Genomic DNA, 70,821 nt, shown 5'->3' with positions numbered 1-70,821 from the left:
GTACACAAGCCTTTGCAGAGTTTGTATTAAAATGGTGGCTCTAATAAACAATCTCCCTGCAAAACAAGCAAACAGAGGAACGGCACCATGGCAGCCTTTGTTTTTGAAAGAGGTTCTCCCAGGTGGCTACCACTGAGATGAATGTTTCTTCATCACAGATATTCCTTACATAAAATATATAGTTTATTAGCTTTGATCTCCCACATGCAGTACTTGAAGCTGTTTCCAAGTTTTATACAGTTAAATACTACCACATGCTTCAAGAGCTCGGTACAGCCTTCCCTATAAACTAGCATAAATCTGCTGAACTGTGAACTGCTTCTTGCCAAAAGAGAGGGTGTGCCTCTTGCCCAAACTAAACTCCTTTCTTCCTCTCTGCTCTGCTCAGTTAACCTGCTGTGTAGCAGCTTGGGTTTATACAATACCTATTACATCCCATACAGGAACACTACAGCTTTCCAGTGACTCTGGAAAGCGCAGAAAAAATATAACAGCCCAAATCAACAGCCATGAAAGTCTTTCTGACCCTGGCTAATCTGTCAGCATCCTGGTTACATTTGTTTGTCAAAATACTTGAAACTTTGGGAAAAAAACAGGAATGGGGGAAAAATAATCTGTAGGACATACAAGACATCTGGCCTCTGGAAACTCATCCAGCCCTTCTCCATTTCACCATCCACAAGGCCGTTTCAAGCACAGAAATATCATTCATCACTGTAACAGCACAGGTCAGCCCCAGAGCATCAAACACCCTTGTCTTTGTGGGGAACTGCACCCTTCAGTGTCTTTGGGAGGGCTGAAGGAGAGGGCTGGCCTGGGCGGCATGGCTTCATTCCTGCTAAACACAGTCTGCTAGAAATCAGACTGAAGAAGAGCCCAGCTTGGTCCTCGGTTACTTGAAGACAAGCTGCTGAAGGACATGTACTTGGCCTAAAATAAACAGCGCATTTCCCGTATGGCAAGGAGAGAGCAACTAAAAAATCCCACTGGAGGGGAAAGTCCTGGGCAAGCCAGGGGGTGATGAAAGCAGCCTGGGTAAGCTTGTGGACAGCAGGAGCCCAGCCTGTGGCTTGCTTTCTGATGAGGGCTTGTTCATTTGCCGAGGTCATGGTCGTCCATTACCAGTCACTTGCCGAGGGGAGCAGTCCCAGAGAGGAGCCTTCAGCACCGGAGCCAGGGGAAACCCCGCGCCCCGGAGCCTCAGTCCCGAGCGGAGGGAGCCACCGAGGGAGCCTCGAGCCCTCGCCAGGCCTTGCCCAGGAGCCAGCGGCTCCGCTGAGGCGAGCAGGGACTCACAGGGGGCGGTGCCAGGAGGGACGGCCCCGCCCTGAGCGGGGAAAACCCGCCCCGGGCAGCGCGGGAACGGCGGCAGGCAGGGCAGGGCAGGGCAGGGCAGGGCAGGGCAGGGCAGGGCAGGGCAGGGCAGGCAGGGCGGGGCGCGGCGCGGCGGTTGGCGCCGGCAGCGCGAGCGAGCAGCGGGCGGGATGGGGAGCGCTCGCCTCAGGGCCAGGGCCCGCTCTGGGAGCTCTGCTCTGGCTGCCCCGGCCGTGGCAGCGCCGGCACCAGGCAGAGCCGATGAGAGGGGAGGCTGCAGCGCAGAGCTCGGGGTGCAGAAAGTGCCTGCCCTGTGAGCTAGTAATGAAAAACGGCAACAAACAAATGAGGGAGAGGACAATTAAAAGCAAGGGTCTTCCTCCAAAATCCGATGTCATCACTCAGAACCGCTTTGCAGTTCTGCAGGGAGCTAGCGGTTGCACCATTTGGTAAAAAGCATCACTACTGGTGCCTGCAGGAAAAAGTGGGTGGTCATATCAATAGGTGACTCTACTTCAAAGAGCACACAGGTACCCATCTGTCGGCTTGACCCGATCTCAAGGGAGGTGTGTTGCCTACCAGGGGCTTGGATCAGGAATGTTGCAGAGAGGCTGCCTGCTCTAGAAAGTCCTGCTGACTATTACCCACTTCTAGTGATCCATGTGGGTGACACAGGCAGCAGTAGAATGGAAAACATTTAGAAGGACTACAGAGCCCTGTGAAAGGCGGTTAGTTCTGGGGCTCAGATAGGGTTTTCATTCATCCTCCAGGTCAAAGGGAAGGACTTTGAAAAGGCCAGGTGGATTTGGCAGGTTAATAAATGGTTAGAGCAGTGGTGCCATAGTCAGGGGTTTAGTTATTTGGAACATGGGACTCAGTTTGGGAGGCCAGGTCTACTGGAGGTTGGTGGAGCTGGTCTAACAAAGGGGAAGTTCTGCTTTGGTAGGAGACTTGCCAGGCCACTCAAGGCAGCTTTAAACTGGATGTGTTGGGGGAGGGGGGCATCGATCCATTCCAACACTCCCAGTCAGTTGCTGGCACCTGTAATAAATGCTTGGAGTGATGCAGAGCTATTTCAGCTGCTCCAGCCAATGAGTTGGCTTCATTTGGAGCTCAGTTCAGATGCCTCTATACAAACGCCTGTAGTATGGGGAATAAACAAGAGGAATTAGAGATGTGTGTACGACTACAGAGATAAGATATCACTGGCATCACAGAAACATGGTGGGATGGCTCTTATAACTGGAGTGTTGGAATGGAAGGTTGCAGGCTCTTCAGGAAGGACAGGCCCGGCAGACAGGGAGGGGGAGTTGCTATTTATGTCAGTGATACACTGGAGAGTATTGGGACAGGTGAGCAGTCAACAGACAGTTTGTGGGTCAGGGTTAAAGGGGGAATAGCGGCGGGAGACATTACTGTGAGGATCTGTTACAGGCCACCTGATCAGGAGGACTCTGTGGATGAAGTGCTCTATAGACAGATAGGAACAGCCTCACGCTTGCAGGCCCTTGTCCTCTTGGGGGACTTCAACCATCCTGATATCTGTTGGAGGGACAGTACAGCCCAGCATGAGCAATCCAGGAGGTTTATCAGTTGTGTGTAAGACAACTTTCTCTTGCAGGTAATAGAGAAGCCGACAAGGAGAGGTGCCATGCTTGACCTTGTGCTCAGCAGCAAGGAGGGGCTGGTTGGGATTGTAGCCTTGGCTGTAGTGACCATCAGATGGTCGAGTTCGAGATCCTCAGGACAGCGAGAAGGGTACGCAGCAAGCTCGCTGCCCTGGACTTCAAGAGAACAGACTTTGGCTTCTTTAGGAGCCTGTTTAGTAAGGCTCCATGGGATAAAGCCCTAGAGGGCAGGGGTCCCATGACCGTTGGTTGATATTCAAGGATCATCTGCTCCGAGCTCAGGAGTGTTGCATCCCAACTAGAAGAAAATGGGGCAAGAAGGCCAGGAGGCCTCCGTGGATGGATAAGGAGCTGCTGAGAAAACATAGAGGGGAAAAAAGCAGCTTATATAAGGTGGAATTGGGGACAGGAGCCTGGGAAGAATACAGGGATGTTGTCCGGGAAGCTAGGGACCAGAAAGCCAGCCGTATCCTGGGCCACATCAAAAAGAGTGTGACCAGCAGGTCAAGGGAGGTGATCCTGCCCCTCTACTCAGCTTTTGTGAAATCCCACTTGGAGCACTGTGTGCAGTTCTGGTGTCCTCAACATAAGAAGGACATGGAGCTGCTGGAACAAGTCCAGAGGAGGGGCTCAAGCACCTCCCATATGAAGACAGGCTGAGAAAGTTGGGGCTGTTCAGCCTGGAGAAGGCTGCATGGAGACCTCATAGCAGCCTTCCAGTATCTGAAGGGGGCCTACAAGAATGCTGGAGAAAGACTCTTCGTTAGGGACTGTAGTGATAAGACAAGGGGTAATGGGTCCAAACTTAAAAAGGGGAAGTTTATGTTAGATGTAAGAAAGAAGTTCTTTACTGTGAGGGTGGTGAGGCACTGGAATAGGTTGCCTAAGGAAGTTGTGAATGCTCCATCCCTGGCAGTGTTCAAAGGGCAGGTTGGACAGAGCCTTGTGCAACATGGTTTAGAGTGAGGCGTCCCTGCCCATGGCAGGGGGGTTGGAACTAGATGCTCTTAAGGTCCTTTCCAACCCTAACTATTCGATAATTCTGTTATGTGATTCTAAAATTGGTGATGCTTTCCATGGTGCTTAGCTGCTGCAGATGGTGAGAGCACTGGGCGGATGCTGGTGTGCAGTGCAAAACTGTGTTTTGCCTCCATCCAGACACAGCCACCCCTGTGGAGCCTGGCTCACATCAAGACCAGGGCGTATGGAGTATTGCTTATGCTGAAAATGGAGCAAAGCTGTTGGGAAGCCCTCTTTCTTTGGTTTGGCTGAAGCCCACCAGGTTTGGAAAGTATGGCATAGGAGATCACACTTTCCCAGAGCAATCACAATTCAGAAACTCATTGGAAATGAAGCATCAGCTGTCCTGTGTTCACCAAACGCTTGGTTTTGCATGAGCTTATTATCATCCTGCAGCCTCCAAGGCCTGACAGAGGGTCAGTGCCCTGTGCCACGATCCCTTGATGTTGCTGACAGTATGAAGGCAGCACTAGACTTCTGGACTGATCATGCAGTTGCATTGCCCTACTGCACTCAGAAGGTGGCCCAGCAGGATTTCCTGACATTTCTTCAGACCTGTCCCAGTTTGGGGCTGGACACCACCATTCTGATCCATTGGGAAACAGGTTTTTTGCAGTCTTCTCCTGCATAGAGGTCCAGAACATTGAAGGGGCTTGTCTTCATCCTGAACTGATGACAGGAAAAACAAGCACCTGAAGAGAGAAGGACAATGTGGATTGATTTTGTTTCAGTCTGGGCTGCTCAAACACACTGATAGCTCTTTGGAGCAGTGTGAAAACCCCACTTGATTAAAGAATTAAGAATTTAAATTTGATTAAAGAATACAGAAACAATGAAGCACTTACTGCTCTTTACTTTTGCAGTAGGAACAATTGATCCTTCTTCCTTCTGACTTCCACCTCTAACCCTAACTCCTTGCTCTGCACACAGCCAAACATAGTTCAGATGGGGGAAACAGGAGAGATTAAGATTCTGGACTTCAGTTAAAAACATAAAAACATAAATCAGCTTTGAAATAGTCACATTTTTTGGCCTAACTAAAGGAAGTCATCTGTACAGATCATGTACAGGCTATGGACACTTTTTTGTTATAACTAGAAATATGCCAGCGTCCTGGCTGCTGGAAATAACAAATTTTTTGTTTGGTGTTTTTTTGGGTTTTTTTCCATGACAGTAGGATCATGTAGCCAATAATGTTTGAAGAGAAGCTTAGAGCAGGGTCAAAAAATAGGAACAGAAAGGGACTGCTGTGACAGTGGCTGATGGCATGTTTGGGCACAGCATCCCTTGGTGACATCTGAGAAAGAAACACAGTGGAGGATATTGCACAGGGTCCAAGGCTGTAAATGGAGCATACTGGAAGGAGCCAGGGGGAAATGTGAGACTCTGTGATGCCACTGCTCCTTTGGGGCATTTATTTTCATTACTTTATTTTTTTATTAATTTTGCCACACTCTTGGTGACACATTTCACAGTACTTCATTGCTGGTGGGATTCCTGGTGCTGATGACCTCCAGACCCATCCCTCATTAGCTGGCATCTGCGTCCCAGCATGTCTTGGGACATCAACTCGTGTATGGAGCAAAGGAGCAACCTACCACGTCAGCACAACCAGTCCCCATCGTAAGAAGTTCCCGGGGGTCCTAGTAGCCTCCAGCATGGAGCCCCTGTTCCCAGGGACTGCACAGCTGCCGGCCACAGCTAGCCCAGCATCTTGCTTCGCTTGCCAGCAGACAGTTACTTCACTTGTGTAAAATGGGTAAGAAAAGTAAATCATTTGCTTTGCTTGAATGTATATTAAACAGACACAGCTTTCCCCCTTTGCCTTGCTGTTTCTTCACCCAAATCATTTCACTGACATAGTCTGTGCTACAGCCCAAAAAAGCAATTGTGTTGGCACAGCTGAAGTGGACAGGAGGAATGACCACAGTCTCGGCTGACAGAAAAAAATTCAGCACCAAGTTTTCATCTCACACATGACAAAGACCAACAGAAAGCCAAGAGCAGCCTTTGGGATAATAACTCCTTGTGAAAGGCAGATAGGAGAGAGAGTAGAGGGTTAAGGGAGACAAATAATCTATTTTCTTTTTCTACTTCTACAAAATGAAGTTTTAATTTAAATGTTTCAAGACTATAGCAATGGGACGGGAAGTATATTGGGGTATAAAACATACGAAACGTCTCATGGCAAAGAATGGCTGAGAAATGCCCAGCAATAACAGAACTTCAGCTTCACATCTGTTCTTAAATACATAAAACAGCTAAAACTCCACTGGGCAGTTTCCACTGCCAAATCTGAATGCACTTATACTAAAACTGTTTTCTCTCTAACCAGCCACTGAGGTTTCAAAGCAAAATGTCCTGTCTTTTACTTTGGTTTCACCACTGTCCTTTTGCTGCTCAGTGTCTCACATGGCACTGACGCTAGATGAGCAGCTATTTCACTAAAAGCTTTCCCTAAGAGCATCTCTTGCAAACACAATGCCTATACAGTTTGGTGTCTTTGAAGATGGGAAAATGGCTTCCTTTTTTTTGAAGCCTGGAATACAACCACCTTCCCACTGGCCATGTCAGCGTGGCTGCCACTGACTGAGACTAAGGCTTTTGTAAACAAAACCCAAAGACTTCTGGAAGCTGCCTTTCTGCCGCCAGCACTGACATTGCCTGCGGTGGATTACCTCAGCTCAAATGCCACTGCGCTGATGGCACTGCTTGGACACCTTCGTTCACCTTGCAGCAGCACGTGCCTGGTCTCCAGCCAGCTCTCTGGCAGCAGGCACATGCACAGGCACACCGGTGTGCCCACAGCATCTTAAACAGACCCTTCAGACATGCGCCTGATATTGCAACTGTTTGCAGGCTTCAATGCTTTAATTGCATTTCTGAATGGTTTGTTAATGGTGTATGATTATGGGTGTGGTAATGATTTGTGCTGTACTTAGATAGGGAAAGGGACTGCACAGATAGAAGATCTGGGAGGGCAGAGCTGGGGGAATGTGAGCTACCATGGGGCAGTTTGGCTGTGGTGACATTTGGAGGGTGATACGGGTCTGAAGAGAGAGCACATCGCAGAGCAAACGCATCATTAGTTGGCTCCTGGTGCAGCCAAGTAAGGTGTCTGCTCTGACCTTTACGCCACCTCCCCAAAGCAAGCAACCAGTCTGTAACATCTTCTTGGAGAAAGATGAATCAAAACACTGATACATGCATCTATGGATCCACAGAAATATTCTGCTTTTCCAGGCACCTTCCAATGCAATTCTTATTTTTCTTACATTGTAGCAAGGATGTTTCGGGCCAAAAGCCTCCCAGAACTGGGCTGCAAGAAGCAGTGAGTACTGCCACATCCCTGTCCTTACATCTCTGATATCCACCGTGGAAAAGGACAGCAGTTGTGTAACTGTCACTGCTCATCAGTGTCCCAACACCGAGGAGAGCCAAAAGAGCACCATTTACTGTAATTGTCTCTATCCATCGAGTGTGGTTGCAGAAAGTCAGATGTGATCAACCTCAGAGCACAAGTGATTGCTGCGGTGCTTATCTTCGTCATGTCAGGCAAAATGGAGGCTGTGTGTGGATCCGGCCCGTTCCTCTGAAAGCAGTGCCAGAGAGCATCCTGGCTCACCATGGTGGGGCTTTCCTGCCTACAGCTCTTCAAGGAGCAGTCACTTGCATAGTCAGTTTGGTTTCCGCCCCACCAGTGTCCTCCACAACATATTCTGGTGCCCCGCTGGGCAGTCTGCACAGCAGGGCAGGCCTTGGCAGTGAGATTAACCCACTGGGTTTTGTAGAAATGACTCTTTGATCATGATCGGATTAATAGAGAATGACACCAGGTAAGTAATTTTCTGTTACATGCAGAAAAAAACCCCAAACCTTATGGAATGCATCTCATTTTCTAGCCAAACCTATAGGTAGAACATTCTCTCTCTCCAAGCTAAAACTATATGCTCCAGAATATGGAATTGAATTGAAATCTTTTAAGAGGGATCTCAAACTGGCAGGGGCATGGGCTAGAAATGAGACAGGCACTTCTGCCTGTTTAGGGGATTCAGTATGCCTATCCTGCTGACTGTGTACTTGGCTTTAGACACCTGGTTTATGCCAAATGCAACCTGCTCTGTGCTTGCAAACATGGGCTGGGTGTGTAGGAACAAGGTGGAGATGAAGTCTGGCTCTCTATGCCCTCTGTTAATGGGCCTTCCGGTGGGGGGCTATAAGTAAGTTACTAAATTTTTCCTCTTTTTTGTTTTTGTCTGGAGCAGTGGGTAATGCTTTCTTGGACAGAAAATCTTTCCAGCTAGCAGTGTCCAAAATCCAACTGTCACATCGTGGCTGAAACTACAGAAGGATCTGGTTTCACTGAAAGAGCTGAGAAGGAAGAAAGTGTCAGCATGGGACAGAGAGACAGCTTTTGGCATCCAGACCAGACAGGAAGATGGGCAGCAGTCTGGGGCTGAGGCAGGTTGCTGGGGTGATGTGGGCACATGCAAAGAGAAATGGGGAAGGGGGCTCATCCCTTCCACCAGCCCAGCTCTGCAGAAGGACAGGCAAAGGCCAGGCCAATATTTCTGAAAAAGCTGCAGTGCTGTATTAATGCAGAGGCCTTTCTTCTGCTTGAGGAGGCAAACATAAAAGACAGACAAGCACTCTGGAAAAAGCCTGTCATTTCACAGTTTGCCTGCTCTGTGGAAGTGTGAGGGCCGGCACGCTTGACAGCAACGGCTGGGAACTCTTCCCCAAGCCTGCTTAAGTCTTGTCAGGAGCATGATCAATGCATGCCAGGCTCGTCGTGGTGGGGCAGGTGGGCTCCCGTGCCATGCTGTGCCACCCCAAGCATGGGGCTGCCAGGGCAAGGGTCCCCATTCCCAGCGGGGAGCAGCTTGGCAGCCTGCGCGACCTCTGACAGCCCTACGGCTAAAAGCTGCTCTCGCCTGCCATTAGCACTTTTTAACATCATTAATCTTTCAGGAAAATCCTGCAGGATTCCAAAGCACACCCTGGGTAGCAAGTTAAATTTGTCTGTTTAAGCAGAATCATTTCACCTTTCCAGTGCAAATGTACAGCAATGGAACCCCTTGCAGGGTATCTGCTGCTGGGATGATGTTAATGGAAAACCTTCACCAGAGCTCTGAAATGAATGAAATTAAGCTGGAATTTTCAAGTAAACACCGCAGGGACTTAAGCGTGCTACTCTTGTGCCCCTCAGAGCAGGAAATGTGAGTCCACAGACATGCTGCAGAGCCTGTCTCCTCCCGCAGGCACTGAGGAAGGAGGAGGATTTAGAAATAAGGTGCTGGAGGTGAGTGGGAGGAAAAGGGATGGAAAGAAGGTAGAGATATAGAAGTTATAATTACACTGAAACACTGTTGTTGAGCTAAGTTTTTTTCTGGAGAATACTGTAGAACTGAATGGGGAAAAAACCAAAATGTGCTGTGAGCACTTCAGAGAATTAACAGAACATTGCCTCTTTGCTAAACAATGCTCTAGACTCCCCTGGGATCAGGGCAAAAATCTGGAGCAAGACCTACCCTCAGTGGAAGTGGTCAGGTTAGGGAACATTTAAACAAATTGTACACGTGCAGGCCCATTGCAAGGCCACTCTCTATAATGTTTGAAAGGTCATAGTGACCAGGAGAGATTCCTGAAGGAAGAAAGCAAATGTTCCTTCTTCCTTAGGAAGGGCAATAAAAAAGTTGGGGAAACTTTGGCAAAGACCAATGGTGTCCTGGGCTGCATTAGACAAGGCGTTGCCAGCAGGTTGAAGGAGCTGATCCTTCTCCTCTACTCAGCACCTGGAGTGCTGTGTCTAGTTCTGGGCTCCCCAATACGAGAGAAACATGGACTTACCGGAGTGAGTCCAGTGGTGGCCCATGAAAATGATTAAGGGACTGGAGCATCTCTTAAAGAGGGGGAAGCTGAGAGTGCTGGGACTGTTCAGCTGGAAATGAGAAGACTCAGGGAGGATCTAACCACTATGTATAAATACCTGATAGGAGAGCTTAAGGGAGGTAGAGCCAGTGGTGCCCAGTGGCAGGACAAGAGGAAATGGGCAATGCAAGAAATTCTGTTTAAATAAGAAAAACCTGCTTTACTGAGAGGGTGGTCAAACACTGGAGCAGGTTGTCCAGAGAGGTAGTGAAGGCTCCATCCGTGGAGACATTCAACATAAACTGGCCACAGTCCTGGGCAACCAGGTCTCGCTGATCCTGTTTTGAACAGGAGGCTGGACTGCCTGATCTCCAGATGTTCCTGCCAACCTTATCCAGTCTGTGATTCCAATATTGCCCAACTTCAGATTGGTACGATTTTAGTCTCCTCATTCAATCGCCGATGGAAGGATTTTTTAGTAAATGACAGACAAGTTTTTTGTTTGTAAGAAGCATCTGACATACCAGACTTTATCAGCTCTCATCCCTAACAGAAAAATCTATAGATCTTCACAGGGATTAAGCAATGCAGCTACAACATGTACATAACAGAGCTTGAAAGAATTACTCTGGAATAATGAGAATTTTGCAGGGAAATGCCACGGAACAAATGCTATCATTATTCTGGTTCATGCTTGTAAGAGTATGGAAAACCTCCTGGGAAGACTCTTTTTCAAATACTATTTTAGAAAAATTGGTGCAGGGATGGGAATGTTTTCCCAGCTCACATGGGACTTGAGCAAGGCCCTTTCTAATCAATGGCCTCGTGCTCTAGCCTCGGGACAGAAGACCAGGCAGGTTGATTCAGAGCTTGGAAGGAGTATTTTGGTGCCTTTGACGTGTACCTCTGCAGAAGCAGCTATTCCATGTTAAAAATATGTGTTTTTTACACAGCAGCTTGCAGCCTCACACTGAGAGAAAGAAGCTGAGCCGAGGGAGGGAGAGCCGATGCCGCGAGGTCTGTGGCAGGCAGAACAGATGCATAATTTCATGCTGAAAGAAATCACCTCTTTATATAAGTTGCCTCTGTTATCCCTCCCACCACTTTTGGTGGCATTTGTCTTTCTGGAAAGTGAGCCTACCATGCAGAAAAAGTAATTTATCTTCTCCTTTTAGGAGATGTTTTTGCTGGCAGAGCCAGACACCTTTGTTTTTCAGACTTTTCCAAGCACTGTGGTGGAACGTTTCTAAACACCCTTCAGTAAAGCCCATCAGTGCAGTCGTTGCTTGGCTGGAAGCGCACACCACTCCGGGGAGATGTGCTTGGCTTCATCAGCAGCTTGCACTGGTGCACTGCCGTGTACTCTGACAGCAGGACAACCTGCACCCCGTGGCACCACATGTAACTTCGTGGAGCAGCGATGAGGAGGCTCGGCTGTGGTTCAGCTAAGCAGTAAATGTTTTTTGACAAGGAACAGCAGTGTGAAGTTTTAGTTCTCTGTGCTGCGCTGAAGTCATCCAAAATTATGATCTGCAGCGTCTCCCCACCCACTGAGTTGCTGCTCCTGGGAGCAGACCACCCAATCTGTCTTTCTCAGTGTATTACAGGCTGCCGCAAGGCCAAGTCCACATGTTGTCCCTACACACTACAGGATGGAGAGCTTTTCAGCCCATTACCTTTGCCATCATCAAGGACTGATTATGCTTAAACTCCATGCAGATAAAAGTTTTTTTCTATTAACGCTAGGGATAAACTCAAGGCCATGACAGGAAGTGGTGTTCTGCTGCCTTCTGGCTGTCAGGGTCTGCCCTTCTTTCAGCTGTTGAATGTGCAGAAGATAGAAAATATTTATCCAGGACATGAACATAATACCAGAAAGGTGTAAGTGATGTAGCAGTCCAACACAGAATAATCTGGCAGGTGAGAGAGAAAACAGACAGAGAGCAGGATTTATCTCTATCAATAAAGAACGTACCCAGGGCTTTTCCCAGCACAGGCAGATAGGACACTCAGGTTCAGAGGAAGGTGTGAGCAGGACAGAGAAGAGGGGAAGCATACACAGCCCAGACCCTGATTGTGAACTTGTGGCATCATGAAAAGTGTGAAGTAAAAAGCAGAGACATAGGGGTACCTGAGTTCCCAGGAGGCACCTTCTGCTGAGCGGCTCAGAGCAGGATGCTCTGCCCTTGTCTGCAGAGGAAGCCACAGCTGCATCCAACCATCCAGCACATTCTCACCTTCCTGCCAGGCTCCTGTAAAATGAGCACTGGTACATGCACATAGAGCAGAACAGTAACAGTGGAAAGGGAATCAAACTGCTGAGGACCCTGAGGACCTCACCCCAGAAGGGAGCTGGGCTCTAGCTCATAAAGCACTGGTGTTTCAGATGGATAATGGATAAATGGACTGTGTTTACCCAGTGTGAAGTTAGCAACTTACAAAGGTTAAGCTTTACATCTGCACTCTGCAGTCTCACAAACTGCCCCTTCAGGTTCCACTAGATCAAAAGAAGAGCCTCTCTGAAAGGCAGGGGGGGGTTCTCTTGCAGCCTGTCCCATGACACATCATGGAGCAACCATTTTCCATGCTGTAGAAATTTCTCCTGTTTGAATTGAAGTCGATGATGAGAAAGTTGAATCACAGCAGCCTGTTTCAAAATGTAGATGCTCGTAGCAAGTAGGTCCTCAACCCAGGTGCATCAGCCATACATGCTTTTAGGCATACAGCTCTGTTAGGCTTGCTGCAGTATGGAGTCACCCATGTACTGAAAGCAACCATCCTACTGCCTTTGCTCACTGGTTTTGAAATATAAATGAAATTTCTTCAAACTGCATAAATGCCTTAAAACTTGGGAACAGAATTGGCACACATTTCATGCTGCCCATGTAGGAAGGAATTTCTCCCTCCAGTATTACACCACGAGAATATGTGCTTTGCTTTGTATCTCTAACAGGGTTTAGCAGCACAGAACCACTCTCAGTGGGCTTTGCAGAGAAGATGGGCGAAGTAGGGAATCAGGCCCTTATTCACTTATTAGACTTACTCACTTTCCTGGGCCAGAATTTCCATTTGCAGGGAGAAACGGAGCACTTTGCCCAGGGTTTTGAAATTGGAGCAAAATGCAGGAGCATCACAGCAATCAGCATTTCCTCCCTCTCTTACTGGAAAGTTGGGGGTGATTTTCTCTGCCAACAGAAAGCAGAGCAGCCAGCTCCCCCATTCCTAGGGACCTGGATGATTAGGGGAATGCTGCTGCCCAGGGTGCCCCAGGGTAGGGGCAGTGGGGGAGGATGCGGAGGTCTCTGTGAGAAACAGCATGTACCCTAAAACTTCCCGATAGAGCACAAGACATTTTTAAAACTCCCCAAGCAGGGCTGCAGCTTGTTTGTGCATTGAAGCATAATTGCTCCCAGCCCCGAAGTCACACTGGATGAGGACAGAGCTTTCACATTTCCTCTTCTGCAGCTAGAAAAGCAAAAGCCACGAGGTCCGTGCTATTGCACAAGGGGGGACTGCCTTACGCGGGGGGATTTCCCAACAAGGAGTGCAGCTCTCTGCGTCACGGGATGCTGTGTGGGCACCAGGCATGGTGCAGCGGTAGTGGAGGCGGTTGCCTTGGGAATAAAGCCCACGTCAGGCTTTTTCCGATTAAAAAGTAAAGAGGACATAAGCTATTAGAAGCTGGTCTAGTATTTACTGCTGACAGGCTGCAAGAGAACATAAAAGCAAAAGAAAACCAAGCTTGTAGCTTCCTGTGCTCATTAAACTGATTAAAGAGCAGGGGGACCGCCGGTTTTGCCTGCGGCCCCTCTTCTAAGGGTGATCGCTGCCGGGCTGTGCAATGCCCGTGCCCGCACAAGAGGGCAATGCAGGAGCAAGAATAAGGGGAGGGCAGCCCCAACTGACAGGGTGTGCAAAACTTAACTAAAGGGCGTGCAAAGCTCAGCTAAAAGGCATGCAAAGTTGCTGCCTTTGAGCAGCTACAGCCAGAACTCGCTCCGGATGGCACTGCACCAGTTTCTCTCCGAGGGCACGGGGAACTCTTAACAGTCTCCAGGGTTTTCTTGTCTTAACCCGTGCTGAGCACATACGTATTTTGCTGTTGACAGTTTTCACTAGAGGATGAAGACAGTCACTCCCTGGTACCACTAGAATTGCAGGAGGTTAGACTACAGCAGGATTTAATCCAAATGTTTTTGCTTTTACTGATTATGGGTAAATTCCCCTACTCTACCTTCATTAATTATGTATGCCAAAGAAACTTACACATAGATATGCATAAAATAACTTAGAACTGTGAGGGAGGAACAAGAAAAATTCCATGGCCGACCAAGAAATACCGCCTTGAACTTTTTTTTGGGGGGGGGAAGTTGAGAATCTTCTCAGCTGAATCCTTAGTGTCAATGAGAAAATCAAGGTGAAAACACATTTCTCTTAATTTTCATAGGAATCAGACCAAATCCAATGCTTTTTTAAAGTAACTTTGTTTGAATTAGTACATTAAATAGATGCGTATAAAAATAGCCTAATATAACAGTAATTATTACACCATCCAAATATAAATACAGTCTTTAAGCCTGCAGTCAAAGTATGTATGCTAAGTCTTATCAAAAGATGTTTTTTCATCCTATCATGCTACTCCTTATTTTGGTATTACAGTTATTTACATGGGAGGATTACAGCGTAGCTCATGATTTCTACTACTTTTTTCCTACTTCTTTTAGCAATAAACAGTAATGGCTTAGTATTTTGTTTAATTAAATGTATTACCATTATTTGAACATTTGAAATAATCAGCTATACTTTTATTGCAGCATCGACTGAGCTATTTGTTGGATCAACTAGATCAAGTTTCCAGACAACTTCCCATTCTTCCAGATATACACTGGCTCATTTACAGAAACAAAGACTGGACTGGAACGGATGACTGGGTCACCAGACCTACTGGCCATTCATCTCAGTGTGATGCTTCCACAGAAGACACGCTTGATTCTTCTTCCCAACATAAGCTGCTGTGGAATTGATTTTTCAGTGATTTTTCAAAGATGCCGAAAGGATTTGGGATTCAACACTGAAGCCCTTTGAAAATTCAAGTTTTATTTACGTCAGATGCTTCTCTGTGTCAGAACATGATGTTCTGCTCTGTTTGCATGCATTTCACGTAAGAGTGCAGTAGCGGAAACCAAAGTCCCTTCCATTATTATTATTCATTATGCTTTTATTCATTATCGGGAACAATCAAAATCCTCAGCTTGTGACTTCTGTTGAAAACCATTAAACTACAGATATTTACACAAACACTGGCTAGGGCTTTAGCCTTACTAGAAGAGAAATCTGGCCTTTGGCCAAGTAGACAGAATTCTCCCTGTTGAGATTTTTTTTTTTAATTAAGCATCACCAGCAATAGATAAAAAAAAAAAAAATATTAAATAAAATTCCCATGATGAGGCTGAAATAAACATATCAGAGTTAGCACCCACTTCCCTTCTGAATTGTCCTGTAACTTAAAATCTTTGATTGCACATGTTGTTACTTCAGATTTATTATCACCTAACTTGGTAACTTTCCTGAATGAGACAGATTATCATAAGGTAATTAACTGAACCCTGGAGAAAAGAATTGCTATAAATGGTTAGGACTGATAGAGGGAGGAGAACAGTCTCATAAAAGTCCACAATGTGCTAATAAACATGCCAAGAAAAAGTATGATCATTAGACAACATTGTGTCCAGCCATCAGGATTTATCTCCTTCTTTCCAGAGGAAAGAGAAAAAAGGATACATGATCCGACCTTGGAACGCTGCCTCCAGCTGCTTCAAAAAACTTTTCAGCTCTCAAGATATGGGACAAATTTTTTTCTTGAATGTGTGTGGTGTGGCAGCTAAAACCAGTACAGTTTGGGCTGTAATGTTTGCTGTAACATTATGCTGTAAGGCATCACACATTTCTCCCACTGGTACTAGAAGAAACTGACATCAGTATCAAGGAAATGCATCATTTGGGAAAGAGTTATTCTCGCCAAAATAGGAAAGCACAATGTGTGCCTCAGCTTCTCCCAGCTATAGAGCAGTATTAGCTGTAGTGTTACTGTTTACGTGTATAATGGTAATGGAGGACCAGAGGGACAAACCTGGAAATTAGAGCCTGAGGTGCTTGCATGGGCACACGCAGAGCCACACCATGCTCTGAAGAGCACATAATACCTTCCAAACCTACCAAACAAAAGCAGTCCCCAGTCCCTCCATTGGAGTGCTCACCTAAGGAAAGAAAGAAACTTTGGTTCTTCATCTTCAATAAGCAGAGGTTTTCCTGGAAGGAAGACACATAAGGAGAGAGCTGGTAGACTCCCAGAAGAAGACATGTCGTCATGATGTGCACTGGGGTGTCCAAAAATACGTTGTAATGCATTAGACAAAATTGTGTCCTCAACAACTTCATCTTATGCCAGTCTGCAAAGCCCATGTTGACTGAATAGGCAAAATCCAAACTGACTGGTGAACAAGTTTCTAAAGCCCTACTACAGACATTAAAAGACAGCGCTGCAAGAGTAGTCCTGAGCTAACAAAGTTACCTGCCAATTTCCCCTAACTCTTTAAGTACATTAAATACCTACATGATCATAAACTGCTGTCAGGAACTCATGCCGGAAGAGCATGACTGAATATTTCTAAGGGACTGCTCCTTGACAAAGACCCAGCCTTTAATCGCAGAGCTTGACTAAAGAGTAAATGAGTTGTTTAATCTGAAAAATTAAACCTCATATTCAGACAGTGTCCAGCTATGACAGCTAGACAGCAAGTATTTGACAGCAAACTTGTTCATAGCCTACCTCTGCCAGCGGAACAATTTAAGCAGTATCAGGATAGGGTTTTTCCTGTCATGCTTTCCATTCCCAGACTTCTTTGTAAAGTCTGCAAACAGAGATGCCAACATACCCCATTCTGACCTACATAGCAAACAATTGGACTTGTGTTCCTGCTATGTTATCATTGAAATGGATCATTGTCATGCCTCTTTAATGGCTTGGCAAGACAGCTTTCTGCTGGGAAGCATCAGTTGAATCCCACACCTACTGCTGTCATGACACTAACTGTATATTTTGTGTTAAGTGCAGAAAAGAAAAACACCCAGCAGAAAAAGGCTTGGCTTTAAATTTTGTTCTTTGCCAGGACAAACATGGGAGCACGTGAAGCACAGCTCTGAGAGCTCTATCATATCAAACTCCAGGGGGGAAAAAAGACAAGAATTTCATCAGTCTTTTTGGAAAAAAGAAATAAAGATGCTAAATAAAAACGTACTCCACCCTCCCAACAACATAAATTGCACAAATCTGAGTAATAGAAATGACCATGCTATAACATCACTATCCACTCTTCTCATGTCAGAGAAGAATCTTAGAGTTGTGTCCTGCTGTTATTGGAGGAGAATAAAAACTTGACAGGAATGGGACATGTGGGTGACAAACAGCTCTTTGACTTCTCAGGCTTCAGAAGTCCCTGGGTCAGCTTGGCAATGAAAGGTCCCCACTGAAACAGAAAGATTAACTCCAGGGAGAGGGATCCCTACTGAGAGCGAGCAGCTGGCAGTAGTTAATATTTATAGACCTGTGCTGCAGTGGTGGGAGGGGTCTAAAAAAGTGGAGGAGATTTGGGCGAGGTGTCTTTGAATCAAACCTGCATTAACCTATGTGATCTGAAGCTTCTCTCTTATCAGCATTTGGAGCATAAAATCCTATCACTTATGCCTAACTGCCACATACCTGTAACCCTGTACGTGTGGGATAAAATTAAATCAAGACAAACTGAGATGACCATATTCCCCCTTTATAATTTACAAGGATAAAGGCAAGTTTTTGGCAAGGCAGGGTTCAGAAACTTTAGATATCCTGCTAGAAAATATTTCTTCTCTCCCCATAAAGGAATATCTGTCAGAGTTTGTCAGACATCCAGAATATTATTTCTGCTCTCTTCATTAGCAACCATGTTTTGTAAGTGAGAGAGACATACTCTTCAGAGACTACCACTGACTTAAACAAATTATTAATCATAAAGGGATGCTGGAATGCAAGAAATGCTACTTCTCCAGCCATGACTCAACAGCATTTGGTTTGACCTTTGTTTTGTTTGGAAAATCCCCAAAGTTACAAGCCTCTGCTGGGTGAATTGAAGCTGGCTGACATCAGGTTGGCTTTCTCAGGGTTTTGTTTTCCTTCTTTTTTTTTTTTTTGTGATCTCTTTGGACATAGTTCCCTGGACACTGAGAATTCAGAGAGCAACAGTTCAAAACCATTGCTCTCTGAAATCCGTCCCTGTTTCATTATGCTACAAACCTCTGCCCGCATCTGAGGAAGTAAAATGACAGGTATTCTGTTCTTTATCTCATCAACGACTTCAACAGCACTATGGAACAGTGACTTACTAAACAAATAGAGAAGAGGTTTTTTACTTCATTTATCTCCTAGAAGAAATACAAAATTAATTGCTGCAAAACATTTCAAAGATTGAAAATACTGTCTACAGTAAGAAGGGGAACAGAAATCATACAGCCTAAGTGGGAGCAGTGTGAAAGTCTGTTGCTATCTGTAAGCATTTGCATTTTTAGGATAACTGAAAATGATAATATTCCACATTCCTCAGCCAACTGCAATGCAAACCCTCTTAAACATGGATTTTAGTGCAGAACTGTAATAGCAGAGGTCTTTAGTGTGTGTCTCAGCAGCACAGATAATGGGCATTTCAAATGAGACATTACTTTGCAAGCTCTGATACCAAGGCATTATAGCAAACCCTCTTTTGATAGGTGTCCAAAGATGATTTTCAAAAGGAAGAAGTATGAACCACCTAAAGATCCACAGAGCAATTCTCTATATTGTATTTTTGGAGTCACAGAATCTCTGAATCTCATTTCATGACAGAGTCAGTAATGCTTCATTTTTATTTACTGCAGTGGCTAAATACTCACCCTCCCATGTACTGGATATTGTGATTTGCATTGAGTATGCTCTTCCAAATCCCATCATTTTACAGAAGTAGTGCACCATTGGGAGGACTACAGAAAATTAGGGGAGGAAAACCATTTCAAAGAGAGACAGTGCAGTGTTCCTTGTCATTGCTGCATTGTTAGATGTATTACTTTCCACTATATCATTATTTTTTATAAGTAATCTAACAGTAATTACTATTTATCTAATTACTTTAAATATGAAGCCTTTGTGTATGCTTCTAGTTCTTTCTTCTCATCTTGAGAAGCTCTAGCAATAGCTCCTAGAGAAGGATTTTAGAAAACCAGATTTCAGATGTAAATATTCAAGGAGAATTCAACTAATCCTGGTTTTCAACCTAACAGTCCAACTTCTAACATATGTACCTTTTCTCTGCAGGAAAGCAGATTTTTTCCTGTGTCCAACATGAGAAAAAGCAATACAGAATTACGGGAATTGTTCCATCCTGTGGAATCAGCAACTCAAATAGGAGGCTGTAACTTTGTAATTCATGGGGCTCTTACCTCCTCCGTCAGGCTATGAGGATAATACCTAGAAGACATATTCTGGGAGTTGTTCCATGCAAGATTCCTTGTCCTGGTTCAGCAGTAGCAGTCATTTTTTCTACTGGTGCAGTGCTGTGTTTTGACTTTCGGCCTGGGAATAATACTGATAAAGCCGATGTTTTCAGTTGCTGGTCAGAATGTTTACCCTGAGCAAGGACTTTGTGAGTCTCATGCTCTGCAAGGGAGGAGGAGAAGCCGGGAGGAAGCAGGGACAGGACACCTGACCCAAACTAGCCAAAGAGGTATTCCATACCACAGCACGTCATGCCCAGGATGTAGAACTGAGAGTTCCCGGAAGGGCTGGATCACTGCGGGGTGGGGGTGAGGTACCGGTTGGTGAGCGGTTGTATTCTCTTCCTTGTTATTTCCTTTATCATTATTACTATTGGTGGTAGCAGTAGTGATTTGTGTTATACTTTAGTTATTAAACTGTTCTTATCTCAACCCGTGGGAGCTGCATACTTTTGATTCTCCTCCCCGTCCCTCCAGGAGCGGAGGGAAGAAAGGTGGGGGGGGAAGTAGACTGCGTGGTTCTGATTTACGGCCTGGGCTTAAACCACGACATTCCTGTACAGGGCTGCACCGTTTACACTGACTACAAATCTGTATGCACAAGAGAGCTCAGCATGGGAACAAAACCCTGTCTATCTCTGAAGTCTCTCTGTGAAACAAATTGAACATAGTTTTCGCCATAACAACAGGAGAAACAAATTATTTTGAAGGGTAAAGCATCTCTCAAAAAATTTTCAGGGAACTGCTACTTTCTAGTGCTACAGACTGTGTTAAAGATGTCTCTGATGAACAGGCTTCCTAAAAATACATGCTCAGTATAGGTGAGGCCCATCAAGTCGAGCTAATTGATCCCTCTACAAGCCATGGAAAAGGCAGTATGGAGACTCAATCTACACAAGAAATGAAGCAGTTGAAAAAAGTTACATTGCAGTGCGACAGCCACATTTTTAAAGCTACCTGTTTCTTGAAGGCAGCTGTATTCACTGTTGCTCCACAAAATACTATGGGCCAAATTTTACAGAGCAGATGAGAGATGATTAAAAGACAATGGGGAGGGGGTAAAACCTTTTGCATGAAGGTCCTGCAAAAGAAAGCAAAACAACCCTCTACTTGAAGAAAGTATTAGAAACAGGTCTGCAAAAGCAGTAGATCAGGACTTTCAACTAAGAGGATTTATGGAGAAAGAGATTTTATCTCCAGGCACAGGTTGGCCTTGTATAAATCCTAACCCTTGTTTTAAACAAACTGACCCCAAATTATCTGTGACATGTAGAAGAATTTTCTACTAGAATAGAACCTTGGTGGTAATTTTCCAATAAGCAAGACAAAGCATGCATTTGGAAGAGAGGACTTTCCAGTGCACAGGATGATTTCACTTTGAAAAACTTCCTAATTGTTGTTTCATTAGATCTCCAAAGCAGCCAAGGCTGGAAATCCTAAACTTGCTTCAGCTGAACTTGGCATGGACCTTTAACTAGTTTGCTGGCAAAATTATTTAAATAAAGGTTCTACGTCTAACTTTCTTTTTTCCAAAGGTACAAATACAAAAAGCAGCCCATATCCCCCACAGAGTATAAACAAAATTGAACTTTGAAATAAATCTGCAAGAAGACAGACATGCTGTTGTAAGAACATGTTTCCTTGATGACTGCAGACTCAGCACAAGGATGGAGCACAACTACATTGCAGCTGAGAGCCCAGCAGCTCTGGACCCAGAAGTAACACAGTACCAGCAACGTGCCAGACCCAAGCTGACAAGCTCTGCTAGGCAGCAGAGTCCTGTTCCACACTAGTGCCCTTGGGGCGCTGTGCTGTGTCTCCAGGACTTTGTTCCTTCCACACCTGCACAAGTGTCTGTACATAGCTGTTGCTTCAGCTGAGACTAGCTCAGATGTTTCCGCTGTACTCCCCTGCAGTGGCACAAATGCGTTTTCTGCTGCTTTTCTGCAGTGCCAATCTGGAACTCACAACCTCGTATTTTCCTTCAGATCCTTTTAGAAATTTTTAGGCCAGATCTGAATGTCATGGGGAATTTGTCAGCTGGGTAAGTGCAGTGGCCATATCAAAGCTTTCAGTTAGGACCAATATGGGAGAACAGTTAAAACTCATGGTTAAGTGAGGCAGCAGCGAACACAGATTGAGACCAAAGGATACAGGTTGATGGAAACAAGAGGTACCTCAAGAACAGTAAAAAAGGACGAACAGGTACCCACCTCAAAGTTATAAACATGAATGTATGGCAGCCTGGAACAAACAGGAGGAACTAGAGCTCTTTCATGCTGTTACCGCAGCACTGATGGAACAACAAATGTGGTGGGATAGCTCATGTATGGTGGGAACACTGTGATGGATGGATTCAGGCTCCTTAGGAGAGACAGGGAAGGAAGACAGGAAGACTCAGAGGTCTCTTCACATTAAGAAGCAGCTTGAACGTTTGTGATGGATGGCAGTCTGACTGAGAGTGGATCAGAACTGGACTGAGTTAGGATCAGAAAAGAAGCCACTAAGAGTGAAAAGGATGTGGCAGTGTTATTACAGAGCAGCCCACTGGGGCGATGAGGACAGCCAAGCACTGGAACAGGTTGCCCAAAGAGGCTGTGCAGTCTCTATCCTTGGAGTTTTTCAAGTATTGGCTAGAGAAATCCCTGAAGAATCTGGTCTAATCTCACAGCTGATTCTCTAGAGGTGTCTGGACTAGGTGCAAAGGTCTCTCTGAACCTGAATTATCCAAAGTCTAAAGAACAGAATCTCACGCAGGATCTGTATATTTGAAATTGAGGCAGAGGAATAGAGCATCTGCTACCAACCAAGAAGTCTCAGTTTTATGACTGTGTCTTAGCCATGAGCATCACACACAGATGCTCACCCAGCAGCCAGGTGTAGACAAAGGCTGCAGATTCCCAGGAAGCCAGAGCAGAAAGATGGAGCGCTGGCAGTTGCAGCAGAATTCATTCCTGCAACTCTTACGAGTATCACACATGTGGGACAAAAAAAAAAAAACACAACAAAAAAAACAAAACCAAAACAACAAAACCACAAGAAAAACACACACAAAAAAAAACCATTGCTGGCAACAAATGTTAACTTGAAGTCATGGTCCCAAAGAGCATTTTCTCAGGGCAAGGAACTTCTAAATGTTTTCACTTTCCCTAACCACTTAAGAGCCAGGGAATGTGAGACTGCCCTAAAACACATTCCAAGCAAGGGGAAGGGGCAGAGGGACAAAAATGTGTTTGATTCACTGATGTTCCTTACATGCAGCCTCCCCAACAGCCTACCCTACACTATAGCATTTGGGAAGCAACTAAAACTGACTCTTGCTGAGACATTTTTAAGTGGTTTTGGACCATGTGAATGAGCTCTCAAATCCAGACCGTCAAACCACAGCCCTTTCTTGACAAATAGCCAAACCTTGTTTTCGTGGACAGAACCACATTGATTGTTTCTAACCATCTTCAGTATGATAAGGCTGCTGCCCTCAGGATATTATAATCACACCGTCTCTTTTGATTTGCTAAATACAACCCCTCAAATCTTGGTCCTCCTCTTCTCAGTCCGGTTCTCTTGCCATAAATGGCTTCAGTTCCACCAGTGTCACACAGCTCTTCTCCCAGACATAGCTCATGTTCTAGGGAAGCTTCGGATCGGCTCCCCACCCCTGGTAGCAGCCTCCTCTACGAAAACTGCCCACTGGGCTTATTTATATCAATGATACCTCCTCCTCAAAGTCTCTAGGTTTCACTCACCAGTTAGTCTGCAGCTCCCTGGACCTGCAGACATCTGAACCATTCACCCGTGCATTTCCATTGCTCCAACACTGCTTTTGGCTTCTTTTTTCATTTTCCTTTTCAGAAATTGGCCTGCAGCCATAACAAGGGTTCAGAACTATTCCCAAAAGGGACAGTCAGTCTAAACAGAAAAGTGATGCTGAAAGGCTCTGCACGTACAGTAACCATGTTCTGCCCTGCCTTTCAAGGAATACTAAGCAGCTTTAACACCTATACATATTTACAAATGAAGCGAGTGCTCCAGTGTAGCTCAGCTGTGTAACCAAAATACAAAGTTTAGTGGTATTTGACTACAAGCATCTTGTGCCTAGTTGTCAAATTTCTTACAGAATCTCAATTAGGGTGAACTACCACGAATATAATGCAAGTAGATGTACACTGCCACAGCTCTGCTGTATGCTTCTGTTCCACTGTCTTATTATTGCACTGCAGTATTACCCATTTTGTTTAGCTGGAAAAAAGAAAACTCACTAGTATTCAAGTACTGCCCTAACCTTTGAAAAACTTCAAAAAGCTTCAGAGCCCTTTGCTGAGGGAAATAGCAAAAAAGTCTATCTCTAGGTTCTGTAAAGATTAAGGTAGCAATAGGCCCTTTACAGCATCTGTGCCAAGCCTCCCATTAAAAGCTCTGGGTTAGCACCAGTAACAAGTTATCATGCCAGCCACCAAAAAGAAGTTCACACACTAGCACCAGGATTTAGGTAGAAAACTAAGTCTGAAATTCAAAGCTCAATCTTGAAGAAATTAATACAAGAATTAATTCCTGTGACCAAAATAATGACTATGTCAGTTGTCATTCAAGAAAACACTTCTGAATCAGAAATGGACACATGAATATTAGTTTAAACTCCAAATAAACTAATATGAAATTGATCTCCAAGTCTAACCCTTTAGTCTGCCAACTGCTGGGAAGTACTTTTCCTTGCCTAGTTTTTACAAGTACTTTTCCAGTACACATTACTGCCCACAGTATTTCCAACAAATAATACCTCAGGGAAAAGAGAAAACACACTTCTAAACTCTTTAGACTACACCATTAGAAAGAAAGTCTACACAATATCATATACTACTGCAACATAAAAGAATCTGAACACACTGAAAATGAAAGTGCTCATAAACATCAATGTTGCATTCTGTATGATAATCTGCAAGTTACAGCTATTTCTTGTACAGAATTTCTGTTAAGAATAAAGACAACCGTCTGTAGAGTTATCATTGCCATTTAATTTCAATGCATGAGTGGCTCTCAAACTGGACAGGTAGAATACTCACAAATGTACCTGGAAAATCTATGTGACATTTGCTTACCATCACATCTGCTCTCCACTTACCTGACTTTCTTCCCTCTCCTCTCCCCCTTCCTCCTAAAACCCTTCTGTGGCAGATGGACAGAGAACTCAATGCTTTAAGTCAATGAGAAGGATTGACTCTCACTGGACTAACTGATCTGGAAGGGGGACAATTGTCGTTTAGCTGAGTATCTGAAAAATACAGCAAGCCTGTGAACAAGACTCCAGCATGATACCTGACTCCCCATAAATCTCTGCAGGGAATAAATCCTTCTGCAAAGTACAGTGAGAGGAAGGCTTTGGTGTTGTCTACTAGGTAGCAACTTTTGAGGAGAGTGATGAGGCAAGAAGGACATGCAGAAGCCCCTGCCTGAACCTGAAAGACAGGTTTAAAGTGAAGTTGAAGGCAAGATGAGAAACATGAGTGTATATACAAGTGTGGGTGGGAACCAGTCCTATGGTACAGACAAGAAGAGAGTTGACTGAAGAAATTTGAAATCCAATGGTAAATACAAGAACAAAACCACTTTTCTACCATTGAACAGTTGCACTACCCTTGGAGAGCAATGTTTTATGAAATGGCAAACCCTACTATCTAATTCCATTCTCTTTATTTTGTTTTGGCACTATCTACATGAATGGAAAACAACTGCAAAAATAGATACATGCACTTCGGTTTTACTGGTTTCCGAAACATGACTGGATTGGAAGCAATGGTTCTAGCACATTAATCTTTCACACTGAGGTTTTACCAAAAGGTGGTTGTTTCTTGAGCTTTTATTTAGCCAACAGAATTCCCAAAAGCTTCTTCCCATGCTGTTCCTCTCAGTCTTTTTTTAAATAGGGCCCAGCTGAAGACTACTTCCAAAATCTATCTGTAAAACTTCCATTTGAATGCTCTTCATTCATAAACCAGATGGAAAAGTGAAGAGCAAGGAGAAAAATGTACAGAAAGCAAGCAGACCTGTACAAAAAGCATCACAATGGAAAACAGAGGTCATTTTACTCTCCATTTCACCATAATAGAAATATTAAAAGTAATGTTCTTCAGACTGTATTTCACCTTCAATTCCTAAAACAGAATATTAGCTGCTGTGTTTCTGTGCTGAAAGTCACTTTCCCACTGTTTTTTGTAGATTGTTTGGATTATTTAACTTTAAAGAGTCCAAGAGGTTTCTGATTGTTTCGCTTCCTATTCCTTTCATCCTATTCTTGCTGGAATTACTTTTTCCAAATGGTATCAGTAGGGCTGCCAGTCCCCAAGGCTCTTTATTGATTATTTGCTGAGCTTTCTCTTCCTTCCGTAAAATCCAGGCACTTTCTCTGGCCATAGCTACAAATTTCTCCAGCTGTGGCTGATTAACATTCTTGCTAATATTAAGGTCTTGTTCAAAGGGATTCCAGATATAAAGAGGAGACGATTCAGGTTTATTTACTTCCTTTCCCTGCAGACAGTGTAAAGAAAAAGCCAAAGTTGCATATGTGTATTATACGTTGAGCAAATAACAAATCACTTGAGTTATTACATTAGCATTTTGTATTCTTAGTACATTAGTATTTTGACCTACTAGAGAACTTTTTGCAAAAAAATCCCACTCATTATTAATCAAGTTAATTTTCCTGTCAACCTGACTGTATGACTCCTGTTCTCTGAATCCTCTTAGCGGTGGTTTTCCTTGCCGCATTCAGCTTAGATTTCCTTCAAGGTAAAGAACACACAACTACAGCTTAGCCTTTTTGGCCGTTCTCCCGTTTGCTTTTCCACAAACCTCAGACCTCACTCATTGCAGTTTCCTACTCTTATCTCCATTTGTGTATGGGCAGCATGAGTGTGTCATATTTAACCTGCACAGCCCAGTGTGATAAACTACTACAACCACTTAAACTGTTCAAACCACTCCTCTTTCAGTACTCATTAGGAGCTAGTATAACAAAACAGGATTATTACTTTGGGTGGAATTCCTCCCCATTCAGTTTGTCCTTTAAATAGAGAGGTATTCAGGTCATGGACACTTTTGGGCAAGTCGCTGACAACTATGTAGTTTGCTATTTAAACACACTTCCATCTCAGTGCTTATCACTGCTACTTGGCTGACCTGCTCCGTATTACGGAATCTCTTCAGGCCTTCTACCACAAGCTGTAGCGGGAATCTATGAGCTACTGCTAGTCCAGGAAGTGTCCACGTACATGCTACATACACTCGCCTAGGGCCACGAGGACTGACCAGTAAACAGAAAAACATCAGCAGCACAGACATTTGCCCTGACAAGCTCAGGCTTTAACATGTATATATTTTTTGCTTGCCTTTTTTAAGGCTTAATGGCAAACAAAAGTTCCCCAGCTTAATGAATCAGTTTCTAAAAATCAACCACCAGCAGCAAAAAGATCTCTTAGTGCCTGTAATCTATAGTGCCCACGTAGGAAACAGAACACAAATGTCCACACAGCAACACAGCACAGAAATCCTTGTAAGAAGACCAGCAGGAACAGGTGGAAGTTAAGGCAGCTAGTTATATATGTAGCAAAATAGCGTCTATTTTTAAAACTGCCAATTTTATTACAGGGTTTTCATGAAAAACCATACAGTCTTAGCATCAGATTTTGTGCTTTCCACCATACTCAAGTAATGACACTGCAAGTGTCCTTAATGGTGCTATAAGTGACAAGGCTTTGAGAAGAAAACCTTCTTCCTTGACATGAAGGACTCTGTTTTTGGATACAACCAATGTAAATGGACTTTGTACACGCAATTAAAAATGACAGAAACTCCTCCTTAGCATATGTAGTTTGTCAAATGGCAAGCAAAGAAATTCAGTTGATACTGATGAGAGATTAAAATTCATTCACCTTTCGAAGATTTATGGAATTCCTTCTGAAATCAAAGTTTCCATAATATTCAAAAAAGTCACCCAACAATACATCTAAGGGAAAGAAAAACAACAGCCATCAGTAACATGAAAAGTTTATTTTCAACATGCTCATAAAAAACAATTTTAAAATGTTGATGACAATTTACCTACCAAGTGTTTCTGTATTATTTGTACATTTAATCTTGCTTAAGTCACTAACAAATGAGCAATCGTATCCTCCAATTACAAGCTTGTCTTTTTGATCTGGAACAAAAATCATGGGCATAATTGTAAGTGATAAATAATAAAATACCATTGTGTTTAATAAAATTCAGGTAACAGACATGACTGAATTTGATGAATGCTATCGTATTAAATACATCAAATTAGGAGTTCACGAGGGAACTTTCAGGTTAAGATTCAACTTAAGTGGTTAAAGATTTAAAAGAAAAAAGTACATGGACAGGCAAAGGAAAAGAAGCATGAGTAAATGCTGTATTTTTAAAAGCCTACAGTAATAAGGTATAGGATATCTCTGTATTTCTTAAGTTACTTATTTTAAGTAACAAACCTGATATCTCTGCATACAGAGCTTTATCACACACTAAACAGCACAAATCTCTAAGGCTAACAACTGTGAGGGTTTCGAAAAATCAGACCTAAAGTGTCCATTGTCTTTTTTGAAAAACTTAAAAAAAGATTTAGGAATTTTCTTGTAAAATTTCAGTGCAGGTGTCTTGGCTTATGTATTAAAAAAAAACAAACAACAAAACTGTAGAATTCTGATGGAATGTTTAAACTGATTTTAAAGCAAATGGACACAGACCTTTTTTTCCACTCAGAGCACTCAAAGCTTCCAGAGAAGCATGTCAACAACCAGAAGGCATGAGTGAGGAATCAAGAACTTGGGATATTATTCCCTATGCTTTTCTAAGATTCACTGAACATAATATGCCCTGGAAGCTATGTATGAAACAGCCAGAAGAGCTTGGTTGGGAAGATAAAAGAATTCTTTGCAGATGACTTAGACAGTCTCAAGGATATTCTAAATGGTGAGGAAAAAATATAGACTTTCTTTAAACATTTGGCATCTATAAAGCAATACACATCAGTCTGCACAAAATTCTTAACAACTGCAGAGACATCAGAGACACTACAAGTCTTCTAAAACAGACAAAATAGGAAATAAACAAAAAAAAAGAGCTAGCGTGGGAGCACGGAGCAAATAAATGAGCTCTTAATTATCTGAGGCACAGAACAAGCCTAACCCCTCTAAACAGAATTTAGTATTGTATTGAAAATGGATTTTTTGCCTTTAAAATGTATTATTTTCACAAAAAAACCCATCTAAAACCTGTATATTCTCTTAAACATAAGGCATGCATAGTATGCACTAGTAATTTGAGGACATAAAGAAATTGGTTGAGTTTATTCGTCACTTTAGAGAAAATAAATGTGAAAGTCACTGTAATAAACACATAAATAGCTGTCTTACCTGCCAGTTCTTTAAGCTGATCTAGTGTTGGAATGATAGGTGGTGATCTCCTTTGCAGAAAAAACATGACCATCATGGTCAGAGAGAAGTTTGTAATCCAGGTGCCAGGAATACTATTTGTAAGTCCATGAACACGGGCCCAACATCGTACACTGAACACTAGTGCTCTTACACGGGAATCCAGACAGCCATAGATGTACAAGAGTTCTGAACTTTTTATAGCGATGCTGAAGAAGGAATGAAAAGTAAGAGACATGTAAATAATGAGAGAACTGTGAAGTACCAGTTCATTGTTCAGCCCTACAGCATCATTAGGGTATCTATAAAAAACCACATTTAACTTTTATGCATTTAAAAAATAGAGGAGAATGCCTGAAATTGTCCAGGATGAAATATTTGGTAATTTTCCATAGTAGTAAGTATACAGTTGTATACTTGTTGTATATTGTAAATAACAATACTGCATTTGCACTGTTTCCTTGTTCCACATCACAGTGTGAGTTAAACAAATAAACAAAAACCTAACCAAACAAGCAAAAAAGAAAGAAAGAAACAAGAAAGTTCCACCAAGTACTCAGGAGTGAAACTATACATAATGAAGGCAAAAACCACAATTTAGCCACAATTGCCTTTGAGGTACATTAGACAGTATCTCTATCCTAACAATGTATTGAAAAATACATGAAGTGCAGAGATACACTGAAATTTGCAAAAGAAGCCAATTTTCAAATTACTCATATTTAGTCCTGCTAGAAAATCTGGAAGAATAAAGGTCTTCAGATGGATCAGGTTTTTACGTGCTTCATCATATGGTCGTACAAACATTCATGTAGTGTACAAACGAGAGGGCATGAAAAGGTAGAAGAAAAATGGAAGCATGGTGTGAGAGCAAAACTTATTTTGGGTTCAGTTTAAAGTACTTGTTGAACTACAGCTGCAGGATTTTTGCTCCTAATCTTGCACTGAATTATTCTAAAAATCCACCATGGCATTTTGGGGAAATTTACCATGTCAAAGTTTTACAACACCTGGACTTCTAAAACTTCAACTCTGAAGCGCTTCCTTGTGTCCAGAGGTTTGGTATTACTCCAAATGATAAAAGGACAACCCATGCGGTCCCAACCAGCCAAACTGTCAGCAGAGAATTACAAGTAAATGCTGACTTTCACTCTGGCTGCCTATACAAAAGTAATTTTATTGCAAGACATTTGTTCCGTACTGTCTTAACAACTCCTGCATATTCTGAAATGGAGCTTTGGGTAATTCAGAAAATTCAGGCTAGGATCTGACTGTATCTCATGTAGACAAATCACAAAATCTGAACTAAAATTCTTATGAAAAGTATTCTGAAAGCGAATCACTCACATTCTACTATTCCCTAACAACAACAAAAAAAGTTAGTTACTCATTTTTTATTATGGTACCCTTAAACCAGTGTTATGGATGTATTCTGGGTTGTGGTGGGTATTTCTTAATAAATAAGTGACAGCAAACCAAATCATACATGTTACTATCAACCAAACGAGGGCATGCTGTCAGAGCTAAAACAGATGCAAAGAGAGATATTTCTAAGAAGCCTGCTCCCTCTATTGGGCATTGCAGTGAAAGGTCCAAAACGACAGTAAGACTTGAGATTCTGCTTTCAGACGTTCAGCAAGTTAATTTAGCATTCAAGATACCTTGCCAGCAAACAGCTGTATGCAGACCCTTAAGAAAAAAAGGACACCGATAACTAGAAGCCAAATAACTGAAAACTAACACAATGGAGCTGCTTAATCTGAAAACTAATCAAAAGAAGACAGTGCATATGCCCATATAAATGAAGGGAAGTAATAACTAACAAGCACTGCCTTCTTTCAATTCCTTATTAGTCAACCTTACTGTATAGAGTGGTTTTCAAGTCTTCAGTTTCAGCCAGCAAGTATTTCCTATGCTGGAGAAAGATATCTTAACTACTTCAAAACCTGAGCTCTATACAGTCAAATATATCCTTTTTACTTTCAGAGCCAACATTCACTTCTGTTAACAACACAGAAAGGAGTAGACAAAACAATTTTCATTACAGGTTTTCAGAACATAATTACATTAGTATTCTTTCTAAACTTTTTAAAACTGTCTCACCTGTTGCTCACTGACAGATCACACTGGAATCCTGTCGGTTGATGGGAAAATTTCACCAGCGGACAGCGAGCATTGAGTATCTTCTGTACACTCACACATCCAGGACCAAAATTATCAAGGCAATCACCAACCACAGAGAGAATTTTCTGGGTTGCTAATCTTTCAGACGGTAATCTTTTCATTTGATACTCCATGTCAAAGGGACCTTTTTTCTAACACAGAATTTTAAAAGTAAAGTGTTAGCCCTGGAACCAGAGACATTTAAGAATACTTGTGATAGACTACAACTGTTTGCAAAAGAGTTTCAATTAAAGATCGATAGACAAGAATTATTCAAGGCAACGTGCAGAACTTTGAAAAAGGTAAAACCATGTTGTATTATCTTTTATATTCTTTTTCAGGGATTCAATTTTTCCAGATTAATTGTAATCAATTTACCCTCATCTGAACAAGTAACTTTACAGTATAATACTACTACATATCACTATTGCCTACAACAAGTAATTCTGGAATTCCTGAGAGCATATGCGATCTGATTGAAAAGAGGAGCATACAGTGGAACTAGAGAGGCAAACAACAACCAGAACACCCTTAATTTCAAACCACCAGTAATTCCATTTCAAATCCTCAAAGAACAATGCATTATTAGTGAACCAAATATCAGTGTAAAGGACAATGCCTTTTTCATTTAAAAAAAAAAAATTAAAAAAAACCTTGTCCTGGTTTAGCCCCGAACATGCAAATAACTTAATCCCTCAAAAAGAAGACAAGCTTCTGTAAGACCTAAACCAATCACTTCACTACACATACAGTTTTTATGACAAACAAAAACACCTGTAAAGATGTATTCTGACAACATCAGAAATCTGTTTTCTTGTAGGCCTTTTTATTTTGAACTGTCATATTTGTAGTGTGTATCTCAATAAAATAACTTCATACCCATGAAATCTCTGTTCTCTTTATAGTCCCTCTATGTTTTTAAGAAGCCTCAGCTAATTTTGCTTGCTAATTCAATAGCTGACACTGATTTATTACCCGCCTTAAAACCCATCATGAGTGAAATGTACACTCCACAAACAGCATTACACAGTGACCTAAGTAGTCCTCTGAGACACAGGGGAGGTTACTTTTGTTGTCACCAGGTTAGTGCAAAAGAAACATGGGTTCACAGACAGGAGAAACAATTCAGAAGTTAAAGACCTTGAAACCTTTCCCATAAAGTCTATTTAGGTGCTGAATTTCTGAACTGCTCCAGCAATCACTGAAGTGGACTGCTCTTGCCAACAGTTCTCCAGACAGCATATGTGTTTGACCATACCAGGACAGAGGTCCCTCATCCATTTAGCTGTGTATGCATGCTACGGCAGGGCTGGCTCAAAGTGAAAAAAGCCTGTAACTATTAGCATTGAGGCAGGTAACAAGAAAGAAAAAGACGGGAACTCTGACAACATGTAGGTGTGCTGGTATTTGGACCTTTTTGTTTGTGACAAAATTCACAACATGCCTTCCGAACAGCAGCTCAGTATCTCTCAGAAGCTGAATAAAGACTTATTTTTTTGTAATGATAAAATAGGTACTCTTAATCATTGACAGGACCTTCTCACACAGCTTTGGTGTCAGCTGGGCAGGATGAAGTACCGATACACTTGCCTCAATAGGTTCTCCACTTATCCTTGCCATGTCACTCAGAACAGCAAATGTACATAAAGTAAACTATTACTCAGGGGTAAATTGATACAGTACCTTAAGCAAGAAGCGTAACTGTTTTAACACAAAAGTTGTTACTTTAAAAATATCACAGAACTCTGTTTTATGTCATTCACTAATATCCCAAACTGCCCACATGTTCAGAATGGTCATGGTCAAACATTGCATTGATGATCTTGGTAAAGAATGCTCCCACTTTTGCTGCTTTTTAAATTCACAACTAGAAATCAGTTTACCGTAAGACTAAAAATAATGTTATTTAATGTAAATAGATACCGAAATGGCTGGTACCATTGCTGGTACCTCCTAAAAGGATGCAATAAAGCAAAAATCAGAGGATACCCATTTCACTGCTGCTCTATCATCTTATAACTAAAGCCACCTCCCCTTGTCTTCACTTGTTCTAAGACAGTCAAGTTACGTATACTAGTCACACAATTTGCCAGGGAGAATATTGTTCTCCCTACAAATCATACTGCCAACTATATGAGATTTTTGCCTTCCTCTGAAATACTGTCTGTTGCCCATCACAGGCAATGGGCCCAATGTTAGTACCAGGTTTACATGGCAAGGTTTTGGTAGTAGGGTAGCTGCAGGATTGGCTTCTTTAAGAAGCCACCAGAAGCTGCTCCTAATGTTGGACAGGGACAGTTCTAGCCAGCTCCAGCTGTTGGCCAAAGCTGAGGCCGTCGGTGATGCTCTAATGTTCCTTATTTTACATACTTTTACATTGATGCAGCAGATGTACCCATGTTTTAACACTCTAAAATGTCAACAAAACCAACAAGATCATCATCTTCAGTGCATATAGTCTGTGCCTGCACACAAGAAAAAAGCTTCGCTGCACCATAGAGAGTATCAGTGTGTCACACAGCCTATTAACCTACCATGTAATCTGAAGGCACACACTCAGCTAGTATCCCTGCTGGCTTCTTGCTCCAGCATCCCCATAGTAATGAGCATGTGAACTATCCACAAGTAATCACAACTGCCAGTAAACTTGTCCATCATCAAGTAACAATAAAGTTCGCCACAGAACTTCTATTTCTACAGGGGATGACTACAAAAGAAAACAGCTAGTCACAAAATACGCTTTGAAAATGGTAACTTTATACTTGAAAGATTTTTCCTTCAAACTTTAAGAGGTAACTTTACTGTTTAAATGTAAAGGGTTCCTAGATTTTAATAATTCACACACGATGTGTGTGTGAACTCTTCAGCTGACATTTTGCTTTCACTGTGTCTGATCACTGCAATAGTATTAAATACTATGTATGTTTGAAGGGGTATTTCTTTAAAAGTAACATACGTAGCAATATACAAGTTGTACAGAAAAGCTGAGCGAATTTTTAGTCTTCGAAATCTTGAGTCTATCGTGATTTTATTTTTTTAAGGAAAACAAAGCTAGTTTTTCCCAAACTATCTATCATCATCCAAATAAAAAGTTTTCAAAATGCCAGAATCACTTAGTTAGTTACCCATTCAGCATCTGTGAAAACCCTAAAAATCAAAGCCAAGCTTTAAAAGAGCATGGATGAAGCCCAGCACCTTCATCCACGAAGATGAAACCACAACGTAAGAATGGAAGGTCTGACACTGCATCCATTTCAGACAATAAGGGCTTTTTTCACAGGGAAATACACCCTATCAGTACAAAGTCTACGTAAACACCAAATCATTTTCTTCCTATTGCAAGGAAGGTATCTTTCATGTCACATCCATCTTTTGAAAGTCTTCAAATCCAAACATTCAAATAAACTTGTTCACAGCCTATAGTATGAACTCATGTAAAATCTAAGTATAAACAAACTGATTCCTGTGTGTGAAACAGCAAATGAGCTGCTCTGTTGAAGAAATCCAGTAGGTTAAAGATGCACAGCATAATCTTACCATTTTTGCAGCATGCTTTTGTGTATCATGGAAGTCCAGAAACATGTCCACATCGCATCCCAATTTGCCAAAGGTGTTGACTGAAGAGCCAAATGGCTTTACTGTGCTGTCTGGAAAATATGCACGTGCAAAATCCTGAACCAGGGAACAGACCAGATATCGGAGCTTGATATTTTCATCTGTAAGCTGATACTCATTCAGTAGGATGTACATCTGACTGCTTATCTAGGTGAGAAAATAAATACTTTAAATATAAAATCACTCATCTTCTGTCTAGTAGCATACATTTACATCTACATAACATCACTGCAACTGGAAGATTTTTTTTAATCTCAAATGTGCTTATTTCATACAGAAAAAATATTTTCGCAATTAAAATTCCTAATTTCGTCCACATATTTCAATGAAGGACTCACACAAAATTCTAAGAAGGGCTGCTTTTTTTTTTTTCCTTACAAAATAGAAATAAATTGTTTGGTAAGTTGCATATGACTACTTGCAAATCTGAAATAGGCATGGTTCATTTCTCATTGAAAGAGATCAAGAAACCTCTACTTACACTGTCTGCATGACAAAGCTTCTCAATAAGCTCTTTCACTGGAATGTGAGACTGAGGAGAGAGGTGAAGTGGTGCCTCTTCAGCAGCTTGACTGACTGGGTTTTTCAGCATGAAAGTAAAAAGTCTAGATTTAAATGGAACAACGTGATACTCTGCAGCACTTGGGACTCCAATGACATCCTGCAACGAGGCTATACTGTTCTTTTCCGAAAATTCTATTAAAGCATGGATACTCTAAAACATGACAAATGGAAACAGACAGGGTTAGATAAATGCGTACAAGCCCTGAACTGATACTATTTAGATGGGAGTTGCTGAGACAGTTTAATGACGGTCCTGAAGCCGAATGCAAGGCCTTGTACCTCAACAATTTCTAGGCATTTCTTCACAAGAGGTCAGAAATATTTAAGATATGCTATTCTTGGCAGTAAGCACTAAACATAAAAGTTCTAAAATCTATTTATCTTCACAACTGCAACACTTAGAAAACACATAAAAGAGAATTATCTCTGTTGTCAGAACAACACACAGTGCAGCGCTATGTGAAAGTTTCAGAGGTTTAATGTAAAACAGGTTGCTAGCTATGCCTTAAGTGTTGCTTAGCTGATTGATGAATAAAAATCTGTTGCCCAGCAACATTAAGAAAGATAAAAAATTAATTTAATATACTAATTATAGATCATTTTCTTAACTTGCATGTATGAGGCCTCGACCAAATGCTGGCATTTGTTTTTGTATAAGTCTAAATTTTACTTTACTTTGTTAATTACTTACCCGATTTTCAAAAAAGAAATGACTTTTAATGTTTCCATGACTGGATAAATACTGCAATAATTTTTTTTCATTCAATTTTGGTGGGCACTTAATTAAAACAGTCCGTTCTGCTTGCTCCAATCGTTCTGTCTGGACCTCAGCAAATGTCTTCTTTCTGGTATTGACTTCAGCATCTGTGAGATGAAATGAGCATCAAGACTCTTCTATATAAATAGAAAGATGTAAAACTGATTTTAGTACACTTAGTCTCTTTCTCTGGATTGAAAACTGGCCAAAGGTTTGTACTGGCTCTCTGAGAGGGTCACAGCAAAAGAAAAAGCAACCAAGAATGAGTGAAAGACACAAACGTTAAGTGCATGTCTGTCACAAATGCATACATTTGTACGAACAAGGAATAGCAAATATAGGAAGAAAAAAATACTGACTTCCTTTGATGCCCCAGGAAGCTTGATAATACAAGGAATCTTTTCTCTCCTTTGATTTGCTGTTCACCATCAAAACACTCAGCACACAGAGTCAGACTCTACATATGAGTCTGGAAATACCAGCTAGGGTATGAGGCAGAGCTAGACCTTTGGCAAGCTATGCTGGAAAGATAATCTCTCTCAGCTACCATAAAACCAGCACTTTCACCTTCAGAACAATTCAACATTGGCTTATTTCTACAACTCGTCACCTTCTTTTACAGTAAACTCCTACTCAAAAATTTCATTTAATACTATACTTTCATCTGCTCTACTACAATAAACCCACAGATCAGTCATATCTTGCCACACTACTGGCAATCTACATTGCTGCTGACAGCCCACAGAATTAACAGGAAATGAGACACGCTGAACATAGACACTTTTTTCTTGATTGCATACATGAAAAGGGGACATATCCTGAAATTTGAAATCATAATCACTTGCCTGCATAACTCTCAAACTAATCTACTGACCACAGCACATTACTACAGCCTGTGAAGCTGCTGTCTGTTAATACTGCAATTTGTAAGTCAGACTGGAGAACATGCAGTTAGTTCCCTGCAGCTACTGTCTGCTATAGGAAGACTCAGCAGACCACTCCATTCTACAGTCTTGATTTTTAGGAACCCCTGGGATATTGTGACCTCACAAAAAATCTTAACTATCATCTAATGACATTTGTTAGCATTTATTATCATTAAAAAAAAAACCAAACAAACTTAAATGGGAGATTTAGGTTAGATATAAAGACCAAATTCTTTACTGAGAGTGGTAAGACACTGGTACAGGTTGTCCAGAGAAGTTGTGGCTGCCCCATCCTGGCAGTGTTCAAGGCCAGGTTGGACAGGGCTTTGAGCAACCTGGTGTAGTGGAAGGTGTCCCTGCCCATGGCAGGGGAGTTGGAACTGGGTGATCTTAAGGTCCTTTCCAACCCTAACCATTCTATGATTTTATTTTACAAATGTATTGAGCTCTTACATAGTCTTGTAAATATGAAGCAACATAGTTGTTTTGATAGCTTAGTTGTATGTAGCATTTTTCATTAGAAAACAAAAAAAGCATTTTATGAAGATGATAAATATCCTATTTTCCTTAGAGGCAGAGCAGTATGAAGTGACTCTGATACAGAAAGGACAAGTCACATGGATGAGTGCCACAATCAGGAGATGAACCTGGATCTTCTCACTCCCACAGCTCTCTGCATTATTCCAGATTGCCCATGTGATTCCTCCTGATTTATTGCCTGCACATGCTTAGTTACTACAGCAGATGATGTGCTCTGACATCTCTTCCTAGCTCTGCTGTCATCTGCACAATCTAAGCACAGCAGAGTATAGATGATCACATCCAAAAGGTGGTTGTAAGCATATTAAATGCAAGAGAGAGAGTCCATTTTGCTTTCTTCCTCTGTTCCATGTAACATTTCCAGTTAGTGACAAAGTTTCACAGTTATTTTAAACAGGTATACACCAGCACTCCTGCTGCAAGAAACGACACCATTCTCCATATGGTGCTCGTAGATACTCTAATGCTGCCCTCTGCATCCTGATCTAATGCAAGTATACACACAGTCATGTGGCAAACCAGGTCCAAAAAAAGGATCATTAACCGAAATCTGGACACACTCCAACTGGTTCACGCGGCTTTTACGTTGGGGGGCCCAGAGCTGAACGCAGTACTCAGGGTCTCACAAGAGTGGAGTAGACGGGGAAATTCATTCACCTCTAGCGCATTTCTACGTTTAATAAACCAAGTCCCAGACAACGCTAGCAGGTTCTGGCCTCCCAGGCTGCACCCTGGCGCTACTGCCGAGAAAGCACAGGCCAACACAGCTGCCACGGGATGCCCCCGTCGCTGCAGGGACTCCGAGGCCTTAAGAAAGTACTGAAGCCTGGGACGCCGGCACTGCCCAGGCGCCTCTCCCGAGGCCGAACCGCCAGCCGCAAACTCGACAGGCGGACACTCCACTCCCCGCGCTCTCTCCTGACCTCATCGCCCCCCGGGAGGCACAGCCGTACCGGCGACACCATGAGGGGAACGTGCCGCGGCCCGGCGACCCCTACCTTCACCCGCCTCCTCGGGGCCGGCCGCCTGCGGCGCCCTCTGCACTGCAGCCCCGGAGGAGCCAGGCCGGACCTGCCCGCGGGGCTGCCCGTGTCCCGCGCAGCCGCCGGTCGCCGCCGGGCTGGCGAGGCGCAGGTGGCCCCGCAGCAGAGACAGCGCCCGCCCGCCCGCGCGGTGCGCCATTACGGAGCCGACAGCAGCCTCTGCGCAGGCGCTCGTTCTGCCTTGGACGGCGGTCGGTGAGGCTCAACCTTCCTTCGTCTAGAGCGGAGTGGGTCCCGGATTCGTGGGCTGCCCGTGGGTTACCGGCACGGCGTTTGCCGGGATGGGAAGGGCTGTTGTCACCACCAAGGCGTGTGAGAGCAGGCATATACCTGCTTTGGCATGAGGGAGAAAATTAACCGGCCAACGCAGCTCAGCCCAGGCCGGGCCCAGGGCTTGTGGGTGCGGGCAGCTGCTTACCCGTGTGAGGAAGCAGAGAGCAGGGTAGGCCTCCTGCCTGCCCATCTGCCAGAGCCTGCGGTCGCCCCTCGCAGGACCCCTGCCAGCAAAGGGCAGGAGGGGTAAAGGTGGGCATGGAGGTGAATCTGGAGGGGCTGATGGCCAAAGTGATAGGGGCTGAATGCAGGCTTCAGATGACTGGCTGCTTAAGAAGGGGAAACACTGGTGATACCTACTGGTGATAGCTCTAGGTGCAGTCAAGAAATGTATTGGGGCTTAATTATTGAAATGTACCAAATAAAGAGTTTATTTCTTAATAATAAATGCATAATAATGTGCCTGCCCCATCCCTGGCAGTGATCAAGGCCAAGATGGGGCTTTGAGCAACCTGGTCTAGTGTGAGGTGTCCCTGCCCATGGTAGGGGGTTGGAAGTGGATGATCTAGAAGGTCTGTTCCAACCCAAACCATTTTGTGATTTTTCTGGTCCATGCCAGGGGTGCTAAATGGGAGTTACTATAGAGAAGGCAGTATCCACGTTCTGTGGGATCAGAAATGCAGTGGTTAGGTCACAGAGCTGCAGGGCACCCAGGAAGTGGCCTACAGCATGGTTCCCAGGTATGGACTGATGAAAATGTCATTTTCGTTAGTATTTAAAAATAGTTATTTTTGTAAAACTTATGGGCACATGTGTACTGTAGGTTAGGCTGGGCTGTGTGGCTCTTTTGTGTGTTAGCAGGTCTTCACTGCAGAGCTGTACCCTTGGGAGCCTCCTAGTAAGTCAGGGTCTGTAAGTAATTGCTCTGACCTACCTCAGGTTTGTATCCTAGGATGATCCTGAATCTGAGTAGATTGCTTTTTAAATATTGCATTTCAGTTTATACCCTACATACACATGCCATGGAGCAGAAACCTGTGTTTCCTCCATCTTTCCATGGTGAGTTTCCTCTGGAATCCTATGACTTGTCCTTTGTAAATGCACTGATGTGGAGAGAAACTCCTCCTCTTTTCCCCTTTGAAGCCGGTCTAAAAAAAGGAAAATGGATTCATTAAAATTAATTGTGGGTTTAGGAACACTAATAACCCAAGCAAATTCCTCAAAGAGGATACTGAAGGTTTCCTAGCTTGAGAGATGCTGTGTGTAAGAACGTGTTTGCTCAGCTTTAACCTTCCACGTTCAAGGTGCTCCCAATTCTGCCACCTTCTAGGCCTGGCCTCTCTCCTATTTACCTCTCTTGTAGCCTGCCTTCTTCCTTAGTCCCCTTCAATTTCCTTCCTCTGGTTTTATTTCAATGATTTTCAGCTTGCTTGCATTTTTTTCACAGGTGTTTCTTAGTAAATGCACTGAGTAGTTAGTGCAACTGGGCAAGGTCCAACTCAACATAGATATGTATTTCTTTATGGAGGTTTGCTGATGTGTTTATCATCTGTGTATTTTGGAGAAGAAAGCTTGTGTGAGCAGATGTTAACACTGCTAGCAGTATTCCACATGCTAAGTTATGATGCTAAGGGAAACAAAATCAATTAGTGAGCCTGTCTGGTTCCCTGCACATTTCAGAATGTCATTTGTGCCATACTTTGGGCAGTTTTGAACAGCACAAGTAGCAAATGTGCAACCTTTCAACAAGGGAATCAGTGTGTCTAGGTAATGGAAATAGAAAAGGAGTTGTATGTGCTGATAATAAACACTGGAGCCTAAGGAGAGCGTTTTGAAGCTTTATAATGAAAGTTTTGCCACTGACTAAAGTAAGCAAATACTCATTATAGTGCAGATAATAAACAGAAAATACAGCTTGTGTCTCATGAGATCTTGAGGCAGGTTCACCTCATCTGCTCCTAGTGCTGCAGCAACTGGGTTTGGTGATCAAGAAGTGCCACTTCTCTCCTTAAAAGCTAATTCGGTGAAGAGGAACAGTTGGGCAGCACAGTCCTGCAGGAGTTACTGCCTTTTGGATGAGAAATAAAATATAATCCAGCCCAATTTTAGCAATTACCGAGTTTACGCTGCTGTCCCCAAGAGCATTTCAGTCCCACTGCCGCTAACAAATCCTTCACATTGTTGTCCTATATTCCACCTGTTTCAGCTGAATTTTTATTCCTATAACCATAGAATCAACTATGTTGGAAAAGACCTTAAAGGTCATCAAGTCCAATCGTTAATAATGCTTGAACTCGGTCTGTGTAGGGTGCTGGCAGGATCCCCCTAGATGCGCACGGGAACAGGGGAGACCGAGGGGCTCACGGATGGCACCGGGATTCTGGCAGCGCCGTGGCCGCGCCCAGAGCAAGGCGGCGCAGCTCCCCCCTTCCAGGAAACCGAAATAGAAACCTCAGCCGGGGCCGTCCCGGTCCCCCGCCCTCGGCGTGGAGCGGGCGGTGCCACCTGCACCCTTCCCGTCTCCGAGAGCGCCCGGCGCTCCAGGCGTGCGGACGGACCGAGCGGCTTCTGGCGTCCCGCGGGTAAGCGGGAACGGGCTTGGGGCAGCGGGGCCTCGGGTCAGGCGGGGGAAGCCCTGGGAAAGCGCCGGCGGGACGGGAAGGGACGGGACTGCGGTGCCGGTGAGGAGACGGCTGGGCTACTTCCACGCTCGGCCGGCTGGCAGCAGGGATGGAAGTGCGGGAATAGAGCCAGGCAGGCTCCTGGCTGCCCTCCGCTCGCAGTGCACCGTGTTTGCGCTGGAGCCGTTTGATCCGCAGCACCTGTGCTGCTGTTCCCGGGGTCTGCAGGGCAGGGGGACACGAAACGCTCTGCACAGGCAGCGGGCGGGGAGGGGACACACGACCACTTTTCTGTAGCACGAGTGAAAAACTGCGATGATGTAGAAGTTGAAATTGTTGATAATTCTTGTTTCTTAATAGCAGAGCTGCTTCCCCCCCCCAACCCCCTTTTTTTTTTTCCTGGAGGGATTGTGGTTCTTGACGTCTGTCGGTAGCTTTCAGTAAAAGCGAATAGTGGCTTGTTTTCATCACTGATGGACAATTATTTGCCATTCCATTTATTGGAAATTATTTCCTAAAAGCAGCACAAGAAATCTTTATTATAGGTGTAGGATCATATTAAGCCAGTCGGTGCAGGTTTTGATTAGTTGGGTTTGTGTTTTCTGGTGCTTTGGTGTTTTAGCTTTTTGGGTTTGGTTTTTTTGGGGGGGGGGGGCAAAGGATGGGGAGAGTGTTTTTTTGGTGTGTGTGTGTGTTTGGTTGGTTTTACTGTAGGTTTTGTTTGAGTTTTTTTGCCTTGTTGATTCTTGACACACAAAAATCCCCCAGGGTCTCAGAAGGCTGGTATGCAGTTACTGTTCATTTGATATGGTGGATGTAAGGATGCTGTCAAGCAGCACATTTCTCAGAAGAAAAAAAAAAAAAAACAAAAAAAAAACAAGAAAGAAAAAAAGGGTTTAAGGAAAAGCTACTTGTGATAAATAGAGAAGTAAACCTTTGGCTTGCAAATTACTCATGTGGCAATGTTGAAATAATGGCAGAACTGGAGCAAGAGTCTTGTGCTTTAGAAGCTGACTCAAGTGCTTACATTTAGTTTTATTTTTCCACTGTAGGTAAGAACAGTTTTTTAACTGAGAACCTAAGTAAGCATACTTAGTGATATAATTTCTGTATGTACCTTTATTGTATTGAGTAATTTAGAATATTACTTGGGTCCTCAATACAGGTTCTAGTACAGGATTTTAGGGATAAAAATGAAGGATGGCCCTGTTAGCAAATGGACACCTTTTTTTGCTGGTGGTGAAAATATAATGCATAAATTGCTGCATAATTTAAAAAATCAGCTTTGCAAAGTCTGGTCACTGCTCTCGTGTCAACATTTAGTGTTTAAAATTTGCTAGATACAGGGAAAATGGAATCATAGAATCCATTTATAGTTGGAGAAGATCCTTAAGATCATAGAGTCCAACCGTTAGCCTAACACTGCCGAGTCTACCACTAAACTGTGCCACATGTACACATCTTGGTGACTCAACCACTTCACTGGACAGCCTGTTCCAGTGCTTGACAAGTCTCTCGGTGAAGAAATTTTTCCTAATATCCAATCTAAAGTTCCTCTCCTGCAACTTGAGGCCATTTTCTCCTGCCCTGTGTTACTTGAGAGAAGAGGCTGACACCCACCTTGCTACAATCTCCTTTCAGGTAGCTGAAGATGTGAATGAAGGTTCTGCAGCTTTTCTCAAGCACTAAAAGCACAGAACTAAGAATGCACGGGTTGTAATAATTTTTTCTTGTTATTCAGAGCTTTCAGGGTAATAGTGACACTGTCAAGAGTATTGTTAGTATTGTGATGTAGTTTTGGAACACTTTGAGGAACAGAGAAGAGCTGGCATTTACAGAAAGTTGCATTTGGTTTAAACTGTACAGATGCCTCATGCATGAAAATTATCAGAGAGTGAATTAGTTTAATTGTGATACATACTTGTCTTTATTCACAAAAGACCCAAGCCTCTAGAGGGTCGTGTTTTTCTCTAGAAAGTCCCTCAGAACTAGTTTCTAACCTTACCTGACTTTACACTTGCAGTCTCTTGGTTCCTTTTATGACTGTACTGCTTCTTTTCTCTCCACCCCCAATAATTCAGCACCTTAAAAAAAAAAAAAGGGGGGGGGGGGGCAATGAATAAAAGTACTGCTGTGGGGAAACCCAGAAATCTCTCCGAAATGCTTTGTCAACAGCTTTTAGACTGGGTATAGAGCAGGAAGGTTGGATGCTAGAGGTTAGAAAACACCCTTAGTATCTATTTCCTCTTGTGTAGGTTGGAAAAACCTGACCTCTCTCAGCATCCCAGATATAAAATCTGGGTCTCCCCGCTTGAGTAGTGCTAGTGACCACAAGGTTTCCCACCGGGCTGCCATCAGGTTGACATGAGGCTTGGGTGAGCTGGTGTAGAGTGCTGATGAAAGTTGCTGTGTCTCTCTTGGGGGGACAGGGAGAGGCACAGTGCTGCTCTGCCACTGTCACCCTGGGGGTTTGAAAAGGAGCGTGTTGCATCACAGGCACTCCACTTGCCTTTTCCTGTGCTGCATGTGCTGAGCTGCCCTGTCCTGCCTTTCGAACTCGCAGCACATGGTCTGAGTTTCTTTTCCAAGTCCAACGCGTCATTTTACTTGGTTTTCTTCAACGTTAGAGCTGACGTAAATACTCTAACCTATGAGAAATACGTGCCACAAAGCTTCCACATCCTTGTGGGGAGGGTTAGAAAGATAATAATCATAACCAGAAACTGTTCCTGGGTAACCGGCATTGCTTCATGGCCCCAGGGGACTGAGTCTGCTGTTTGTCCTTGAGATAAACAGACTATGATTGCTGCTTTTCTTTTCTGTTTTCTTTTTGGTTTTGGGTTTGTTTCTTGTTTGGGGTTTTTTTTTGGTTTTGTTTTTGTTTTTTGTTGGTTGGGGGTTTTTTGCCTTTTTTTTTTTTTTTTTTTTAATTAGCTTTTTGTATGGTTGTTATCTTTCACCCAAATGAGATGATTGCAGTGGATTATGAAAAAGGGAAGTGAGAGCTCTCTAAATAGGGCATGCTCTGCTTGGCTCTGCTAGAGGAAGAAGAGATCCTTCTCTTCTTTACTGTTAGCAAGCATGAGGCAGGGAGACTAAAACTCAGGACCTAACCATGGAAAAATTATTTTTTACTACTACTTGGAAATCTGGATGATGATACAGTAGCTTCATTCTTTTTTGAGGTGTCATCTTTTTCTGCAGAAAAATCCCCTGTTATCTCAGCCTTGTGATTACTAGTTTTTCTTTCCATGAAGCCTGTGAAGCAAATGATCATATGAGTATAAACCAGTCCTTCTGCTTGAACTAGTATGCCATGGCTTTATTTGTTTTGCTTTTTTTAATAGACTGCTACAGAACGCTGTGAAATTGTCATCAGTGGTAAATACAGGTTCAAGAAACATGAAGACTTTAGGGATTATATTGAGGCGGTTTTGATGGTTTTGTGTGATGTAACCAGGATAAATACAAGGTAAGTGCTCTAGACATTTACGTGTTGAAAACTATTTGTGTAAGTATTTTAATTACTGACCATGCATATGTTTTTAACTTGAATAAAGTAACTCTCTCTGACTTAAAGTAGGAACCTGGGATGGGAAGGGATTTTTTGGGATGTTGAACCCAGTTTCTTGTAATGAAAATCAACTTCAGCAAAATGGTCAAGATTTATCTTAAGAAGTTATTTTTAGGACTATTGAGGCTGAGGACAAACTGCTAAAAACTGTTTCAAAAGGTTGTTGCTGTTATAACTCAATTTCTGACTTTCCTCTGAAACTGGTGAAAGTTTCAGTTCCAGTCTAGTTCTAGATCAGTTTTTGTAAAAAAGATGGATTGCATATGTCAGTTGGTGATTTACTTGTGCTTTAAGCAATGATATTAACAGCTGCTTGTTACTAGCGGAGTGGTCTCGCTCCATGACCTTCTCCCCATTCTGGACAAATTACATAAATTGCTCATAAAAACTTGGGGATAAACTAATTGAGTATGTTTGTGTCCCTCTCTGTCATTCATTTCCAAATAATGAATTCATTCATTTGTATTGGGGATGCTACTTCATTTTTGCATATCCAGCAAAATATAACCAGTTTGTGCTTCTTTACTGTCCAGGTCCTCTAACAAAAACTTTATCAACATAAATTCCAAGAATGAATGACAGGATAGGTTCACTAATAAATTCTAAATAAGATTTCACTAGCAAAGACTTTTTTTCTCCATTTTCTCTTCATGCAGGCTACTAATTATGGGGGTTTTTTTCATAATAATTTTAAACGTAACTGTATAATGCTGAGTTATCACCTATCACCCTGATCACTTCTTTGCACTCTTAACTTTGCTAAAACAAATTTAGGTGAAAAGTGTTTTCAGGTTTGTTTCTTCTTTTTTTTTTCAGGAGTGGTTTTGCAAAGTGAACAGTAATGGAGTATATGAGCACGGGTAGTGATAGCAAAGAGGAGATTGACTTGTTGCTAACTAATTTAAATATGTCTGAGGTGATAGACATCATGGAAAACCTTTATCCAGGTGGAGACCTTGCAGTCTATGAAGACAGCTTAATTGCAATGTGTGAAGAAGCAAATCAGAACGAAGAAAGTGCGGAATCTTTACTGTTTTGTGAAAGGGAGGTTTCTTTGATGTCCTCTGTCAAATATGGGACTGTGGAAGACCTGCTTGCTTTTGCAAATCAGGTGTCTAACACTGCAAAACAATTTAAAGGATGCAGACAGCAAGAATCTGGAATCCTCTTGAATATGGTATGTCTCTTTTCTTTTTTACTTGAAAATTAGTAGACCTTAGAAGTTTTTAATGAATCTAAACAAAGTTCATCTTCAGTCCTGGGAGTAACAATCAGGCTGTGGTTCTGTGGGCAGCCCTGGGACTGGAGGGGTTCTCTGAGGACATCAAGTCTAGCCCCTGCAATCTCAGGCAGCTATGGAGAAAGGTCTGTTGCTCAGCAAGTGCCACTCTATGTTGCCTCTTTGTATCCCTAGAGATTAGAAAACATTTCCCAACATGCAGTAAAAAAGCAAAAGCCACAACTATGATGGCTTGCAGGTTTGGGAGATGGTAAGGATTTTCCAATGCCTTATGCAGTAAAAAGAGTTGACTATGCAAAACTTCCAAATAAGGGTCTAGGATCTATTTTGGTATACTTACTGAGTTCATTCTAGCTGCACAAAATGTAAAATATAATACAGTAAGGAGAAAAAGCATATAGTATCAGCTGTGACTTTCCGAATTACAATATTGCATAATATCACACACTGCTAAATTATGAGTGCATTAGTTTGAGAGATGTTAATTTTCCCCCTAAAATGATTTGTGTTCTACAAGCATCTGTAGACATTCGCATCATTGGACTTCTATTTAGAAACAGTTGCGCTGGAAATAATCAGTTATGAAATGGAAGTTTATTCATATATGCTTCTTCTGCTGCTTTATTTTCCTAAGATATTCTGCATCTATAATCTTGCATGTAATATGTTTTATATGTGAACATTGGTTACTTGAGGCATACTAGTTACTTGGGTGTGAAGTAGCACAGGGTATTGCTTTATCCCTCTTTGAAGGGAGCATTGCAGTATTACAAAACCCTCACTTTTAAACTCTGTAACATTGAAATGACACTTAGTAATATTAAATGTTTCCTATACATAGGATAGACACTGTTCTACATACTCATGGTTGTTTTTCTTGCATGTTGTTTCTACATGCAATTGGTATGAACCAAGTACAATTAGGTGCATGTGATCCCATTAAGCAACTGAGGATTGGAGGCAGGGCATTTACCTGTACATGCTTTCCAGCAGGTGCATCTACATTGTAAATATCTACAGCATTTTAGTTAGGATCAGGAGTGTTTCTGATTGCCTGGTGACCCCCACTGACCCCTGGCCCGTGTCACAAAGTCTTGGAGCGCACAAGCTGGATTTCTTTCAGTTAAAACTAAACTGGTGGATACACTACAGCAACAGATGAGCACTCAATCCGTGAGACCAGGCTAGGAGCTAGTCCTAAAAGCCTCCTGGAAATGTGAATGGTGTGCTGGTTGCTGCTTTCTTGTTCTGCGAATGCAATCCACTCCATATGTGTTACTTTCCAGGATAGGTGTAATCCATGTGGATTAGCTAGTCTCAACTCCTTGAAATGCATAAGCAAGCAGGTGAGATGAATGGATTGCTAGCGTCTTTACCTTGGTTCTGATAAGTAGAGGGGAGGCTCGTTCTGTATATCCTAAGCAAAATACTTTTTCTTAAATATACCCCTCCCCCCCTCAAAAGTTAAGAACTTACCCTCCACAAAATTAAGAACTTCAAAGAATTAACTCAGTTCATGTAGATACTAGTCACAAATGACAGTTTTAGTAGTCAAAAAGATACTTTCCCAACTGAAAATCATGAAGATTAAATTGTGTTAAAGCACAGAAAGATTGTGTTACATCTTAAAAAGAAATCTAAACCAAATAATCTACTAATATGCTGTTATCTTAAAAAGAGTAGTTGAAGAGCCGAGTATGTGAGGCCATGTGACGGACGTTAAGTGATAAATATCTTTGATGTGCTTCTACATGTCTTCAAGAATCTTGATAAAGTAGCAGTAAACAGGTTAATCATATTCCCAGACACTGACAATACTCTATATCCCTAAATTAATTAGAAGCATTTTCATAGGAAACATTACAAGTTCTTTACCTTAGAGAATATTAAGAGATTGAAGAAATAACATCAAACATAAGGCAGTACTCACATGGCTGTAGTTAGGGAGTTTGGTCTCTCTGTCATGTGCAGGGGGAGGGAGCTGTTTCAGAGGAAGATTTAGAGCAAGATACTGGCTTAGATGCTGTGAATTGCTCCTGGACCAGCCCTCCTTCCCTTGTTGACAGTTCAGAGAACCAAAGCTCCCAATATTACACACCAAAAGCAGACAGTGTGACTCATGCTCCTTTTTTTTCAACAAGAGTGTAAAACTAGGAGAAGGTGGTTGATAAAACTCTGGCAGACTTCTTTACTTTACAGACTTCTTCTACTAAACAGCAGAAACTCTGATATAAGATGGAAAATTAAAATGTGTTCCCCTAGCAGTACATGTGATATTAGGAAATGCTGAAACTCTTGCTCACATTGTATAAGATAGCCTGTGAGTAATAGGTATGTGGCATAACAAATTAACAGATTACAGGAAGGGCAAACATGTGCAGGTAAATCTAATAACAAGAGGTGGGTAATTTCATTAACCCAGCAGCTGTTGTTGTTGTTTCAAGACAATTAATTGCAACTTACACTTTGTAAGTTAGTCACTGGAGAGAAACATGGATGCTTGGGCTGTGAATGAATGCCACACCTCACATGCTGTTCCCATTTGGTGTTTCTAAATAAAGACAGCTGAACAGATCACATGCATCATGCACATATATGTGATATATTATTTTCTTTTCCACTACATGTATAAAATTAATTAGGCTTGAAGTAGTTTTAATTTCATTGTGGTTTTTTTTTGTTGTTGTTTTTAATTTAACTCCACAGATCACACCCAAGAACGGGCGCTACCAAATTGACTCAGATGTGCTCCTGTTTCCGTGGAAGCTAACTTACAGGAACATTGGCTCTGATTTTATTCCTCGGGGAGCTTTCGGGAAGGTGTACTTAGCCCAAGATAGAGAAACCAAGAAACGAATGGCATGCAAACTGGTATGTTAGTTCAGTAGTTTTATCTCTGAGCAAATATTGTATGACATAGTACATACACTATATTTTCAAGCATGTCTGCATCAAATTCCACTGTTAGGCTGATAATCAACTTGGTTTTGTTCCCCTGCACAAGGTAGGAAAAATTAATGTTTTAATTTTCTGGCTCTGAGGCTGCAAAAGTTTCTGCATTTTGAAAGTTTCTGGAAGTATGTGTAACTGCCACATGGGCTGCAGTGTGGGGGTAGAAGAATTTCTACTAGTCCAGCTGTACTCACAGTGGTAAAATACCAGCATGAGATCACGTCTGTGCTGAAGATGATAGCAAAACCCTGTGGCTGCAGAAAGTTTTAGGATCTTGTACTTTAACTGAGGTCCTTAGGCTTAAGTTTCCTTTACTCCAGTGCCATTAATGTCTCTGAGAGCTCAGCTTACATGCAGTTCTTATTGTGTTTTGGACACTGGCTGAGCTTAAGGTTGAAAGATGTCTCAAGAAAACTGCTGAGCATCCCCCAGTTTTTAAGCAAGCCAGTGTTTTCTTTCAGCTTTACCTTTGAACATATTCTGAATTGAGCAGTAAATATTTAGGGCCCATACAAGCTCATCTGGGATGTTGCTCTGTATCCCCCAGCATGTGCATAAACACTTGTATTACTTTTGTGTGTGAAAGAGTTGGGGAGGCAGTTGTATGTCCTTCCCTTGCAGCCAATGCATTCACATGGGGACAGATTTAGTTTGCTGCTCCTGCATAACCAACTGCAGAATTAAAGCACCCTAATGTTCCTGAATATACAAAGAATATTTCTCATTGCAATAAAAATATTAGCGTTCTATTTGGTTCACAGCCACAAGTTTGAGGGAAAGAATAAAAAGAGTGGTAGCAGCCTTTCTGCATGTAAGTAAACATGGCTTTTATTGTCTTAGCAATCTGCTGTTGGTACTTTTTAAAGAAATATTGTGCTGCTGGGTGCTTGCTATCAAGCAGGTTTCATAAAGCCATAAATCAGTGCTGATAAGGATTGAATCGAGGTCAGGAAGATCCTGAGCATGGTTAGTCTGTAGACTGTGCCGGGTGCTGCAAGCACTGACTCACGTGTCATGTATATAGCTCTGGTAAAGCAGATGAGGCTGCACAAAGCTAATGGAAAAAGCAGAGGGATTTTTTATGTCCTTCACCAGGAAGTTTGCATAGAGCTTTTACATAACCACCAGATTTTGACGGGAATAACTCTTGCTACATTGCTTTTTCTGGAAGATTGCATTTTTTATTTGGGCGTGATTCCAAAAACTCTCTCAACTTTAAACAGGATGTATCTCAAGTGGAAAGGAAGAACAAGTCACAGGATCAAAATAAAGCTCTGTATTTTAGCAAGTGGATGCAAGTGCTTTGCTTCCTTTTTCCATTTTAATCTCTAGGATAACTAGTGTTAGTATGGATAACTTGCTTATTGAGCTGGTTTTGTCTGGCTTTGTTTCAATGTCCTAGGTCCCAGTGGAACAGTTCAAACCCTCGGATGTTGAAATACAGGCATGTTTCCGTCATGAAAACATTGCTGAATTATACGGTGCTATTTTGTGGGATGAGACGATCCATCTCTTTATGGAAGCTGGAGAGGGAGGATCTGTCATGGAAAAGCTGGAGAGTTGTGGTCCTATGAGAGAATTTGAAATCATTTGGGTGACAAAGCATATTCTGAAAGGACTTGACTTTCTCCACTCCAAGAGGATTATCCACCATGATATCAAACGTATGTGGGTTCTTTGGGGTGCTTGCCGGTCCAGGCTGGGCTCAGGTTGTGGTGGAGAACCTGGGACTGAGCTGGAGCACATATCTTTGTGACTCTGGGAGGATTCTGGACATAATTGTTATTTACACTATTTATTAATTCAGTTCAGGGGAGAGGATGGCTCGAAAGTAATAGTTCCTTTGCCTTTCTTTTCTGAAACTCAATTTGAAATAAAAACCTAATGAAAATGAACAAAATTATTAACCTGTATTAAGCCAGAAGTTTCCCTCTTTCCATGTAAATTCATCCTGACTGTTTCCGTGCACGCTTTTCACTTGCACAATTTTTTAGGTTTTATGTTTCTGCATGGCTTTTCTTCAGTTTGAGACAGTTTGGAGCTAAATACATAATTTGTACTGTCATTGTCTTTCAACAATTGCTGCAAATTTTAGTACATTTACTTTTAAAAAGCTCTGGGTATTATCAATTGGTATTGATACTAAACCTAAATTAAATACATTAATTGCTTTAAAATTTTAATGCATTATATTTAATATTACGTACTTTTTCTCCCCGCTCCACCTCCTCCTGCACACAGATAAATTCTGCCTTTTTAGTAACAGTGCTTCTAATGAAGACTTATCTCTTCTGGGTTAATTTTTGCTAAACTTGAGAGTTTAAAATAGAAATACTCAGTCTGAACTGTTACAATAAATGGTTGTCGGAACATGATTATCAGGAATTGCTAATTTTTTGGCTCTGTTTTGTGGGGGGGTTTTCTATTAATGTAGGTCAGTTTCTGACAACTATAAAACTGCTTAATTTTTCCATCAGTTGTGCTTTCTTGCTTGTAGTAAGAGTCTTTTTTATGGGTGTATTGTAATTGGCAGTAACAATGACATTAATTAAAAGGTTTTAAAAACAAACCAGCGAAAATCCAACCCACTACATCTAAATAGTGTAGAGGAGAACCAGCCTGTTGTTGAACATGGTGGATGTGTGTTCCACTTTCTTCCCAGCCTTTTTCTTCTTTACTATCTGGTGAGATGTCCTCTGCTCAAGGGTTTTCCCTCAACAGGCAAAATCAATAGGAAAGGCTGTTTCACAAACATCTCTTATCTATTCCTTACTGCATCAGCTGCTGCTATGGAGTCTCTATCCTGCTGATGCAGGAGGAGGTAGGGATTTTACTGAGAGAAAGACTGCCCTGAGCCAGGAAGGGGAGGATAACTTTCTGTTGGCTCTTAGCGGCAGTTCAGTGCTGACACTTATTTTAACCCTTGGTTGGAAAACAGTTAAATCATGAGGGTGTATGGTGGGGAGAACTTCAGTCCGAAACCAGCCAAACTTGGGCTGGGAACAGTCCCAAACAGGCAGCAGAGTTTGCTGTGCTGTGGCAGTGTGGCCCTCTATCTTGTCCTTTATGTGGTGTTTAAAATCCTTGTCTTCAAAGGTATCCCTAAAATTACATATTTATTTATGTAATTTTGTAGCACTGGTAAGGAGGCAGCTACATGAAGGATTGATTCAGGTACTGCTGAAATCAAGCCTGCATCTTTCCACTGGATGGTTGTGGTGGGTGCTTTCAAGGTGGAAAACAATCCATAGCTTCTTCTGGGAGAAAATGTGTTTCTGTTGTGTAACCTGGGGACTTCACTTGTCCACTTCTGAAACAGCAAACAAGAATTTCTCAAGGCTTATGCAGAGTACTACCTTCACAAATATTTGATCAGAAATACAACTTCAAAGAAGGCCTCTGAGTACAAAGCTGTGCCTTAGGCAGAGTTTTATGAAGGACAGTGAATTAAGCACCTAGATGCTGCAGCAATTCAGTGGGAGTTTGGAACTGTCCATCTTGTTTTACTCTTGCAGCCATAGTTTGTCCTCTGTCATCACACTGAGCTGCTCTCGCTGACTGCACTGCAGTAGACTGGTGTGGCTGCTGTAGAGGGGCCTTTGTTACTCTCTACTTCTGTCTTCATTTAAATTGTTAGTGTAGAGAAACGTCTTGGTGATCAACAGTTATGTTGTTTATAGCCAGAGCTGCACAGCATGCTCTCTACCTTGAAGAACATTAAACATCTTCAGAGCAAGTCTTGTGCTGAGGGGCCTACCTGTCTTCCACCTTTGTTCTTACCTTAGCCATTTACTCTTTCTCTCTCTCTTTTTAATAGCTAGGAAAATGACCAAACATTGATTATGCTTTTACATAAACCAGTCCAGTTTGATTTATTTAAGATACAATTTAAAATTGGACCCAATCACTAACAGACTGGTTTTAGCTAGAAGAAGAACTGTCGGTTATAGAGATAGGTTGTGCTAATCTCCCTTTTTTCAGGGCAACATCCAAGTGAAACAGGCATATTGTAAAGTAAATGTGGAATGTGCTAGAAACTTAAATATTGACTTTTTTTTTTAATTTTCTTTTAGCAAGCAACATTGTCTTTATGTCAACGAAGGCTGTTTTGGTGGATTTTGGCCTAAGTGTTCAAATGACTGAAGACATTTACTATCCCAAAGACCTCAGAGGAACAGAGGTAAGAAGCTGGAGGAACAAAAGCCCTTCTGCTCTATTACTCCCATGGTTGTGATGCTTAGGCTCAAATTTGGAGCTTGAGGGTAGAAGCTTAGGCAAAAGAGTCTTATAATAAACTTACAAAAGTTACAAACAAACACTAGTATAATCTGAATTATATTTTTATTTTTCGACTTGCTGAATGGAGAATCAGGTGTTACACTTTAAAAGCCATGTCACCTTCGCTGCAGTCCCATTCGTCAGCGATTATTAAATCAAGTCAAATTGAGATTGGGGTTCACTTGAAGTCAAAGGAACAGTACCCTGAGGAGAGTTGCTTGTAGTGGATCAGCTGCTGGTCAGAGACACTTCAGACAGGAATTTATTCTTTCCTCTAGCAAAGATTTCTTTGGAGATACCAGCTATGGAGTGGGGTGACCTGCTCAACACAGTATTATGACTCCTCCTTTGAAACCACAGAAACTACAGACCTCTGGATTTCATCCCTTAGCATTTCTAAGCTCCACTCCCTATCTAAACGTAACCCTCTTGTCCTTCAGAGGTTATGTATGGCACAGCTGATGATTATCGTATAATGGTATATCGTATATGGTAAACTTGTTTAGGCATTACATTGATGGAGGTGGGGCAACTTTAAATGTTTTTAATGACTTTGACGCTGAACGCACACAGAGGTCCCTCATGCTGCTTGTGCTGCACTCATGTCAAGGTGTTCCCAGGACTGGAGCTTTAAGCAAACAACCAAGCAGCAACAATTAGCTTGGATAGCTGCTGCAGATGTGGCTTTGCATGCTCTTCCTTGCCTGAAGAGTTTGTTTACATGAAACACTTAAGGTGAAATGTTGGTGCTTACCACTCAGATAGTGTTCCACAGCATAGGCATGTGTTTAGAGAGGATACTTGTATAACTGATGAAGCACATTTCACTCCTTGGAAGGGTGGGATAAACCAAGATTTCACAAAATGTCAGACTTGTTTGTTTATTTTTTTCAATATATTTGGGAAAATACTTGAACATTTGTTTTCACTGTTTTTCTGTCCAGGCTTAAAATGCTTACTGAACTGGAGGCAACATGCTTTCAGGCATTTAATGTATGTGCTTCATGGGGTTTTATTTTGGTTTGGGTGGGGTTTTTTGTTTAGGGGGGTTTTGTGTGCTGTTAAGAATAGAGAAATGGTGGGAATGAGTTGGAAGCCCTGGTAGGGTATTTCCCAAGGATGGAGATGTATATAAACAGGAAATTTCCAGGTTTGTGGGGTGGGCTGGTGATGATCCACTCCTGCCTGTTGGAGGACAGACCACAGTATCACAGTATCACAGTATGTTAGAGATTGGAAGGGACCTCAAAAGATCATCTAGTCCAATCCCCCTGCCAGAGCAGGAACACCTAGATGAGGTTACACAGGAATGTGTCCAGGCGGGTTTTGAATGTCTCCAGAGAAGGAGACTCCACAACCTCCCTGGGCAGCCTGTTCCAGTGTTCTGTCACCCTCACTGAGAAGAAGTTTCTTCTCAAGTTTAAGTGGAACCTCTTGTGTTCCAGTTTATACCCATTACCCCTTGTCTTATCATTGTTAGCCATTGAGAAGAGCCTGGCTCCATCCTCGTGACACTCCCCCTTTATATATTTATATACACTAATAAGGTCCCCCCGCAGTCTCCTCTTCTCCAAACTATAGAGACCCAGCTCCCTCAGCCTTTCCTCATAAGGGAGATGCTCCACTCCCTTAATCATCTTTGTCGCCCTGCGCTGGACTCTCTCCAGCAGTTCCCTGTCCTTCTTGAACTGAGGGGCCCAGAACTGGACACAATATTCCAGATGCGGTCTCAATGCTTGGTCTCTGACCAAGTTCACGTTGGTAAGAACAACTGTGAAAAACACTTAGTTCTTCGTTTAGTAGGAAGAAAATTATTCTGTATTGTTGAGCACATGCAGTCATGTCCTCAGAAAGCAGATAATCCTCACAAGTGGTGCTTGGTGTTTGCTGTCTCAGGGGAGAGGTATCCAGTCCTCAGAACCAGCAGTCCTGCCATCTGCTGCAGCATCACAGGCCAGAGTAAGGTTTCAGAGAGAGTGATGGGAAAGGAGTATTTCAGATACCGAAGACTCACAGGAACATGACGAATGCTAATCTAAAGGTTTTCACAGTCTTCCTCCTAGGCATCTTCCTCTCCACAGTGCCTGTGTTTAGCTTAGTGGGGTGCCTAATCCAGTCACCTACAAATGCCCGCTTTGTAGTCTGGTAACACCGGCTTGCTTTGATTTTTTTTCAAAGTAAGATCTTGACTCTCCAAAGTCTTCTTTCACCCTCTAGTATGCAGCCTTAAGAAGTGTTGCAGTTGTCCAAGAGTGCTGTGCCTGCATGTAGTTGTGCAACCCCTTGCTAGGGCTCCATTACTGCCATGCAGCATCATGCCCATGAACTGGCTGGTTTCTCTTAGGTCTGGTATTGGCTGGGACTTGTGTCCACAAAGGAAGTGGCAGTCGGAGTTATCTTTCTCCTGTGCATATTTTCCTCTGGGGGTTTAGGATTTTTATTTGCTTCTATATAGCATGGAAAGTCTGAATGTAGTGAATCTTCTTTGTGTTTATGAAAATGAATTGTTAAAATTCTGGACAGAATGACTGAAAGATACTTTGGTTGGCATAGCGTGACAAACCTGGGTTTTATGAACATTGTGTGTACAAGGCATGCAGCACGATGTACCATGGTTGTGATGAAATTGCTCTGCAGGAAATAGTTTTTCTAGGCATTTGCTACACTTTCTGCTATGCTTCTGTTTCTTTGTTAAAATATAACATAAGCTTATGCTAAAACAAAAGCTCCAGTTACAACTATTTGAGGGGACAAAAAGGTTGTCTGCTAAGCTTTGTTGAATGTGGAAGGTGTGGTTCATTTGCAGGAATGCTAAACTAGCTTGAAGAGAAGGACTGGTTTTTAGCTGGGTTGTGTCTCTGGTCTGACTGGCAAACAAGTGCCAGCCCAGCAGTAGGAAGGAGTTAGAATGGGGAGGTATCCAGGGCTTGGGCTGCCTACCTTGGTTGACAACAGTCTTAGGCCAGCTTAAATCAGTCTGAAATCACAGGACATCTTATTTTTGCTTTTTGTCCCTGTGCAGTCAAGGTGCATCTTGACCATTTTCACACTGACTGTAACTGCAGACAGGTTCTTGTTTCAGCATCCTTTTTTCCTCAAGAAGGCAGCTGCTTTTTGTTTATATAGATTTCACTCAAGTTGCACTTTATTTGCTAATGACTCTATAAGAATAGAAATTCTGTTATTTGCTCCTTATGAGACTTAAAGGTGGCAAGTGCAGATACACTTATTCTGCCTTAGGCCTGAGGAAAGCAATGGATAGGAGTAAGTAGCAGCTGTAGGTCCCTGCTGAACCTTTGCACACGCTTTCAGTTGGAAGCTCTCTTTGCAGATAATGGTATCTGATTTACTGGGAAATATTCCTTGGAATTTGCATGAGCCCTACAGCCATTCTTTGTATGTTGTAATAAGTAGTCGAACCATGTGGTGGTGACTTAACTTCCTGCTCTTATGTCATTTAATGGCTTTTAATGTGATTCTTTGTGGCACGATGACTTGAACTAATTAAAAGTTCTGTTTGGCTCCTTTAGAGGGAAACTGGGTGAGAGAAAAGTAGAAACCAGAAGCAAATAGGGCGGCTTGCTAACCTAGTGTGTTGTGGGCTGTGCCCATGTTGTGTTGAAACCTACTTACTCCCTTGGTCGTGGCAGAGTGGCGTGGGCAGCTCCTGCCAGCTGAGGGGTGTGCCTTCTGAATCCTGCCTGTCTGGTTCTAATCCAGCTACACTCCAAGCTTCCTGGAGCTGGCGGCAGGAGCTTCCCGACAGATACTTCTACAGAGTCTTGACAAATCCTAACACTTCAGTGCAGTGTTTGGATGGAAACTGTATTTTGGTTTAGACAAGATCAGAATTTTTTATTTAAAAAAAAAAAAAAAGGATGGAAGAGGGATGCTTGCCTTAATAGCTGCTTTGGGGGTCACCAGGTGGAAAGGGTATACAGCAGGACTTAACAGACCTGGCTTTTAATTTTAATGTGTTACCTTAGACCTGGCTTGTTTCTCACCATCCCATTTCTTAGGATAATGCCCCAACATGCAGGTTATTGGCTAAGGGGTGGAGAAGAGAAGAATAAGAAAGAAAGGAAGGTATACATCCGTAAGTTCCGCTCAGACGTGCTGTGTAGTATCCAATGTAACAGGGATTTGGGAAGTGGACTCCTGTGCCCAGCTAGGTGGCTACCAGTGGGGGTCACCCTCTTTTTAGCCTAGTACATACCTATGTTGTTCAAGCAGAATGGCGCAATCCCAGCAGAGACCCACAAAACAAAACTGACAATTCAGGCACCTCCTTTTGCTGTGAAGGGATGAGGTTCCTGCTACTCCGCTGAATGAAGCAGAGCCATGGCTTGAATCTCAGTCTCTCACAGCTCAGCTAAGCCCTATAGCCACTGAGCTGTGGCCTGCCTGGGGAGGGCAAACCAGGGAGTTTGTCCAGGTACCAGACCAGAAAATCTCTGTGGTTGTGGTAATGTGCAGAGCAAAAAACTGTTATTCCTCAGGTGGTGCTTCATCTGTAGGCTGCAGGTACTAGTGGGATGCATCCCTTCAGAGGGGAGTTTCCCAGATCACAAAATGTCACGATTTGTCTTTGCTTGTTGTTTTACCCTATCAATTAATCTTTTGTTTTGACTGTTCTTCACAGATCTACATGAGCCCTGAAGTTATCCTTTGCAGAGGCCACACAACAAAAGCGGACATCTACAGCATGGGAGCTACCATTATTCATATGCAAACTGGCATCCCGCCCTGGGTGAACAGATATCCTCGTTCTGCATATCCATCCTACCTCTATATTGTAAGTGTCCTTAGTGAAGCTGTAGCTTGGTTTTTCAGTTGAAAGATTTTCTGTACTCTTGTTGGGAAAGCTCCAGTCATATAAAAACTATCAGAGAGATGATATCATCCTTTATTTTGCTTTGGGGGAGGGAGGGAAGAAATGGGTTTTGATCATTTAGGGGAAGACAGAGGCTGAGTTGGTTTGAATTACAATATACAGCCTTGGGTTTCCTGCAAGAAAAGGGTTAGTGCAAACCTTGATTGAAACAAGCCCACTGTGTTCTAGTTGCTTAGAAGGTGCAGATAAAAACTGACAGATTAGCTTCTCTGGTTCTTCCAGTGTGGTACAGAAACCTGGTGAATTTGCCTTATGTGGGATTTTAGGCTTGCTTGGAGTTGCTTTGAGTTTTTAGATTTATGATAAAATCTGATTTTGAAAAGGTGGATTTTGTGCAGCTCCATGTTCTGTTCTAATTGATCAGCACAGCTTAGGGAGGTGATGAGTAGTTGCAAGCAGGGGATTCCCAGGCTGCTCATGTGGTTATCTGTGACTTCCTCATTCATTGTTTTTGGAAGAACTGTTTCAGTGGTCTTCTTTTTTTTCCCCAACAGATACATAAGCAAGCCCCCCCCTTAGAGGACATTGCTGAAGACTGCAGCACTGCCATGAGGTTGATGCTAGAAGCAGCTCTAGAAAGGAATCCTAATCATAGGCTGTCTGCAGCAGACTTACTGAAACACAAAGCTTTACACCCACCCCCAGAAGAGCAGCCGCGGTGCCAGAGTCTGGACTCGGCATTGTTTGAACGGAAAAGACTACTTGCAAGGAAGGAGCTGCAGTTGCCAGAAAACATTACAGGTAATGATATTGGGCTTACTTAGCTTGTGCTTTGTAGATTTTACTTTGTGTCAAAACTTGATTTCAGTGAATGTTTAGAAACAAATGAAACTCCAAAAGCTTCTGGAAAGAGACCAGTAAAAATCCCAACCAGATGAGATCAGACCCAGACCTTATTAAGTGTTATGTAAAACGCCCATTGACTTCAACAGGGGAAGAACTTAGCCTGAATTCTGCAGCTCCGGAAGGGCTGGCTTATTAAAAAACCCTGGCAGTCATTCAGGGCACTTTGGGAATTGAAGGTTGTTGTGCCAAATTGCCTTAATGTGCCACAGTACTAGAGATGTTTTATTGATAATAGCGATTTGTTAACAACAAAAGGTCCAACAACCACCATCAGGACCAAATCCAACACTTTTTACCTCCTTACAGAAAAAGGCACACATAAAACCATAACTGTAATGTTGCTAAGTGTCAGTAGTACAAGCTCTTTGTTTTAAAAACCAAAAATGACTGTAGGCTAGAACACTGTTCGCCTTATGCTTTAGTAAGTGCTTTATGAAGGATGATACCTGAGTCAGTTAAGAAACTCAGTGTGTCCTTAGATAATATCAAGCCCAACGGATATTTAGTGCCAGTAACCTGCTAACAGACTTCAAAATGCTTTTCTTACTAAAAAATATGCTAGGAGGGTCCTGACAAAAGGCATTTAAAACTGACCCCAGACAAGTGGTTTATTTGATTGTGGTAAGTATTTGAAAAGATATTTATGTGAAGTTTTGGGTGCCATAATGCATAACTGTTGCAACAAATCCACTTAACATTTAAATCAGTCACAGTCTTTGCATCTAGAATGGCACTGCTTCTTCTGAATTTTGCCTTGTGGGTGCATAATCCTTTGACTGTCTGAGGCCATCTGAATTAATTCTTTTGAAGATGAAAGAATATTTGACCATTAAACTGGAACTTTAGTTTAGATGCCTGAGATTCCAGAACACTCATTATACAAGTATTTAGGGGAGTTCTGCTGTTGCAAACCAGGTCTGGTTTCTTCAGACCTTGATTTAAAAGAAAAAAAAAAATAATCTGAGACTGATGGTCCCATATTTGTTCTGTATCATCACACAGAAAGGATGTCATCTGTTTAGAGGAAAATTGCCCTGTAATGAAGGGGAATTCTCAGCTGGCAGAAAGTTAGCAGTTTTTTTCCTTCACCAAGCTCTTCTTTAGAACTGTGGATCAGAGGAGAAGGAAGCTCTGCATAGCTGTCCCAGCTGATGGAGTTGGTTTTTTAAATAGTTGAACACACTTGCTCTCTTCAGTAGCAAACTGCTTACCTTTCTTTGGCCTAGAGCTGCGGGTTGATTTGTTATCTTTTATTTTATATGAGGCTATGCTATGTTGTCCTTAAAATGAAGCTTTTTAAGCCAATGTAATGTCTACAGCCATGAAATTGAACTAATGTAGTTATATGTGCAATAATGGCATCCTTTCCTTTTTAGATTCCTCACTGTGTACCGGGAGCATGGAAGAGTCAGACCTGCTAAAGAGGCAAAGATCACTCTACATAGATCTTGGAGCTCTAGCTGGTTACTTCAATATTGTTAGGGGACCACCAGCGTTGGAATACGACTGACCCAGTAACATTTTATGTTGGCAGGTCAGAAATGGACCTCTACCTCTTAAAATTTGATTTTAAGACTTGATTTTCAAATTTGTACATAAAAATATTGCCATTGTAGGCTGTCAAATGTGAATAGTGTTTAATTGCACAGATTATTAAGCTAAACCCTTACGGGCTCTGATAAGCTGATCCCAAGCATTTATGCATCTGCTGGTTGACCAACAAGAAGATGGCAGAAAGAACACTGCTGGGAACATCTTCATCTGGGATATCTTCTTGTGCTGTGACTCACACTTTCGTAAAACTTACAATATATGCTTGCAAATACTGCCATGAAAAAATAGTAACAATTGAGCATGTGGGATGTAAGGTTCAGTCTCTCTGAGCTGTCCTTAGAGAACCTTCCAAAGGAAAAAAAAAGTCCATGATGTAACCAGTCAAAGAATGGTTCAGTCTTGTTCTGTCTTTGAGACTTGGCCAGTCTGTGGTCATGCTTAATGGAAATCAGGGCCTCCTTTATGCTGAACTAATTTCTATCAGCTATCTCTGGAGCCAAAGCATCACTTGGCTACTGATGTGTTTTAGCTTTGCATCTTCCCTGGGCTGTTGGAGCTAAGCAGGGTGCTGTCCTTCTCTCTGTGGGTGGAGGGAATTCTGTAGCGGTTAGTTTTGGGAATAGCACAGCAAGCTGGCGCTGGCAAAGCACAACAGTGACTCAATCCAATTTCTATGTTACAGGTACTGCAAGGATATCCTGGGTAGTTTTCAAAGGTAGATCAAATGTTATTCCCTATTGGTAACAGTGGGCAGGCTCCAGACTCTTGCTTTTTAATACTTTAAAATTGTACACATGTATAACTGCTGAGTGCTATGGTTTGGAAAGCATGTCACTAGTGACAGGCTGTGTTCATGTTCCTATGGAAATGGAATTATATTGTTCTTGCTGTGCCTCGTGCATTTGAAACATGATGTTTTGGATAATAGTAAAACTATGTAAACTGCATAGTTCTGTACATCCCATGGGATGAGAACGTAAACTTTTATAAAACTCTCTCTGATGCTTAGGATGACTCTTTATAAGCATTTGTGTTAAAATGGCATACTATGTATGTTGTACACTGAATCTTTTCTGAAGCACAGTCTCTTTTTCTTATGTCTATTATTTAATGCGGCTCCTTTCTAACACAAGATCTTAAAGAGATAATTTCTAGTTTGATACTGATATGGTCAAAGGAATAAATCTAGCTCAGTGCCTTGAGAAGTGGTGACTCTTCTTTCATCTATGAAAACAGAATGGGGCTGTGACTGTATTTGTTCCAACCTCCCCTACTGTGGCCCAGGTACACTGCATGCCTTGTTCCACTTACTGGAGAGTTAAGTGAAGGTCACTGTTGACGGATTTTGGACTTTGGTGACAGGTAAGTGTTTCTGAGGTCTCTTTCTCAGACCTGAGCACTCCTTCTGGACCGCCTGGATGTTGCACAGTGGTTGTGTGCGTGCAACACTTCAGTGCTGATGTTAATAGCTGCAAAAAAATCCTGCTGGGAATAACCTACGTGCTCTACTTTGTACAAAATCTCTAGATAACTAGCTGCTTTGAGGAGAGCTGTGTAGGGAGCCCTCTTTGTATTTGTACTGGCTGTATGATCAGGGTATTTGGGGATCAGACTTTTAGTGTAGCTGACTGAAAGAAAACATACACATGGTATGGGTGCTCACCTTTGCCTCGAGAGATCTGGGTTCAATCTTCTGATCTTTTGCTGATGGCTTTTGATCTTTAATGCGATTCATAGAACTAGTGGGATGCAACATTTCAGGTAACTGGAAATGGGTTTAAAATCTCTTCCCCAGTTTCCCTTCTATAAAATTAAGTTGATAATCCCCACCATATAGTGGCTGGATGTTATCCAGATACTTACCAAGTGCCTAAATACTCCCAACAATGATATCCAAGTTGAAGCTACAGGCTGCTGTGGGGCTTTGACCACTGAAAAATATTACACTAATTTTTCTTCTTTTATTTTTTGTGCTTTAATGTCATGTTGCTCTCCCCCACCCAGTCAAACGATTTAGCATGGGAACCTGCATATGGAGACAGGCTTGCTGTTTAATACTCATTCTAAGTATATGGCTGCTCTATATCTTCACACTATGCAATAACTGACCAGGTTATCTAAGTAATTACAGTTTATGTATTGCCCGATATGGGTGATAAGTTTTGGCTGAGTGAACCACCTAAGTCTAGCTCTTCATAGGTATACCCACAGGCCTAAAGAGTATGAGGCTTTACGTCAATACCACTTCAGAGGACTGGTACACAATCAACAAGTAGCTGTTCAGGTACACTGAACACCAAGCATTGCTACTGGCTCTGTGTGCTTTCTAACAGCTGAGGGCTATTTTTCAGGTGAGCCTCAGGCTGCAGCTAAGCAGGGATTTCTCTCTGGAGCAATAAATCATATGTGAGAATATTGCATCCCTCAAGTGTGTCCTACAGTGCTTGATCCCTGCATTGTGTAAATTCACCTGTTTGTGACACTGCCTGGGGAACAAGGTCAGGGCAATGAACTGGGTTAGAAATAACCTGGATGAGGGAAGATTGTTTCTCTAATCTGGTTGCCTGAGCAGCTGTGTAATTGGGGCAATTGAGGCTGGAGAGGTGGGAGGAATGAAAAGGGATGGGGGGAAAACCCTGCCAGCGCAAGCCCCAGGGGAATGGCTGATCTGTGCTAAACTGGGATTTTGCAAGTGGTTTGTCTCTGTTGGTTTCTGGTGTGTAGTTTCGTTTTCTCTCGGGGAAATACTGTGAGTCGTGCTAATGGCAAAGGAAAATACAAGTGTGTGGAGAAACCCATTGCTCTAAGTAACTGATGTAATCGGGGAGCTAGAGGTGCCTTTCCTCCTCCTGGGCTGGGCTTAGCAGGTTTCCTGTCCTCAGATCACCCTGTGATCCTGACGCTAAGCCCACGACCATGCTCCTCTGCAGGGCTTCCTGGTGTAAGCAGCCTACAGAGGGTTTGGAGATTGAAGACGTGCTGTTCACGAAGGAAGATCCGGTTTAGGTGATGCCTTTGAAAACACATGGGGGCAGACAGGGAAGTCAAAGTCCCTTTTTTTCATGTTTTCTTGTAGCCGCGGCTTCTTTGTCCCCCTGCTCACATCCTGTCTCATGCCTCCTGCAAGAGAGAGGGTTTCACTCGCTGCCTGGTTCCTGGAGGGTTCTTAGCTCCTAAATTCAGGCCCTTGTTTTTCTAATCCTGCAAAAATGTCATTGGACAGAAGAGACTGGGAAGAGCAACCAGAAGAAGTTTTCTTTCCTGGAGATTAAATGAGCTTCCCTGTAAACCCAAATGGAAGTTTGAGAGGAGCTGCAGTAGAAGTACAGAGCAGTTTGTCAGACCTTCCTTGCTTGTGGTGCTGGTGAGGATGGGGACGGAGGCCCTTGGCCAAGCCATAGTCCCTTTGTTGGGACCTTAGGGAAAATGTTGTGTTGCTCTTCTGGCTAAATGGCAGAATCAAAGAAGTGACTGGGAAATGGATGCTGGAGGTGTGATCTCTGCAGCAGCTGGGAAGACCAAGCAGGTTGGTTGGGAAGGGCTGGGGTGAAGACTTTGCTTCCTACACTTTGCTTTACATCTCATGCCCAGGAAGGAAAGACTTAGCAAATTCCCAGGAAACCAGTAGACAAGCACCAAAGCACTATTTGGATCCCAAACATCCTTTTATTTTCCTTACAGAAAAGGCCTAGCAAGGCCAATTCCTAAACCTGTCACCATCCAAAGCTAATTATTTGGGCAAAGGGAAAACAAGTCCTTCATAAACACTGCGTGCTGACCAATTCAGCAACGCCCAAAAAATCCAGCCAGACCTTGGGAGTGTCTCATTACAGTCCCATGGGTGCACTCGTGCTGGTGCACTGGCTGGCCACCAGACATAGCCCTGCCGACTGATACTGGGGCACGGTGACTCACTGGGGAGGAGGCGAGCTGCTGCCCCAGCCACCAGCCTTTGCTTGCCTGTCCTCACCATGTGCCACCTGAGCAGCAGGGTGGCACAGCTGTGGGATCCATCCGAGCGTGCCCAGGCCAAGGTGGGTTTGTCACGAGGGAGGCTGACACAGGGAGGAGAGCTGGGGATGCTCCACAGTGAGGTGTGCAAGAGAAAATGGGTGTGCGTAGCTGATCCTTGCCAAAGCTAACATGCAATAGCAGGGCCATGTTCACGCATAAATCTGGTCTCAGGTGTGAACCTTGTTCCAGGAGGAGTCAGTTTCAGAAGGAGGATGTCCAGGCACAGAGGGACCATGCCTCACTTGCAGGCTATGACACCAACCATAGTTTTGCCAACATGAAGAAGTCAAATAAATAGGGGGTTGAAAAGTTTAATCCCTCCTGGTGGTGATGATAGCAAGTCACGTGCTGAAGTGATACGCAGCCAAATAAGGGTGAGGGATGGATATGAGAGATAGGCAGAGAGGGACTTGGCAAGATGTGTGCAGAAACTCAGAAGAGGGGCTGGTAGGAAGGTGTCCATCAAACCTCTATAGTCCAAATGCCAGGGAGCCAGTGTGCAGCCTGGGAGCTTGTCAAGTGCAAGGGGCTGCCTTCTCGACTCACGCTCACAGTAAGCCAAGGTCAACATTTCTTCTTGCCCTCCAAACCCCCAAAAAAAGAAAAAGGAAAAAGCAAAAGAAAAAGAAAAGGAGGAGAGGAGAGGAAAGGAAAAAAGAAAATAAAAAAGGAGAAAAGGAGAAAAGAAATGAAAAAAAAGAAAATACAAAGAAAAAAGGAGAAAAGAAAAGAGAAAAGAGAAAAATGGGAAGAAGAAGAAAAAAAAAAAACCAAGAAGAAAATTAAAAAAGAGAGGAGAAGAGAAGAGGAGGGAAGGGGAAGGAAACCCACAGTTTTTCCAAAGAGGAAGTCTTCAAAACTGGTGTATAAATTCCCAGGGTAGGTCTTTCCCTTTTGACAGCTCCTCTCTCGCCTGTCTAAAGTACAACTGAGGAGGAGCTGCTGTGTATGGTCTTGGTACATGTACACTTATGGGAGAGGTAACCCTGAGAAAAGCCTGTACCACACCATCACTACAGGTGCTGCTTCAGGATCCTTTATCCACCATTGCTGTAAACACCCCCTCAGCCACTGAGCAGTTGTGCATTATTTTTGTCCATACTGATAGTAGTTTCCAAGCCAAACTTGGTGTCCCCCTCACCCATGCCAGCTTTCCACCTATCCCATAGCTTTCACTCTCCCTATGCACTGTTGTCTGGTCCCTGCAAGTCACCATGTGCACAGCACACCCTGCTGCAGGGCCAGGAGCATGGCCACGCTGCAGGGATGCAAGCAGCCCAGTGGTGCTGTGCTCCCATTCACCTGGTAGCCCAGGGACAACCTGGACCCCTGGAGCATCCACCAGGTGAGCCCTGCGAGGACTATGGCTGTGCTTTCTGGCATACAGAGATGGCAACACCAGGGCACCAGGGATGCCAGCAAAGGCTCCCACTATGGGATGTGCATGAAAAACAGCCCAAAAATGCTGCGCAATGATTTCTGGTCTAACTGGCTCCCTGCTCAACCTGCGGACCTGTAGAGGAGGAACACATACGCTGCATCCATATGGCTTTGAATGTACGTGGTTTTGAAAGAACAGAGAACCAGGTTTCACTGTCTCAGGCAGTTAGGCAATCGGCGTTTTTATGTGCACACTGTGTTATTTTCAGGGAAAACCAAACCATTTCCTGTGTAAGAAAAGATCTTTTCAGGCAATCAAGGAGTACCATTTGAAGTTAGGTTGACTCCTCCCCAGAAATATGAGAACGTATTTGGCTGCAACACATCAACAACTCATCTTGCCAAAAGAGCAACATTTCACGGAAGGGAAATGACCCAAATAATGATAAAAATGTTTAGGAAGGTCTGGCTCCCTTTCTGCTTTCTTATGCAACTACTACACCAGTTAGTTGTGTTTTCCAGCCTTGCAGCAAGGCTCCAGTATTAACTGTGGCATCTTCTCTCATCCTCCCCTGTAGCGCACGTGAATAAGTGCAGATTTTATAAGAATTCAGAGATGGCCTGGAAGGAGGAGGCCCCAAGGTGTGTCCCTGAGCGGGCACATCTCACAGAGAGGCGTGGTGTTTCCTCCTGCACCCTGTGAAGTCAGTAAACGGAGCCAGAAGCATTCCTTCGCCCGTGATGAAGCCGCGGGTGACTTCCAGCGCCAATTTAACAGGCAGGCGCTTGGGTAGCACTGCGCATTCAGACACCTGAAGACAGAATTAGCACCTGTGCCTGTCAGCAGGCATCCCAGCACACCTTGTGCTCTGGCATGCCGGGGGACAGGAGGGACCACCCACCAAACCCCTCCATAAGCAGGTCTTGGGCAAGAGCCACTTTCTATGCATGCCTCCAGACCAGTTGTTAGGACATGTAGGAGATGAAACCAGCATGGTAGGTATGCCTGCTGAAGACAATCAGCAATAGAGACCTTGCATCCCTCAGCTGCCTGGGGAATGGAGGAAAATTCTGGATTTAGGCAAGGAAATGTAGTGCTCCTTGCAAACTTCAGCTCCTTGCAAACTTCAGCTCCTTGCAAACTTCAGCTCCTTACAAACTTCAGCTCCTTACAAACTTCAGCTAACTCCAGCTGTTTCAAGCTGGAATTTGCCTTCTCTTAGATTTTAATGGCTTGCATGCCAAGCCTTCATATTTTAGTAGATACTGTTCTTCAAGATTGCAATAATGATGATTACAGCACTTCACAGGTCTTATTTATATTTAAGAAGTAGTTTTAGTGAACTGGATAGTGCTGGTAGGTGAAAAGTCATCATGGGAGAGCCACGCTTCTTGCAGAAGCAATTAGTACCAGAAGCCATGAAGACAGATCATCTTCTCCAGACTGGTATTGTCTGTGTTCTATTTGCAAATGTCATCTCAGGGAACATCACCTCTGCCCCTGAAAGATTATGAAATGAGGCAGAGGTTAGACATCAGGGAAACATGCCCAGCTATTAAATATTGGCCTGTTGAGGCTGACTCATCTTTGTAACACTCCAGGCTGGGTGCTCGTTTTCCAAGTCCTGTGAGGCTGTGATTATTCTGAAGTCACGCACTTGCAGTGACATAACAGTTTTAGATCAGAGTTTTGAAAACACAAGCAACCAACTGGGTGCATAAGATTGCATGCATGATTTCAAGTGATTTATAAGGTCAGTTGCCTTTTTAAGTTGGTATTTTTACAGATAGAGGGACATGTTTTTAAAGCTTGAGTGGGTCAACCCAAACAACTGAGTGAGGCTTTTCAGTCCACCCTGCAATTAGAGATACCTCCTGCTCCATGTGGAATTGAACCTTGAGGGGTGGCAGGCGGCAGGAGAACGCTGAGCCACCCCTGCATCCTGTTTCCCACTGACCCACGTTTTGGATGCCAGAGCAGAGGCTGGTGCATGAAAAGGCAGTCACGAAAAGGTAAACCTTATTTCCCTTCTGCATCTGCCTGCATCCTCACCTCTACCTGGAGCCCCAGAGCAATGAGACTCTTCCTCTTCCTCTCCTTGCTTTCCCCACCTCCCTTCCCAGGCTTGCAAGGTCTTGGGAATGGCTCTTATAATTTCCACCTCCTCATAACACAGTATCTTTTACTCTCTGTTCCTGCAGCTCTTCCAGGTTAATCCTCGTGCCTGGGAGAAACTGGAACAAAGTTTCCCCTATCCAGGCAACTTCTGATATGCTGTGAAGCACTGGCCCCCCCATGCTTCCCCCCTCCTGGTCATCTTCTGGCCCATCTCCTCTACGGTTGCTGGGAGAAGGACTACCAGGACCTCAGTGCCTCTCTGAGCAGAAAAGTCCATCGAAGCACCAGTGCTGTGATATGAGGGTTATTCTCCTCTCTCCTGCCAGCCCAAGAGGAAAAATTTTCTGGGAGAGGAGCCAGGCAGGAAGCCCGGAAGGGTACAAGTGTTTAGCAGAGGACAATACTTGGCATAGCTGCACTGTCACCAAAACGTGCTGAAGAGCAGAGGTGGCCTGTACACTGTGCTTGCCCTGAGCCAGTGCGTTGGCAGTGCTGGTCTGGCTCAGGTGTCAGGCACTTTGAGAAGCTGACCCTTGTGCGAATGGGTCCTGGGCTACCCACGGGCTGTTGCTGAGCATGGCACCCAGTGTGTCTGCTGTAGGAGCCCTGCGGTATTGCTGTAATACAGAGCAGAAAGGGTAAAGTTTATTTCCATTCATCTCCTCTCAGGACATGAGACAGTAAATCCAGAGCATTTCTGCTACCAACTCGTGAGTCAAAGCCGTAGGATGATGCAGGCACCAAAAGGGCACTGGGGATGCGGAAGCCGACCAAAACCACGAGATGTAGTCTGACCGTATTCATTTGACTAGTGCATTTATCCGTAACATGCACACAGGTTTCTTTCTTCTTTGAAATAAGTCTCTTCCAGGCCTTTTTCAAGCACACTCCTGTCTGTTTCGCAGGACACTAGCTAGCAGCTGTCTTGCTGCACCTTGCTGAGCAGGCTGGTGCTTGTGAGTTCAAACCCCTCCTGTCCGCTATGTAAAGGAACAGTCTGGTTTGTGCCACCCTGCTCTCAGCTTTGCTAGCTGATGCTTTCATACCCCCAGCCTTGCATCTGCCCAAATCCCATGCAGTCTATAGGGAGATATCTAGCCAGCAAAACAGGAAAGCTGCCTGCATTCAGTGAGCCTGCTCCTTCCCCAGCCCCAGCCATGGCAGCTGAGCTGCCTCCTGTCACTCAGACACTTGAGCTCAGAGCTACTCATTTACAACAGGGCCCTTACAATTATCCCCACCTCCTCCTCAGCAGCTGGTAGTGTAGTGCCAGGCACGTACTTCAGAAACCCCATACGGAGCACGTCTGTCCCTCATCTGCTGGGACAACAGGCAGTCATCTTTATTTAAGGCGCTCTGTTGCTGGTAGTGATGAGCTTCACGTAGCTTTCCATCCCGGGGTGGTGCACGCGGGATTATTCACAACCTCCACAACTCCCACAGACTCACTCCTGGTGCGTAGCTGACTCCCGGTGTCACGCCACTGACTGTATGGGCGTGCTGCCAGGGACAGCATATCTTCCCTGTTGGTAGGTGGTTTCTCAGCCATGTGTGCTGGAGCCCTCAGTCTATTTCCTTGCTGTCGGGAGCCAAGCACGGTATAATGTTTATTTCTTAGTGGCTGAAGCTTGTCTCACCTTGCACAGGGTGTGGGAAGGAAGAGCTCATGTCTGCAGAGCAGCATGTCCACATGCGAGGCAGAGCGGGCAACCTGCCTCACTCAAGGCCAGGAAAGCTGTGGCCCCTGGGACTGCGGGAGGGAATGCAGCTCCCTGCCGGTTGGGGCTGGGCATTTTGGCAACGGCATTCAGTCTGTATTGTGCCTTTCTCTGCTGTGGCTCCCCAGCCTTTGAGGTGCTTACCACAGCGAGGCTTTGGGGAGCCCCTGCAGGGTTGGTGGAGATGCCCCAGGGATCAGACCTTGCTGCAGACCAGCTCTGCAGAGGGGAAAGCTCTAGTGTGGGGCAAAATTAACAGAGCAGATGTGTGAGATAGAGAGAGGGAAACCTTAAAACCTTAAAGCGAAAAAAAAAAACCACCTTAAAAGTTCAGAACCTTAGAAAACCTTAAAAGTGAAAGGGAAAATTTATCATCTTGTCTATCTTTCTGCATAGCACAAGCTAAAGGACTCCTCACAGAAACTCCCCCAGCTCTTCTGCCTCTCCCTGCTCCCTGGAGCAGGAGGGACGGGAGTGGTGGATGAAGAAACATGAGAAGACCTGAATGCCATGGCTGAGTGATACCAGCTGTGAAAACTGGCCGTAAGGACATGAGCTACGTGGATTTCTGCTGCAAGCAGAGCAGTGCAGCAGGACCACAGAGCAGGGCTGTGCATTGTAGGCACAGTGAGCACCCCGGGGCTGGGGCACCTGCAGCAGATGGTCCTCTCCTGTCTCTGCTGGTAGCAGTGGAAGTGCTGCGGCGGAAGGGCACAGGAGCGGGCCACTGCCTCGGCTCCATCCCATGCCCCCATAGGATGCTCCCCCTCGGAGCATCATCCCTGCCTGTGACTTCATCTGGCTCATCCAGGGTCTTCACATCACTGCAATCTCTCTCAGCCTTCTTCTGCACAGACCAATGAGACCCAGGCTTTGGTCCCCTTTGCTCCCTGCTGCTGGTTGTTGCCCTCCTGGTAGC

At 43.3% G+C, this 70,821-nt stretch overlaps 2 protein-coding genes and 1 long non-coding RNA gene across 7 annotated transcripts in view; 2 read left to right on the top strand and 1 right to left on the bottom strand.

The window, feature by feature from the left end:
• Window positions 1-24,984: 24,984 nt before the first annotated feature.
• MTPAP (mitochondrial poly(A) polymerase) lies at window positions 24,985-38,585 on the bottom strand. Of its 3 annotated transcripts, none has more exons than XM_080611747.1 (9): window positions 38,395-38,585; window positions 35,865-36,037; window positions 35,091-35,324; window positions 34,532-34,666; window positions 30,935-31,146; window positions 28,814-29,040; window positions 27,490-27,582; window positions 27,317-27,390; window positions 24,985-25,913 (listed from the first exon to the last, which is right to left on the bottom strand). In XM_080611747.1, the coding sequence occupies exons 1-9, from the start codon at window positions 38,576-38,578 to the stop codon at window positions 25,581-25,583; spliced, it is 1,665 nt and encodes a 554-aa protein (XP_080467873.1). In that variant the 5' UTR covers window positions 38,579-38,585; the 3' UTR covers window positions 24,985-25,580. The 3 variants fall into 3 exon arrangements, with proteins under 3 accessions (XP_080467873.1, XP_080467874.1, XP_080467872.1); XM_080611746.1 differs by having other exon boundaries at window positions 24,986-25,913; window positions 34,532-34,756; XM_080611748.1 differs by lacking the exon at window positions 27,490-27,582 and having other exon boundaries at window positions 34,532-34,756.
• On the top strand, window positions 38,514-61,876 carry MAP3K8 (mitogen-activated protein kinase kinase kinase 8). 3 transcript variants are annotated; one of them, XM_080611751.1, is made up of 9 exons: window positions 38,514-38,634; window positions 44,681-44,805; window positions 45,724-46,084; window positions 48,854-49,018; window positions 50,502-50,763; window positions 53,173-53,279; window positions 58,020-58,172; window positions 58,766-59,012; window positions 60,494-61,876. In XM_080611751.1, the coding sequence occupies exons 3-9, from the start codon at window positions 45,749-45,751 to the stop codon at window positions 60,625-60,627; spliced, it is 1,404 nt and encodes a 467-aa protein (XP_080467877.1). In that variant the 5' UTR covers window positions 38,514-38,634; window positions 44,681-44,805; window positions 45,724-45,748; the 3' UTR covers window positions 60,628-61,876. The 3 variants fall into 3 exon arrangements, with proteins under 3 accessions (XP_080467877.1, XP_080467876.1, XP_080467875.1); XM_080611750.1 differs by lacking the exon at window positions 38,514-38,634 and adding an exon at window positions 41,155-41,294; XM_080611749.1 differs by lacking the exons at window positions 38,514-38,634; window positions 44,681-44,805 and having other exon boundaries at window positions 45,734-46,084; window positions 60,494-60,651; window positions 61,354-61,876.
• A 6,096-nt stretch (window positions 61,877-67,972) lies between these two features.
• Window positions 67,973-70,821, top strand: part of LOC308217195 — a 17,948-nt gene continuing 15,099 nt past the window's right edge. Inside the window, exon 1 of the long non-coding RNA XR_013956202.1 lies at window positions 67,973-68,078. This is a non-coding gene — a long non-coding RNA (uncharacterized lncRNA). The remainder of the gene's footprint in view (window positions 68,079-70,821) is intronic.

This window comes from Psittacula echo (genome assembly GCF_963264785.1).
Source record: "Psittacula echo genome assembly, chromosome: 2".
NCBI classification, from domain to species: Eukaryota; Metazoa; Chordata; class Aves; order Psittaciformes; family Psittacidae; genus Psittacula; species Psittacula echo.
The sequence above is the reverse complement of the archived record's forward strand: the minus strand, read 5'-3'. Positions and strand labels throughout refer to the sequence as shown.

Excerpts from the sequence above, each read along its gene's own strand:
- MAP3K8 (XM_080611751.1), top strand. The coding sequence starts at position 45,749 with ATGGAGTATATGAGCACGGGTAGTGATAGCAAAGAGGAGATTGACTTG. Across the intron at positions 49,019-50,501 it reads AACGAATGGCATGCAAACTG|GTCCCAGTGGAACAGTTCAA; the intron begins GTATGTTAGTTC and ends TCAATGTCCTAG. Across the intron at positions 58,173-58,765 it reads ATCCATCCTACCTCTATATT|ATACATAAGCAAGCCCCCCC; the intron begins GTAAGTGTCCTT and ends TTTCCCCAACAG.
- MTPAP (XM_080611746.1), bottom strand. The coding sequence starts at position 38,578 with ATGGCGCACCGCGCGGGCGGGCGGGCGCTGTCTCTGCTGCGGGGCCAC. Across the intron at positions 36,038-38,394 it reads CCCCGAGGAGGCGGGTGAAG|ATGCTGAAGTCAATACCAGA; the intron begins GTAGGGGTCGCC and ends TTCATCTCACAG. Across the intron at positions 29,041-30,934 it reads GATCTGTCAGTGAGCAACAG|CATCGCTATAAAAAGTTCAG; the intron begins GTGAGACAGTTT and ends TTCCTTCTTCAG.